The sequence below is a fragment of the Pteropus medius genome, unplaced genomic scaffold, assembly GCF_902729225.1.
Source record: "Pteropus medius unplaced genomic scaffold, Ma_sr-lr_union100, whole genome shotgun sequence".
NCBI lineage: Eukaryota > Metazoa > Chordata > Mammalia > Chiroptera > Pteropodidae > Pteropus > Pteropus medius.
This window is the reverse complement of record NW_024354502.1, coordinates 24,495,739-24,567,827: the sequence shown is the minus strand read 5'-3', so window position 1 is coordinate 24,567,827 and position 72,089 is coordinate 24,495,739.

Genomic DNA, 72,089 nt, shown 5'->3' with positions numbered 1-72,089 from the left:
AATGCTTGTCATTTGAATGAAACAAAGCCCCACATATCTGGAAAACCCATTTTGGAAACAAAATCTAATTCATGGTGAGGTCCAAAGGAAAAAAGAAGGAATCATCATCAAGGATATCTGAGAGACAGCCAGTCTCGTAAATTTCACATCAACTTAGTTTGGCCTCTAAACCAAATCTACCTTAATGCTATTTGTAGATATAGATTGCTGTCTTTTTCATTACCGTTATCAAATGATGTATTTGCGGCTCAGCTCTGAGCTCCTTGACCCATTAAGTGGATTAGATTGCCTGTTGCCTTTATCCTTTTGGCTTTGGCTTTATCCCCAAATATTCTACCCTTCTGTACTATGTATGTAATATACATGCATTATTATGTATGGCATGTATACATACATACTCCTGCAATCCTAATTAGTCCAATGACCCCAGCCCTTATGGTTTTTAAGAGGACTGAGTTCAAATCTCTTATCAGAGTCATCAATCTTTCCCTGTAGCAGCAGCAGCTGCTGAAATCCTCTGAGATATGACATGTCACAAGCCCAGCTCAGGGCTCCTTGTAGAGCTACACTCAGCAAATTGAAGATCATGCTCCCTATTAAGTTACTGGCTGGTACATCATGGTAGCTTTATTTTCAGGAGCAGCTTATGCCCACACCCTGTCTCAGTCTTGTGCATGGTAATCACTACTCCAGCCCACAGGATCTGCAGCTGAAAAAAAAAATAGCTCAGGACAAGTCTTAACGGTGTTATTAACTTGAAAATATCTCTTGTATGTTTGGGGAAAAAAGGGAGATAAAAAGAGGGCAACAAAGACCAAGGATTCAGTCATGACTCTTGAAACCAAAGGATAGCTCTAGCAGAGTTCACTGTAGACACAATTAGCCTCCATGGTTGGCTAAATATTTATTGAAGATTCACTGTGGTATGCTATGCTGGGTATGGGGATGCAGTTGTGAACAAGACAGGTATCCTCAGCAGCAGCTAGTGAAGAGGACACATAGTTAAGAAATCTTCGTAGGATACTAGTGAGTGCTACGATATGAGCACTTATCAAGTGAGCATTTATAACGTGTTCTAGGATAAAGAGGGTTCTGGACCAAATTCCAATGTCTGTGTATATGGGGGAGTTTTGCATATATCACCAAGCAATTCTTGGACACAAGTTGCCTATCCTACAATTTAACTCAATGTTGACACTATCTACCTGGAGATAGCATCAGATCCCAAAGGTTAAGGGCTCAGTTCCACAGATTGCACCACCTCCCTTTAGAAGCCTTTTGCAAGTCCAGGTTGTCACCTTCTGACTGATAGGCTATAGATTGGGGGTTCCAACACTGCCCTCTTTGGGTTCAATTAACTTGCTAGAGTAGTTAATGGAACTCAGGGAAACATTTTACTTATTAGATCATTGGTTTATTATAAAAGGCTATAGCTCAGGAACAGCCAAATGAAAGAGATGCATAGGGCAAGGTCTGGGAAAGGGCATGGAGCTTCCATTTTTTCCCCACATTTCCATGTGTTCACCAACCTAGAGATTCTCTGCTCCCTATCTTTTGGGGTTTTTATAGAGGCTTCACCACATAGGCACAACTGATTAAATCATTGGCCGTTAGTATTGTTTCGACCTCCAGCTCTCTCCCTTTCTTGGAATTTAGGAGGGTAGGACTGAAAGTTCTAACCTTCTAATCACCTGGTTGGCTGTTCTGACAACTGGTCCCCATCCTTAGGTGTGTTCCAAAAAATCTCTCTCTCTCTCTCTCTCTCTCTCTCTCTCTCACACACACACACACACACACACACACCAGGAAATCTTAAGGGTTTTAGGAGCTCTGTGTCATAAGTGGGACCAAAACCAAGTATATAGGTCTTTATAAATAACAATATCACATGGGGGGTGGGGGTCAAAGAAAGCTGCATTGAGGAAGTGACATTTAGGCCGAGGAGTGGCAGTGTGGTGGAATAGCTCTAGGAGAGCTCTATGTTTTTGGTAGGTAATGAGGGATACTTGTAGCTTGTCTCCAAGATGGCTGCTACTAATTCCTTTCCTGTTCACAGGCAGACCATTCTTCCATTGAGAAGTGGAGTCTATTTCCTTCCCCTTGAATCTTGGCTGGTCTTAGTAAATTAGCTCGATAATATAACATGACAGAAACGACGTTCTGGGACTTTCAAGAACATCTTTGGGGAAATCTAGTGACCAGGTAGAGTCTTACTTCTGTGAGAAGTCAAAGTCATGTAAAGATATGCCATTGAGAGAAAGAGATGGAGAAAGACAAAGAGAGTAAGACAGAGACAGAAACAGCAGGTAGCACCATAGCCCTAGATATGTGAGTGAAGAAGCCATCTTGGAAGTGATCCACTAGCCTCAGCTGCTCCAGCTGAAGCCAAACATATAAGAGCATCTTGTTCCTGTCCTTATGTAGCTCCTCTCCTCAGATCTAGGCTGGTTCTATGACTTACTTTTGGCCAGTAAAATGTAGCAGAAGTGACACAATATAATGTTTGAGCCTAGAAGCCTTGCAGCTTTTGCCTGGGCCTCTTGGAATGCTTATTTGTCTGGCTCTCACTCTTGAAATCCAGCTGCCATGTTATAGAAAGCTCAAGCTCTATGGAGGGCCACTGGTTTAAAGTTCCAGGTGAGCTTCCAGGCTATAGCCAGAATCAACTGCTGGCCGCATGAGTGAGCATTTTGGTCTTTAGCCCAGTCAAGTTTCAGATGGCTACTCACCAATCTGATATAAGAGGTCCCAAATGAGAGTCACCTAGCTTGGCCCAATTAACCCCAGAGCTGTTAAAGGTAATAATTAATTGTTTTTTTAAACTATTAAGTTTTGGGGTGGTTTATTGCATAGCACTAGATAATTGGAAGAGAAATCTTTGCAACTAGTGTTTAATTGGGAAGAATTCATTGTGAAACCTAACACACCAGAAGAATTTAGAGTGGATCTATCCAAAAAACATTTGAAAATTTAAATGTAGTATGGAAAGTACTGAAAGGCAAACTACTTTAGGCTAGCATGGAATTATTTGCAAATTATCTTATTTTCATTGATCATAACCTTATTTTGATATATTTCACTCTGGATTATATTCTTCCCTAAGTTATTTTGAGAAGTGAAGATGTTGAATGTAGTGGAAGGAAAGGTATAATTCTACCTCTAGATACAAAAATGTACATCAGATGCCTCTTTTCCATATGTTAGCAATCAAAGCATCAGTCAATCCACCAAGAGATGATCCCCTATATAGATCAAATATATGGCATAGTCCTTGTTCTTAGGTACCCTAGGCATTTTCCAATACAGTCTTTCTAGGCAGTGGCTGGGAAAACACTGAGCAGGAAGAAACTGCAATCCATCACAGTATCTGGCACACGATAGCTCCTTAGTAACTCTATTGGATGAATCATGTGAGAATTAAGTAACAAGTGCTGGCTACCATCTCAAGACCAGGTGTATCTATATCTTCTGAAGCTCTTAAAAAATATCATGCCTCAGGAGACTGCAAATCTGAAAGTTCTTCAATCAGTGTCAGAATCAGGGATGCCAGAACTGGGAATGTTTGAGATATATGTACATATATACATCTATATGTTTGCATATGTAAATTTATATATGTATAAAATCTTACCTTCATCTTGCTCTCCTTACATTTTGTGCAAGATAGTGTGTTAGAAATTGTAGGGTTTATATAAATTTCTCTTCCTAGCCTGAGCTCTTAAGAATGCCCAAGATTCTGTATTACTCAGTCTCCCCTTTTAAAAACGTTGACAGAAATAGTATACTATGCAGTAGTTAAAACTTCAGAAGGAAAGATCCTCAATAAATACAAAACAGCATGAAATAAAATAAGCACTTTACTGCACTAAAGAATTCTTATGTGGAAACTCAAATATAGAGATGTAGTTACTGCCCCCAAAACATGGTTAACAGCTTATTTATGCCTAGAGCATCAAAAGATCCACTTCCTCAACTCATCTCATACTTTGCCTGGTATTCCACCATAAAAGGAATTTCTTTAGGATTGGCATTTTATTCTTAAGACATTTGTCAATGTATTGTACAAAAGAAGTAATTTAACCACTGGAAAATTAACAGAGAACAAGATCACGAGTACATGGGAGGCCATTGAGGTAGGAATCAAGAATAGAGAGCTGAGGATGGGAGCATCTGGGTCCCTGTTGGGGGAAATAAAGACTCTGGTTAGGAGCTCAAGTCTGGGGCTCTGGGCACTGAGGGCAGCACGATGGAAAGAGGAAGAAGTCATTGAGCACCTATACATAAATTTGCTCAAAAGTTGCCTTCGACTAGAGAATCAGACATAATAATTATAGTGAATCCCTCAAGATAAGAACATGGGACAGTAAAGAAACAATGGTGGAAAATATATAGAAAGAACAGGGATTCATTGCTATACTTTAATCTGTGTCACCTTTTCTCATATTCACAAGCATGCCTAATTTTTGCCATAATAAAACAGTTTTTAAGAACTGGTGGACCTTTTTAAATTATTAGCTATCACTTCAAGGAAGAGATGCTTCTCCTTAGTAGCTGTGATCTCTCTGTGCTTACCAAGGCAAAGGAGAGAAGATAAAAGCTAGTCATGCATAGGAAATATTAGGAAACTCTCCTGACCTTGTGGTTGCCACCAGCTTCATAGGAGTAGGCAAAGCAACTCTTCAAGCTCAGGCCAAAGGGTTATTCATTCCTAAAGAACCTCTCTGATCCTTATAATAACCCATATCACACAATAAATAGTAGGTTGGTGACAGGAGATAGAGGATGAAAAAGCCTGCACTCCTAACATCGCTTCCCAATTAGCACTGGCTATGCTTCCAGGTATATCTGGGTGTTCTTGACATTTGGCAGCAAAGATAATCACCTCCACACAACTAGACGCTATCAGGAAAAGCCAAGATCACATGCTAATGAGGAACCTCATCTCTAACTATAACACGTATATTACTTTAAAGGAGATGTCCTTGAACTTAAATGAACCTCCATAAAGGCAGTATCAAAGGGAAGAAACATATTCATTAGGATTTTTTAAATTTGCAGTGACAGGTTCCTAATTAACATAATGAAAAAAAGGGAACTTATTCTTCAGATGTCAGGGTTCTCATGGAATCCACGATCAGGATTGCATATGGGTTCCAGGAACAATCGGAACAGGCAATAAAACTCATCATAACCATCTCTGTCTTCAATTTTCATTTGTTTCTCTCAGTTTCTCATTTTTCTTCCTTCAAATTGGCTGCCTCCACTTCTCCTGAAGTCAAGGCAGGAAACATAGTCATGGAGTGTCCTGAGCTAAAGTATATATTCTGGGCGTTGGAAAGATACTGGCTTTAAGATCTGACCTCAAATCCAACAACTGTAGAAAGTCACTCTGATTGGCTCACCTCAGATCAAGGGTCAAGGCGGGACCCATCAACCTGGGTTTCAAGTCACACAGTGTAAACTGGCTGCTCGTGAGGGAACTGTATAAATGACTGTGGAAGCGTGAGTGAGGAAATGGAGATTGTAGCTCCAGAAAGACCAATAAACTAGGCAGGCAAACAGTGTAAAAAAAAAAAAAAAAAAAAAAAAAAAAGAAAAAGAAACTCAGGCTAAAATAAATGGTAATGTTAACATGACTACTGAGAGACCATTTCTCCAAAAACATGCCCCTAATTCCTGTTTAAATATCTCTCTATTTAAAGCTTCCCCCAAGTGACTCTTGTTTAATCATGACTGAGACTTCACCTAAATCCTTGCTGGCAGCACTGAAGTGTTTCCCCACCATACCTTTCTCTCTTACACACCATGCTTCACAGTTTCAACGATCTCAGAATGACATCTGAGGAGGGAGTAAGAACATTTTCCCCCTCACCTTCAGACCTCTTTGTGACCATCATTGTTCTCTTTACTTCTCATTCAGCCTTCCCTGGGATTGAGGGGAGGGGTAAGGGAGTAGTGGCACAAAGAACTACTTTTGTTATTAGCAAATGCTGCAGATTTTCTCTGATGTTTAATCACCCATGGAAACCATTTGTTTCAGCAATTAAGAATTTGGATATAGGGCATTTCTAGGGATTAATGACCAGATGGTAAAAACTGACTGCTTACAGCCTTGTCAAGGGCTGTTTATCAGCAGGAAATAACCTGCTTCAAGGTGACTGATGGTATTTACTCGGAAAATTAGATGAATAAAAGCACATATTCATTTTGAGTGATTCAAGGATGACAGTATAGTAAAAGGATTTCTTGGGCAAGACTAGTTTCTGAGTTAGTTGCTAGAAGTATTTTGCCCTTGGTTTTAAACATTTAAAGTAATTCTTTTTTCTATGTGTACCATAAAGGGCTGAAATTATGAAACGAGAAAGATACCTGCATCGCTTTTGTGCAAATATCAAATCTCACGTTCAGCAGGAATATGAGGTTGTATGATGCAATAGAAGAATAATAGATCAAAAGTTAGGCCCAGGGCTCTAGATGTGACTTTGTCATTTCTTACCTTTTTGACATGGACAAGTCACTTTATTTATAAGTTTATTCATGTATAAAATGAGGCATGTGTAAAGAATGATTCTAAAGGTACTTTTAGCTCTGCCCTTTTACAAGTATAGCTGCAGACTGTTATCATCAAATTATTTCTGTATTGATTTTCTGTTTGGATGATCTGTGCATACCTGACAGTGGGGTATTTAGGTACCCTACTATGATAGTGTTTTGGTCTCTTTCTCCCTTTAGTTCTGTTAGTAATCATTTTACATATTTCGGGGTTCCCTGATTGGGAGCATAGATATTAATAAGTGTTATGTTTTCTTCGTGCATGATTCCTTTCATCATTATGGAGTGTCCCTCAGTATCTTTCTTTACCTTTTTTATTTTGAAGTCTATTTCATCTGATAATAGTACCACCACTCCCGCTTTTCTCTGAATGCCATTTGCTTGAAATATCATTTCCCACCCTTTCACTTTGAATCTATATTTGTCTTTGGAGCTGAGATGTGTCTCCTGGAGGCAGCATATGGTTGGGTTTTGTTTTTTTATCCATTGTGCAACTCTGCCTTTTTATTGGTGAACTCAGTCCATTTACATTTAGGGCGATTATTGAAATATGAGGTCTTCTTATAGCCATTTTATTTTTTGCTTTCTGGTAGCTTGGTGTTTCCATCGCTTCCTTGTCCTTGTGTTTCTGTTTTCTTTATTTTGATTGGCTTTTGTGGGCTTCCCTCTGGTTCTTCTTGTTTTATATTATATACTTCGGTTCTGAATCTTTGGTGTGTGGTTACCATTATGTAATATGTAAAGGATAGTTACATATATATAGTCATCCATTTTCTTCTGAGAGTGCTTTATGTCCATTCCCCTTTGCAAATTTGGATCTTTGAGTTTTCCCCTTTTCAGTCATTCTTATCTCAATTTGTCCCTATGTATGCTGAACTTTCATTACTATCTTGCTATAACAATTCTCTTATTATTTAGGCTTATATTGCCCTGTTCTTAGTAAGGTTTGTACTCCTCTGCTTCTATTTGCTTGATAGGCACACCTTCTCCTCTCCTCCTCCTCCTACAGGGAGCTCCGGTGGCTGCAAGAGGCAGCTTATTTATTTCTCCCAGTCTGCTGCCTGACATCCGGGGTTTGGACCTGTGGTAGCTCTTAAGTGCAGATCCCACGCTCAGATGTGCTAGTGTGAAGTTTGGGTGTTTTTTGTTGAGTTTTAGATGTTCAGCTTATTGTTGTTTCAAGAGGAGAGGTTTGAGGATGTCTCTCACTCCACCATGTTTCCAAATATCAGCTGTGCCCACCCCTTTGAGGCTCTTCCACTGATCTTGTCTACAGAAAGCCCTTACTATAACAAATCTGAAAGGGTAACCCATGGGCCAATAATTTTGAGAAAGTTTTATTTCGTGGTTGCCAGATTCAGAAGAGGTTTTTAAATAATAGTTGGCAAAAGGAGTCAACCTGGTTGATGATATCATAGTGTGGAGCCCTGGAAAGTTCATGGGAAAGATAACCTGTGACTAGGTTACAATGAAACCTGGATGGCCATGATGAGAGAATTGGCCCTTTGTTAGAAAAGGCAAGTCACGAGTCAAGTTCTCTTCATTGCATTAGGATGATGAAATTATCTTCTTCAAAAACGGATCTTCCTCAACCAATGGTGCACGCTGAATTTTGTGCATCCAAAGCCATAACTTTAACAGGCATTTTCTGGAACTTACTCACCTGGATCTCACAATAGCTCTGTGAAGAAGGTGTTATTATCTCTTTTCGGCAGCTGAGAAACTTGACTTACCTAAAATAGGTAACGTTGCCAATGGATTTCAGATACTATTCCTTGTCTGTGTGCCTCGGGAACCTCCTCTATCACACTGCTTCTCCTGGAGAAAGCACAGGGCATATAATCTGCCTCCAAATAATTGGGAGTGAACTATGAATTTATGGATTTAATTTTAGCCCCAAATAGAAGCTAACACCTGCGTGGTGTTCCCTGTGTTCCAGTTACTGTCCCAAGTGCTTCCCACATGGAACTCTAATTAGTACAATGTGCCTTAGACATAGCTCCTGTTATTAACTCCATTTAATGGAGAGGAAAGAGAGTCACAGAGCAGTTGAGTAAATTATCTAAGATTCCACTACCAGCAATTAGTGAATTTAAACCCTTATGACAGTGATAATAAACTGTATCTTAATGCTTCTTTTGATGATTTGTCCCTGTCGATTTTGAAAAGTGAAGAATAAAAAAGGACACCTTGGGATTGGGTGTAAGGAGAGTTTTAATTTTCATACCACATAATTAATTTTCACAAGGGGGAGCAGGGCAGTGAGAATATGAATTTTCTTTGTGATGCCACCCTCAGCTGGAGAGGCTGCAGGGCAGGCACACAGCCCACTCTCTCTTGGAAACAGTGGGATTCACCTCTGGCAAGGAAAGCAAAGGACAGAAACATAAGCTGCCATCAATTGATTTCTTTTTAAACATTAGATGGGAAAAAATAGGCAGATGATAACTCAGCACTTTAAAGCTTTGCAGATGGGGATGGTGTTAATCAAATCTCTAGGATAAAGTAGGCAGAGTTAGAGGGAGCAAAAGAGGATACCTAGAGGTCATTACATGCTGTGTATCCTGATTGCCACAGCTACTGCCCTAACTGGTTTGTTTAATTTTTCTCAAAGATAATGGAATCAAGAGGGAGGACATATACAGAGTAGAAAGACCCTGGGGCTAAAAATTTCTTAGCAATCTTACTGACTCTAGGTTCTGTATGAGTCAACAGTGCAATATGGTTACCAAAAAAAAAAAAAAAAAAAAAAAAATCTCAACAGCCTTGAGCCATGTGTTGGAATCCTGGGGAGTAGAAGGAGAAGGCTGTAAGAAGTATGGCCTATTCACAGTCATCACTGGCTGGTGCACATGAGGAGATACCACATCAGGAAGGTTGGAAGTCCAGGAACTCATACTAGTGACCAGAGGCTGATGGTCAACATACTAGTGACCAGAGGCTGATGATCATTCAGCCATGGAGACCCACGAGGGAGCAGAGTATTGTGGAGAAGCAGTTGCAGCCTAGACTAACTTAGAAGAAGACATGCGATAAACCCTCCTTTCCCAAAATATACTAGACAGTATTCACCTTTGGGGGTAAGAGGAATGCTGGCATTCGCATTATATAAACAAAGAATTTAAATAAGAAAATTAATTATATTTTACACACCTTAAATTATTAAAATACAAATGTCCTTTTTAATTTGCATTTATCATTCTCGTTCTCTGGGCACTTTTCATGATCTTCCTTTCCAGCAGTTTACTTAGATTGCATGCAAATATGTGCCGCTTCATGGTATGTGCAAGAGGCACCTGTGCATTTATGTGAGTGTGAGTATATAGCCATATAAACAAATATTCAAAATTTTTAGGAATTTATATCTTGAGAAATCTACTCCTGCCTTCGTTCCCACCTTCCATCTGCCTCTTTAAAACAATCTCTGATCCTTTCCCTCGAGACTTGTCACCAGTGCGTGCTTCCAGATTTGGGATACAGTTTCCCTTGCCTTCTTTATTTTGTTAAGTTTAATTGTAAATGTTTTCACTTCTCTGCCATTTGCTTTTCCTCCCCTCTTTTTCATTTACATCTTATCATTCTTTGTTTTTCTATTTATCTCTAATAAGAATGACATATTTTAAGTAATAGTCTTAAACTGGCATTCACAGTTTTTTTGTTTTTTGTTTTTGCTATTGCCAAAAGGTACACAGAAGCAAATTCCCACAGATTAGAATTTCCCATTAGGAGAATCTGTTGTTGGAGAGGGATGATTGTAACACAGAAAGAAATAAGGAGTGGGCCTGCTTTTCCAAATCAATCAATTAATTATTTATTTTTCAAACCTTTATTCTTTGTCTTCTCTCTAGCGTTTTCTTGCTTCTTGTTCCAGATTTTGCTGTTCTTCCAGATTTTATCCTATGTCTCTTATTACCAAGATACTTTCTCAAAACATGTAGCTATTGCATTAGTTTGCTAGAACTGCTGTAACAAAGTATTACAAACAGGATGGCTTAACCAACAGAAATTTATTATTCCGCAGTTTTGGAGTCCAGAAGTCCAAGATAAAGGTGTTGGTAGAGTTGGTTTCTTTCTGGAACAGGGAGAATCTGTTCCATGCCTCTCTCCTAGCTTCTGTGAGTTTTGCTGGTGATCTTTGGTGATGCGTGGTTTGTAGATGCATCACCCAAATCTCTGCCTTCGTCTTCACATGGTGTCTTTCCTGTGTGCATGTCTGTGTCCAAATTCCTCTTTTTTTATAAGGACATCAATTATATTGGATTAGGGCCTACCTTAATGACCTCATTTTAACCTGATTAACTGTAATGTCCCTATTTCCAAATAAAGTCACATTCACAGGTACTAGGGGTTAGGATACCAACATCTTCTGGAGGGACACAATTCAACTCATAGCAAGAACCTTATGATTGGTTATATGACTAGTTTTCTGTGGGGACCCAAACACTCCTGAATATTGTGATTTCTTCTGTATGTGTCAGCAATACACTAGGGATCTCTTAGGGACGATCAAACTAAAGAATTCTATGATTCTATTTGTCAGAGGGAGAACTTAGATCAAGTCTGGAACCTGGTCACTAGATCCACTTGAAATTAGTGTTTCTTAAGTTGTCACAGAATTATAGTTTTGGGTTAAAACCCCTCCCATCATTTTCTATTTTTAATCCATTTGGGCATAGGGAAGACATTAACAATGAGAACATAAGTCATATGTAGGGTGGGGATTGACTTCCATCAATAGTCAGAAATGTTTGTGAGTGACCATGGTGATGTAAAGAAGGAAGCATTGCCTTAAATTACCATGTACACCCATCTCTCAATTTACACAGATTATCTGTTCCACATGTCTTTTTTTTAATGCGGAGGAAAACCACATAAAGAATCAACCAGTAAGAAAAAAGATACTAAAGAAATAGGCCAATATAAGTCATAAAAATATTTATTTCACCTATTTTCACACAAAAAATTCTAATGAAAATTCAGAAAAAACAAAATAAATTTTATTTGCTCTCAGTATCTGTACTGTAACCTAAAGCAATTAACTTTCTCTTTGTAATTGGCACAGAATCACTATCTTCATTTCTAGAAATATTTGGAAGTTCTACTTCAGGTTCATTATTTACGTTTATGTTTTTGGACGATCTTTTTCCAACCACATCTTTTGCTAAGTTTTCGTAAATTCTTCGAGATTCACTGCAACATTTACAACAATCTGTTAAGAATTTTAAGGGTCATTGGATGTTTGGATCAATTAAAGTTTCCAGTTTTGTGGCCAGTTGAAGAGCTTTGTAAATATTTTCTGCAGTGAATGAAACTGGTTCAAAGTCACTGCCATATTCATCGATAGGATGGGCTTCAGATATTAAGCGAATTAATTCATTATCTGTTATTCATGATCAACCAGTAATTTGTTAATATCACCTACATTCAAATTGTCAGAGCTTTCTTCTTGAAATTTAATAAGTAATGCCAATTAATCCCTTCTCAGTTGGAACAATATTCCCTGGTACAACCACCTCTGGCCATATTGCTTTCCAGCAAGTACTTAAAGTTAATGGCTTTATATCACTCAAAGCTAAAGTAACAGTCTTAATACAACTTAGAATTGTGTATTCATTCCAGGCTTCCATAACTGTGATTCATTATCTTCAAGTTTATTAAAAATATCATTAACACTCCATTTAATATAATTAATCTTAAAGGTGGAAATAATGCCTGGAGCTAAAGGTTGGATTAAGGAAGTTTTATTTCGTGGCAAATATACAACTTTTATATTTGGATGTTCTAAATTGTGTGGATGACCAGATGCATTATCTAAAAGTAAAAGTATTTTAAAAGGAAGACATTTTCCTTTATGTAATTTTCAGCATCTACAGCAAAACATTTGTAAAATCAATCCCCCCAAAAACATCAGTAGTCACTAATGTTTTTTTATTTGCCATCCAATGAATGAGATCATTAATAATTATGGGTTAGTGAGTATTAGTTCTTTGTATGTTAAGCTATTGTTTTTTAGAAAGAGTAATCGCCAATAATGGAAATGAAAAAGAAAGATCCACATAAAATAAGATCATGTAAATGGAAACCATGTATAAAAAGTCTGCGTAAACAGACAGAGAAGCTGTTTGGGTTCTAATCATTAGCTAGAAACAGAGCTGGGACTGGAACAAAGGTCTCCTGGTAGAGCTCAGGGCTCTCCTTCCTGTCTTCTTTCAGACTGAGTAATTCTTAATGAGTCATCTCCTTTGTTTGCTTTTTAGCTATAACTCTTTGGGTCCTTAGCCACTGGTCTGTGCAGGTGGCTGCCGAGACATCCTTTGTCCCCGTGATCCTTCAGCTCTGGCAGCTCTTTTGCTGCTTCTAGGATATGCTGGATATCCAGGAGTCTTGGTGCTTCTGTTTGGCCCCATTATCCCTAGACCCAGTGCCATGTAACCATTCTCTATTTTTCTGTGATCTGTCATCTTACCAGCTCTTTTCTGGAGAGGATGTACATGTTCCTCTTCTGGAACACACTGATTTCTTGGCTATTATTCTCTCTCCCTCACACTCTCTCTCCATCTCTCTCCTCTTATACCCCCCTAACTTTGGAAACATCTTTTCCTTATCTGGGATGGGAATGGATATAGGATAAGTGAATCCTTTAAATTCTTCCAAGGGCTTGGGACTTTGAGAACACAGAACACAGAGCCTCTCAGTCCTTGCTTTCTGCCTGTCACGCTCTTCCCCCATAGGCAGTGTAGAGAATACTGATTATTTGCCTGAAGAGTGGAGGTAGGAAAAGGAGAAATGCCATGATAAAAAAACAAAAACAAAAACAAAAACAAAAAACAAACAAAAAACTTTTCCAAAGCAGTTATACCACAGTTATAAGTATTCTTCATTTTGCTGGGAAATTTACCTTTTGAACTTATTCCATTTATGGCTATTAAAAATAGCAAAGTATTCTTTAGGGAGGGTGTGTTAAACAGAGGCTTAACATTTTAAAATTTTATTTTAGTAATCTTATATTTGTATGGAAAGTATAAGCTAGATTTGGGATATATAATTGCTATATAAGCTAGATTTAGGATATATACTTGGTTGTATTCAACAGTAATGTTCAAGATGGTACACAAAGTTGTTATTTTTAGCATCCCAAATAAAGATGTTTTCCCTTCTTAAACTCTTGTCTCCACTGCCACATCCACTCAAATTAACCTTGATACATTATTGATGTATCCTCAATACTGTTTCTATACAGAATTCTTAACCAATAAAATTTAAAAAAGATTTAAGAGATGCATAATTGCATAGTTGTGGAACTCTGATATATTCAGCATGGCCTAGCTTCCAGACTCTATAATCCTCCTTTCCAATAGCTATGGCTACAGGACACCGCAGGCAATCCTATGCTGGCTTCTACAATCAATTCTAACCTCAAAATAGGTAGAACTATGTTTCATATGTCCACACTGTGAGATGAATTTCCAAGTGGCTCCTAGGTTACCCCTGACCTTATGGCCTAGATTCACACACTGGACTTTTGTTCTGCCTCTAGAATGCAAACCCACTCTGTGTCCCAGATTTGGTTCTCAAGCCCCTCTCTCAACAACAGATCTAGTATTGCTGTTCTCCCAGGATTCAGTCATTGTGTTCTGGCAGACAGAATGGGCCCTTCCATCTTCAGTCTTCTCCAGGTTTAATCATATGACCACACACCTAGATTTCTCCGTGTTTCCTATTCCCAGGTCCCCCAGTTAAAAGCTCTGCCTGTGTGTTGGACATTATTCTAGCCTGATACCTTTTCTAGTACCCTTGCCCCTATTATATGTATCATTTAAAATGACATTTTTTTTCTTAAGAACTCCTATTAATGGCTTGTATGTCAAATCCTTTGTGTTAGTAAGTGAACCTGTGTAAGCATTACCCAGTACCAAATATTCCAGCTGTTTGAGATATGTATCCTTCCAGCATCCCCTAGAAGGCACAACCAAGAGTTAGATGTTAGACATATGTATATATGTATATATGTATATTGCATATATACACACATATGCATATTATGTCTTCCTCTGATGTATATTTAATGTCTCTCAGTTCCACGAGTTCCAGTGTTATTCCAGCAATAGTCACCTCTTGACTTACAACCCTCACCACTTCATCCTTCTATCTAATAGCTGATCTCACCACCACATCCTTGCTAACAGCTAGAATAATGACCACCATCCTTCATCAGAGAAGACAGTGAAGGGCTGGTGGAGGAGAATCTGGGGCTACTTTCTTTTGCTTACTCATTCATTCAATCTTTCCACAAGTATCTATTAAGCACACACTATGTGCTTGGTATGCCCTAGGCATTCTCCATAAGCAAAGTTCCTTTTTTTTTTTCATGGAGTTTACATTCTGGTGGAGGGAGCAGACAAAATCCAAACAAATGAAAGTTTGAGATGTCAGATTTAGAACGATATGATAAAAGAATAAAAGCAAGATAAAGTTTTAGAAGAAAAGGTGTGTGTGTGTGTGTGTGTGTGTGTGTGTGTGTGTGTGTGGTGGATACAATATTTGATACAGAGGTCAGAGAGTTTAGCTAATACAATTTCATTTAAACAGCAACCTGCCTGTGCATATCTTGGGGAAGAATACTCCTATTGAATTTTGAAAATGCTTTTTTTTTTTTGCATCTATTGGGAGGACCTTGTGCTTTTTCTTGGTGCCAGTTTTTATTTCAGACATCACCAGTCCTCTTCCATGAGAAGAGTGCACTATTTTTCAAGGGGCTCTGTGTCACAAGCTTGAAGAGAACCTGAGGTCAGACATCATGAAACTCCACAATCCGAAGTCATATGTTGGATTCTTTTAGAATTATTGCTTGTTCAGGCCTCTGGAGATTCTCTACTTTGGGAGGATATGTTTGCTTCTCTTTTAAAAGATATAGGGGACATCCAGAATGAGAAAAGCAAAATCCTTTGCTGGGACACTTTGACATTAAAGTTAAAAAGAGAATGAACTTTAGAGCTAGAACATTCTGGACTTAATTCTGTATTTTCTTCATAGAAGACAATTCTCAGCCTCAGATTTTCAATCTGTATAAGGACGTTTTGTTTTTTAATTTTTTTACTTTTCAGTTACAGTTGTTGTTCAATAGTATATTAGTTTCAGGTGTACAGTATAGTGATTAAACATTTATATAACTTGTGAAATGATCCCCTTATAAGTGTACCCACCTGACCCCACAATTTATTACAATATTACTGAGTATATTCTCTATGTTATACTTTGGATACCTATGATATTTTGTAGCTGCCAAGTTGTACTTCTTAATCCCGTCACCTTTTTCCTAAACCCATTCTCTTAAACCCCCTCCTATCTTGCAATCATCAGTTTCTTCTCTATCTATGAGTTTTTTTTTCTGTTTTAATTTTATTTTGTTTTTTAGATTCCACACATTAGTGAGATCATATGGTATTTGTCTTTCTCTGTTTGACTTATTTCACTTAGCATAATATCTTCTAGGTCTATCCAGGTTGTTACAAATGGTAAGATTTCATTATTTTATTTAGCTGATTAATATTCCATTGCATATATGTACCACATCTTCTTTATCCAGTTGTCTATTGATGCCTATTTAGGTCGCTTCCATATCTTGGCTATTGCATATGAAATGTCCTTATTTGTCTCTTTATGAGGATTTTTGTTGACTGAAGTGTTTGTGTTTTACAAGAGGTTCTACTACAGTTCCAGGTATGTGCAAGATCCCTCAGCAATGTTCTTACCATACTCTATCCTTTGGACAAATATTATAAATGCTTATTCTGGAATTTTAGGGTGATATTGATATATGTGAAGAAAAATATTAGATTTTAAACAGATGAATCTGTAGATTTTTACTTTCTACTAACTGTGGAATATTTTAGAAATATATCTCTAAACAGAGTAATATTAACAGACTCACATCGTTTCTTGGTTTCTTTGTGGCTCACATCATTTCTTGGTTTCTTTGTGGTTACAGAAGCTATTCTATATAGAGTGAAATTATAAGTTCTGTTACCCCTCTGAGGCAAGGAACTATAGTTGTGGATACTAGACATGCAGAAAAAAATTATATTCTCTGTAGACATTAAATTTTGAGACAACACTAGCATTAAGAACCTCTTTCCCACAAAATTGGTCAAATTAGGGCAAATTATATTAAATTACATCAGAGATATACAGAATGTGAACCTCAGCTCTCTCATCTTCACTTTAACTTGCATAAGTGTGTTATTCAGATTCCCGAACCCTCATAATAAAGTGAATTCTTTTTTTCTAAATTGTTGGTAATATTCTTTGTTATTTGGAAGTTTGGGTGTTATGGGGAGGAGTAACAGGGTCTAAGCAGATAGAAACTTTTGCTTCTCTGACTCAAGTCTAAACTATAAAACAATTTGAGTAAGCATGACAGGTTTGGATTATTATCACTCTGTTTCTTTTCAGAAAATATGTTACTTTATATCATGAAATTGTTTGAGATGTCACAGTCACGATGATAAGAGAATAAAAAAGTATAGACACAATTTGAAAATTTGTTTGACTCAGGTGACATCTTCCTGCCTTTTCAAGAGTCAGCAATGACTTCCGTGAATAATGCTTTAATTCAAATAGACAAGAAGAAAAAAAATTAGAATATATATTAATATTTGCTTGTAATTATGTAAGGAAATACTGGCAAAATACATTAAAAACTAATTAAAGTTGTCATCTCTAGAAGGAATAGGTAGATGAGGTCAGGAGTTGAATGAGACTTCTCAAAGTTTACCTTTTTACACAATTTTGCATTTAAACCCATGGGGAAATATATAAATAAAATTTTATCTATGTTATAGCTTTATCTATGTCAAAACTTTATCTGTGTTATATGTTGGGCCTGAGCTATTCAGGGCAACCCTGGGATGTAGACATGGAGTCTCTCCTCTCTCTAATGTATTGAGATCCTTTAGAGAATTGCATTCCTCTTGAAGCCTCTGTTCTCTCAGCTGAGAAAAGGAGAATTATAGCTGCCCTGTCATGGGTATTATGTCCCTATTTAGAGAGGGACCACCACATGCTATCATCACCCACTGTGTACCACCCAAGTAGTTACATCGATCCTCTCAAGATAAGCATGAATCCTGTGGCTGAAGGAAACTTTCTCACTATCTGTGTTCAAGCTGCCATCTTCCAACTGTCATTATAGATTACAGAATGCTGGACTAAAGGCACAGAGCCATTAACACTGGAATCATTAGACTTCTATTCATTGAGATACTAGCTTTGCAACTTAAAAGCTGACTATTCATGGCAAGTTATCAAACTAATCTATGCATCATTTTTCTTTGTCCGTAAAATGGATATAGTTATAATTCCAACTTTATAGGGTTGTTATGCACATTACATGAGATTATAAATGTAAAAGATTTAGCAGAGTGACTGGCACATTGTAAATGTTCTTGAAAAATGAATTGTTGTTGTTATTATGTCCCTAAGAGACAAAATATTTAGTGACTGAACAAAGGGTGGTAATAGCCCTTATTCATTACTTCTCTGTTAGAATACCTATGTGGTGCCTTATTCCAGGATTCAGTGGTTTCTTAGATTTCTTTTTACCCTTAAAGACATGGTTTTCTCATAACAGTGTCCTTTTGGTCTTCAAGGTGCCCCGTTTTAGGGATTGAATCATGCCACTGGAAATTTTCTCCGGAGCTAGTGAAACATCACACCACAGTCAGACTATGTCTTGCTGAACCATCGCTCTTGCTGAAGGTATTCTAAGAGTGGCACTCCTCCCAGGCAAATAGAATATCTTTAGAACATGGCCCACATTTTCGAAATGCTTCAGGGTGAAAGTTAAAGGTAATCATAAAGTAACTTAGTCCAGAGAAACCATTTGTATGTCATGGAACTGTTTCATATATTTAGCTCCTATGAGTTGAGAGTTTAATATGTATCAGGCATTCTACTAGGTGTTGGGTGTACAGAGGTGAATGAAATAGACTCGGTGCTTGCTCTTCAGGGAGCTCACTGTCAGGTGGGTGTGGGAAATGAAGACATGTAGGCTAATAAGTAGGTAAACAGATCCATAAATACAAAATTACAAAATGAGAGCAACCAACAAAAGGAAACAACAGCTAGCTATTATAAAGAATGATGGGGGTAGAGATCAGAGAAAGCTTGTTGCAATTAGTAATATTTAAGATGCAACTTCAAGGATAAGAAGACATTCATTACAGAATATTCCAGACACAGAAAATGGCAAAACAATGCCTCTAAGGCAATGGTAATCTCAGCTATTTCAAGGCAATAAAAAGAGGCAGTTTGGTTAGAGTGTAGTGAGTGGGGAAGAGTGAATCAAATAGGCAGAAGATATAAGCAGTGGGCGAGGTCGAGTAGGGTCTTTCTGGATGTAATATTGAATTTGAGCATTAACAAAAAGGAAATGGAGAATGAATTAAAGGAAAACCAAAGAGAAAAATTTCTTCCCTCCCTCCCCTAATTATTTAATCAGTGTTTACTATGTACTAGCATTTCTAGTCACTGGAGATGCTGAGCTAAACAAAAGAGAGAAATTTAGCTGTGGTGTTTCTAACATTCTCGTCAGGAGACGATTGCTGTAGTCCAGTATGGAAGGGTGATGACCTGAAGGAGCAGCAGTGAAGATAGAGAGAAATTGAAGGATTTTATATCCTCTTCTCATCCTCTAGAAACTGACACATCAACTCCCAATACTTCTGCCATCGATATTTCACCTAGCTCCTGGCATTGGTATCACAGAAAATCATTCCTTTAGCTCTCCTTCCTGACCTCTCCCTTACTTAGCTGTCATCTGATTCCATGTCTCACTTAAAGAAAATGATGATGATGAGAAAAGTAAGAGAAAGAGATTGAAAGTACAAATCAATATATGAATAAGACCATTAATCAAATAAAAGGAAAGAAACATTTGGGAAGAATGAGCGATGGCAGAATGCCAGCATCAACGTGCCCACTGAACGAAGAAATGAATGATGCCTTAGGAAAAGGATGGATTAGCCTGGTCCACTTGCAGAAATTAGACATAGGATTATATAAACTCAAATTTCCCATTAATTTTCTGTTCCTGAGAAAATTTTGACACTAATGGTGGGCTAAATCTTGGGACCTCTACCTTATCTTTAAAGGAAATGGTGTGTATTGTAGGCAGCTATTATAACCTAGAATGTAGGGTCTAGAAAGACAAAAAGGGGGCACTTTCCTGTAGGGTTCCTCTGCTGTAGCCACTAGTAGCATGTGGCTCTTGGGCACTTAATATGTCTAGTTTGGATCGAGATGTACTGTAAGTGTAAAATACTCACTGGATTTTAATGACTTCGTACAAAAACAAAAATATAAAAATTATTGTTAATGATTTGTATATTGATTATATATTGAAATAATATTTTGGATATTTGGGTAAATAAAATTATTATTAAAATTAACTTTACTTATTTCCATCTACCATTTTTAAATATGACTGCTAAAATTTTAAGTTATGGGTATGGCTCTCATTATGTTTCCATTGGTTATTATTATTTCCATCGATAATAATAGTAACTAATACTTATTGAGCATCCAATGTGTTCTAGACACTTTTCTAAATGTTTTACATGTAACTTTTAATTCTCACAATAAATTTCGAGGTACATGCTAATATAGTTCCATTTTTACAAATAAAGAAATCAGGGTAGAGATTAAGTAACTCGTCTAAGTTCAAATAATTTGTTAGTGGCAGAGCTGGGATTCAAACCCAGCCAGGCTGGTTCCAGAGCTCACATTCATTCACCTCTTTTCCCTAGCTCTTGGTGTTGAGAGTTGCTTCAGCATCTTATACAGAGTGAGGCAGGTATAAGAAAGTCAATGCAACTGTGTATTCATTTGTAGTTTTAGGTTGTAAGAAACAAAGATACACTCAGGTTGCCCAAGTTGATGGGGATTTATTACAAGGATAGAGAAGAAAGGAATGAGTTTTATCAATGTCAACATCAGGTTTTGTGGAAAAGCTGGAAACTTACTCAGAATACCACAATGATTCCAGTGTATGACAGAACTCCTAGGCTACCATTCTTGAGTCTTGGCTTCTCTCCGCCTCTGCCTGAATTGATTATTGACTAATTGCCTCATGACTTCTACTTACTTAAGACTTCTACTAACTGCCTTCTCTCAGCATTTAGCTTCACACATCTTTGTTGTCTGTAAGATTTGTATTCTGAGTTACAATTCATAGTCAACTGGATTGGCTGGATTGGACACTCTCAAATACAGACTGGTCTAGTAGCAGAATTTTCTTCTTGATTCTCTCCTAAGTCACTGTCTTTCCTTATGTTTAGTTGTTTTTGGAACAGCATCCTTCACTGGTTGGCTGCTACAGACAGTATTACAAGATCATATGACTCATATAATGATAAAATAGCAAGATTTATTTATGTCACAATTGCATTTACCTACACTCATTCATTCACAAATATTCACTGGATATCCGCTATGAGCCAGACACTGTTCTTGGCATTTGGAATTCATCTGTGAAAAAAAAGAAAAAGACTAAGATCCCTGCTCTCATGGAATTTCCATTCTAGCTGAGGGAGGTAGATGACAGCTAAGAAGTGTAATAAGTATAACAGGGAAGATCAACTTCGATTTGTTAGAAGGTGATAAGGGACATGGAGAAGAAAGTAAAGAGACTGAGAGTGTTGCTAGGGTGGGGAAATAGCTTGTAGTTTTATTAGTGTGATTAATGTCAGTCTCATCAAAAATATGAGATTTGTGCAAAAGCCATAAAAGAGGAGAGAGAATTAGCTAAGGAGCTGGAAGAAGAGCACTCAGGCAAGTGGGACAGCTAGAACAAAAGCCCTAAGCTTGGCATGTTTGAGGAACAAGGAAATTAGAATGGCTGGAGCAGAATGAGGAAGAGGGAGAGAAATAGGGGATGTGGACAGAGAGATCAGATCGGGTTGTAGTTTGTAGGCCTGTGCAAAGATTACAGCTTTTACTCCAAAGAAACAGGAGTCATCACAGGTTTTAACAGAGAAGTGACATGATTTGATTTACCTTCTAAGAACACTCTGGATGTTGGATTGCAAGTAGACTGTTAGAAGGCAAGCATGGAAGCAGGGGGTCCTGTTAGCAGGCTATTGCAATGCTCCAAACAAGAAATGATGGTTATTCGTGCCTGAGTGATAGGAGTAGAGGTGGTGAAAAGTGGCTTATTCTGGATATATTTTAAAGTTAAAACCAAAAAGATTTTGCTCTCAGATTGGATGCATGGAATGAGAAAAAGAGTAAAATCAAAGATATCTCACAAAGCTTTTGGCCTGAGAAATTGGTAGGATGGAGTTATCATCGACAATGATGAGGAATGCTATAGATGTAACAGATGGAGTTTAGGGAAGATCAACTTCAATTTTGGCCACATTGAGTTTGGTATGAATATAGACATTCAAGTGGACATGCTTAGTCAGTTGGATATATGAGTTTGGCATTTGCAAGGGAATTTTGGGTTTAAAATACATATTCGAGAGCTATCAGCATGTAGATAGTATTTAAAGCCATGAGACTCAATGAGATCATCGACATAGTAAAGGTAGATAGAGAAGAGAAGAGGGCCAAAGACTGAACCCTGGGGCATTATAACATTAAGGACTCATGTAGAAGAACAAAATCCAGCAAAGGACACAGAGAAGTCATGGTGATCTAGAAGAGAAATACGGAAAGTGTGGTGCCCTGCCAGCCAAGTGAAGAGAATAGCATAAGAAGGAAACAGTGAGAAACCGTATGAAATTCTGGTAATAGGTCAAGTAAAAAGAGGACTGAGAATTGACCATTAGATTAACAATGTGGAGGTCATTGGAGACTTTGATGAGAGCAGTTTTGGTGGAGTCGGGTTGTGGTGGTAGATGCTGATTGGAGTGGTTTTAAGATATAATGAGAAGAGAGGAATGAGAGGTGGAGAGTATAGGTAACTCTTTTAAGGAGATTTGCTACAAAGAGGAGCAAAGGAATCAGGTGTAAGTTGGTGGGGGAAGTAGAGTCAAGAGAAGGTTTTATTTTTTCTTTTCTCCCTGACCTTAAAAACTAATATCTTCTCTCTCGTACATGTGGAAAGAGAAAAATGGATGATGTAGATGAGAAAAGAGAATTCAGGAGTGAAATCCTGGAGCAGATAAAGTAGATGGGATCTGGTATCCATGTGGAGGGCATGTTTTTAAACAGGAACATGAGAAGTTGATCTATTAATAAGCAGAAATGTGGGAGATATGCTGTGGACATCTGTGGAAGGTCACTTCTGAGTGAAGTAGGAAGTAATGTCATCAGCTGGTAGGGAGGGAAGTAAGGATAGTGATGGAGTTGTGGATTTTAGTAAATAGGAGATTTGGAATAATCTTCTAGGAAAATAGGAAAACGAATGGATTCTAGACAGTGATGGGATTCCACAGGCATCAAAGCCAGAAACTTTAAGGACAATGAGTGCCTATTTCCTTTTTTTTTTTTTTTTTATGGGGAGATGAAATTGCCCTCTACTTGTTTGAAAGGAGTCTAATGCTTGTCAGTTGGGGCTGTTGACAAAGGAGAAGAAAGGAGATAGTTTTTCAAAAGCTGAGCCAGAGCTGGGGTCAATGATTAAAATGGGCTAGTAATTTATCTCCTTTATTATACTTCTAGTGAATACTTAAGTAGGGGGAGGGAGAGAGAGAGAGAGAGAGAGAGAATATGGTACGTGGCCATATTAGAATTTGGAGACCTGAAAATATGTCATTCTGCAGAACTTAGCATCCTGGCTGAGGCCTGGTAGATAATAGAAATAGATGAACAGCTCCCTAACTGATCACAGTGTGAAATGAAAAAGCTCTCCAAATGTTCTGCCTGCAGATCTGTCGTATTAAAATTTATTTCCAAGTTTGGAATCTCTACAGCCTCTAAATAAAAGAGAAAAAAATTAAAAAGAAAAGAGAGTCAGGGTGAAAAATGATGATGACAGCATGATGAAGATAAGATATTTGTTCAATGTCTACCTTTCTTGGCAGTAAACTTGATAAATCAGAACCTCTCCATTATGATTTCCAGAGAGCTTGACTATGAATATATGATATAAAGTAATATCAGAGGACTGGATGTTATCAGAAAAAACTCGCTCTAATTCTCTCCAGAGAAAATAGGAGTGATTCTCAAGTTCCATGTATTTTGGGGACTTAATAAAGTCATATTAACAGGCTTCTGTAATGTATAAGTTTTAGTGCATTTATAGACCTGAATGCATCTTTATATCTCTCACACCTTGGTCTTGTAGTTTTAAACCCCCCTTTGTTAAAATGAAGGAAAATGAATGCCTTGGGTAAGAATTCTTGTCTCTTCACACCTGCTCTTATAATCTTGTATTCAACAAAGATCTGGGGGGCAACCCTCTGGACTGTGAGACCTATCACCCAGGTCTGACAGCCTGGTTCTCAATCTGTGGAGGGGCTGGTGGTACATCCTGCTCTATACTGCTTAGAAAAATATCTGTTTTTCCTTCTTCTAGAGCTAAAATGCAAGCCAGTCTCTACAGAATTGAGACTTCATCTTTGTGATCTATCTGTTTTAAATCAAAAGTATGGAGACTGTCAGCTAATCAACAGTGTAGAGTATCTACCAGTCGGGAACATGTTAGTGACCTTGGATTTGACCTGCCCATTACACTGTACCTATTGAAAGCTTACTGAAACCAGGGATAAACCAGAAGAACATTCTATTTTATAAGCATTCATTACTTTGCTGAGATTTATCAAGAATTCAAATTAGAAAGAAGGAGACTTAGGAAGGCATAATCCTGACTACTTTTTCCCCAACAATCTACCTTTTAATTCAATGAGTATTTATTGAGTACCCAGTAGGTACCAATTCTATAGTATTTCTTCAGTTTGATCTGGCTCTTAGATAAAGGCTAGTGGAGGACCGTCTATTTAATGGAGTTAGGTATAATTTGGTTTAGAAGATTGTCTTTTAGGACTGGAAGGAAATTGATATTCATACATTGATTAGGATTCCCTATTCATAAATGGAATAGGTGGTTATCAATTGATGACAGAAAAAAAATCTCCCCAAATTATTTACCTGGTGGCTAAAATTTTCATTAAAAAAACAAAACAAAACCCATGTACTTGAGCTAGTGCACTGACTGTCCATGAATCTTTCAAAAGTATAAATGTCTTTGAGAGAACAGGTAAGTCTATTTTAACTATTTAGACTTTGGTGATAGATGACTTCCTCAGACAATCAGTTATTGCTCTGGAAAGCAAAGAGAAAGATCATGAAGGGATGAAACATCTACCTGGCAACCTTTTTGCGGAGAACCACGGGTTGATCAAGGGGTAGCATCACCACAGAGGGTTGAGGAAGCCACCTGTCTGCATTGTTTGTTTAGGTTCAAGAAAGAGCCATGTAGAAGCAATATGGAAGAGGTATATGGGTGGACTGATTTTTTTATGTGCCGAAGATCAACTTTTGATTACTTAACAATTTGACCTAGGACTCCTTGCCCTGATTCAACTTGGTTCTTCCTAACAGACTTTCTGGACTGTCAGAGTAATGTTCAGCTTGGCATTATATAAAACTTAGAGGCTTAAGGGCTGAGAATCAGTGTTGGATTCAAACCTCGACTTCACTATTTGACTACCCTTAGACAAATCATTAACCTCTTGGAGCCTCAGTTCCCCATCTATGAAAACAGATAGTACGATTGATCCTTGACATGAAGCAGGATCCTTCATGAAGACCTCATAAATCCTCACATTTAGAAATACTATTCTATTGTAAAATCTCTGATTTTAATACCTTTGAATAGTAAAATGTTTAATGGACATATTTTTAATATTTACTTGACATAGAATATAATTTGGTAAGTTTCAACGTACATATATACCTGTGGAATCATCACCACTGCAATCAACATAATGAACATGTCCATTATCTCCCAAAGTTTTCTTATATTCTTTTGTAATCCCTTCCTCCCAATCTTGCCCCCAGCCCACTCCGCCCATCCACATATCATTAAAATTTAGGTTACCTTTCAGATTAGAATTAGCCCATTTTGGCAACAAGTAGACGATAAGTTTCATCAGAATGTGGGAGTTGACCATTTGGTCAAATTCACTTTATTTTTAAGAGCTTCTTTGCCACACTATATTGTCATAGCATAAACACTGTAAAAATGTAACACTCAGAAAAATTCAAAATTAATCTATGCTATGTATCCTCAATGCTGCTTGTGATTATCTAGTTGCAACTAACTAAATCTAGATATGTTGATGGTCTACTTCATATTGTTTTCAGGACAAATATAATAATATATGTGAAAGTTTCTCATCAACTATAATGAGCTATACTAACAAAAGGTATAATTTTTATTGTGTAAGTCACTACTTTTCCTATGTGGCCCTAGTGCTGCATGCATATGAATCTTCTGAAGCACACACAGCTTCTCTGAGTGCAGAACTCATCATTAATTAGACAACCTTGTAAGTGCTCCACAACGTTTATTGACATGATGGACCATTTTGCAATGGCTTTGAGAAAACAAAACTGAAATGGCCATGGGCTAATCTTTTAGGGCTTTTGGGACATAGAGTATGGTATGAATAAGTCATAATTTAAACAATACTTGGCTTAATAATATCAGAATAAGATATATGGTAAACAAAGCCAACCATGAACATTTCCCTATTTTATTCTGTCTCTCTTAATCATCAGGTAGCACATTCAGAATTTAGAAAGCTCTTTTCTCTATGATACTTGTGTGGAGATAGTGGTGAGTCAGGGACCATTACAGGAACAGAGTACATAAAGGTACCATGAGTGTTTATCAGCTTCAGTTAAATTTAATCCGGGGAGCTGCCAGAGTCTATGCTGTCATAGAGAGAAGTATTTTCTATTTTAAAGGTAAGACAAAGTCCACTACAACATTAATTGTATTTCAAGGCTTTCTCTCTGACCTAAAAAATTAATATGTACAAAGTACAGAAATTCCTTCTCAATCATTAGAATTTGGATTCTGAAAACTCTTATAGTAAAATAATTCGTGGTTGAAGAATTCATAGGAAAAGGATTAGGGGATTGAAAATTCACCTGAGGGCAAGTGTATTTTCAAAAGTCCTTATTAATATATATTTAAATATACAGATCAATAAAAAAGACTAGATAAGAGAAGACCTTAATACAGTCATAAAATTGTTCTTAAAACAGTACTAATGAATACTGTACAATACATTTCAATTTTGTTTTCATGCATGACTTCTGAGAAGATCCACAGGGGATAGAAGAGAAGCGGGCAGGTTATAGTTGAAAAGAGGAATCACTGGCTCTCTCCTCCTCCAACTGCTGGATGTTCACACATTGAGGTGTGTTCTGGAATGATGCTGCATGAAGGGCTTGAGGCTCCTGAGTGAGTTTCTCCTCCTTTGTAAATAAAATAAATTGAGCAGGCCAAGTAGTTTAAAGAGCTCTTTGCTCTCTTCATCTGTTGTAGTTAGTCCTTTAGACTCAATCCTTTTTGGGTTTTGCTCTTACTTGTGTTCCAAGTGGAGTCTTTAAGTTCTAAGTTTTAATCAATTGATGTCTTTGGAAGGTTTTTTTCCCTTCCAGTTTTCTCTGAGAAATGCTGCCTGCCTGGGTGATGGGCAGATGCCTCCCTAACACGAGGGTCTCCACCTGCACCATTTCTGGATTGTTACCATAGTGATCAGGTTCAGGTGACAGAGGAAGCAATTTAAATTCCCTTTTCCAGAGGTCAAATCTGTGGTGACAAAAAAAGACTAGACTTTGGTGATGAGCGCACAATAGAGTATACAGATGTTGTATTGTAAAGTTGTACACCTGAAATTTATATAATGTTGTTAACCAATCTTACCCCAATAAATTTAATTTAAGAAGAGACTCCTTAAAAAATGATAATAATTTTAAAATTCCCTTTTTCAGAATGAGTCACTTCCAGCACTCATAAAATAATAATGACATTTTTTTTCAGTATTTACTCTGTACCAAGCTCTCTTCTACATGCTTTTATGCATCATTTCTTTTAATACTCATATTTGCTGATAGAGGCAGCTGTTGCTATGATCTCAGTTTTACATGTGAAGAAAGGAGATGGTACAGAGGAAAAGTAACTTGCTTGGGATCATTTGCTAAGTGGCAAAGTAGGGCTATGTATACAGCATTCTGATTCCAGGCCCTCTATTCTTAACCCCTCTATAAGGCTGCCTCATTGTGTCTCATTATTCAACGCCTCTCCTTGTCTCCATCACAAGCTCCACCCCCATTTGACTCCCCAACCTTTCCCAGGGCCAACATCTAGTGAAGCTACCAGAGCACCCTGGAGTGAGTATTACAGAGTTATCTGCACTCATGAAAGGGCACAAATAGAATCCTGGGTCTAGGGAGCAGCACACGGAAGGATGAGAGTAGGGTTGAGAGCCCCATAGATTTCTCTGGTTTCACAGGATTCTTTCATGAGACAACTTTATATTGATTAAGAGTGACTTATGTGCGACAATCCGTAATCCAAGTGGAAAAAGCATACAAAAGCAAATCTGCAAAAAATTCTAAATTCCCTTAAGAGAACTTGCAGACTATTTCTTTTATCTGTTACGTTTAGGGCCTGCTTCCATTAGTAATTGTTGATTATTTTTAGAGGAAGAACACCAGTTAAACTACCTAATCTAAGATCTGCTAATTTTTTGCAGTTGACCTTAGACCTACTTGGCCCTGTCCTAGGTCATAGAGCAATAATAAGAATAGATTTATCCCTGGCTTGACATAACATATGTCTTTGTTTTAGTTCTTCTTTTGTCTCACATTTTTTTCTTAATAGTCCCGTCATACTTTAAATACTGTACTAAGCCTCTCACCTTGTGAAAGAATGGCATCCATTCTTTCACAAGCTGAGAAAATAAATAAATTTTCTGTTTTATAGCTCTTTTGGAGAATAAATAAGATAATAAGAAAGCGGTTTTGAAACGGTAAAATGCTATATAAATGCAGCTTATCATCATTATTCCCTCCTTGAATGCCATTTCCTCCAATTTGTGCCTACAAAGTTTTTGATCTTTTTTTCCAAATATTCTATATTTGTTTGGGTTCTAGCTACCACCATTTTTCTGTGCATAAATGTTACTTGTTCTAGGACTTAAATTATTTTGATCGTATGTGTTCGTGTGCATATTTTCTTAACCTCTCCCATTATTATAATACTTTTTCTGGGAGTTCTTCCTTTAATCCCTCATCCTAGCTTCACTTTCTGGCATTATCTAAGTTATCTTCTGATCTTTCTCATTTTGCTTTCATAAAAAGAGAAAGATCAGAGCTGTTTGATGACATTTTAACCATTTTATCTCCATTCACTTACAGATAAGGAACCATTACTTATTTTCTGTGATCAAAATATAATCAGGTTTTCACCCTTTGGTGATTCAATATTGTCAGAAAATTGTTCTGTTTGTGAGTTCTTCACAGGAGAATGCATCTCAGTCAGTGCAATTTCTTTGATAAAAGAACCTCAAAAGACAATATAGGTTGAGAAAGTACACTTACCAGCACACTTTGTACTTTATCATTCATGATTTCCAGGGTGAAGTGACATATTGTGTCATTTAAGTCTCAAAGGAAATGAACAGAAGGGCTATTCCTCATACAGGCTAGAAAATCGAGATTATTCTATTATTCCTTTATGGTAAAATGTTGAAAATGATGAAGATTTTTAAAATTTTGTTTTGTATCCTCTTAATAAACATGAGGATACTTCTTAAACAGTATTCTATGAACTTGAATGTGGATATAGATACAATTAAATAATAATAAAATACAGTGTAATTAAATCAAATATAATTAAATTTAGTAAGAAAACCAAACTGAAGAGTTCCCAAATAAAATTTTAAAAGACCTATTAAGTCATGAATTTATTCTCCTATAATGATTCAAACATGATAAGACAGGCAAGCAGGAGAGAGCAATGCTGGGAAGATATTCAAAGTCATAACCGTGAATGCTCTCTAAAGGTAATAGTGCTGACTTATTAGTTGACAATTTTGAGACTGTGTCTGTGCCTTTCTCACAAGGCCACAGTCAATGTTGGCATAAATCTCTTTTTAGTGTGATAGAAATCTGGTTCTCAAGAATTTAAGAGGATTCATTTTTATCACATGTTCATATTCACCTAGGTTAATTAATGTTTAGACAAAAGCTAATCTCATTAATAGAATTGTTCAACCTTTTGTAAAATGAGGACACTGAAAACTTATAAAGTAGAACGTTTTTTAGTTCAAACAACCCCTGGCCTTTCTAGAAAGTCTTACTTCGGGGGATGTTTATTACAGAAAGGAGTTCTTCCTCCATCTTACCCTCTCACTCGTGTCCTTCTCCATCCCTTGAGATGGTGAGTGAGGAGAGTCGCAGGCAGGGAGTGAGTACACGTCCATCACCAGATGAAAGACAATGCCTGCCACACCTGCCTATACTTTCAGGATGTCAGGGAGATGACATCCGCAATGGAAAGGCTGGGCATTGGGCTAATTTCATGCTGCCCCTGATTTGATGGGTAAGACTTGGTATGAGCTGAGGAGGAAAAAAGGATTATTACTGAGAGCATGGACTGAAATTGGAAGCCCTCCCTCCTACTTGCTTTGTGATCCTGCAAGTAATTTGATATTTAGATTTTCATTTCCTCATCTATAAAATGCAGATACTAATAGAACCAACTCCTAGGGTGTGGTGAGGAGTAAATGAAGAAATTAAATAATATCCTAGGAAATTGCCTGGTGTTCAGTAAAAATTCACAAATAAAAGTTATTATTATTATGTAATTTGACCATTCTGGCTCTTTGTTTCTTTTGTGTAAATCCATAAGCTTTACTAACAGAATTCTGTGCTGTTGAGTTAAAAATGGATAGAAATGGCTCTTGCCTTGGAAATAATATAGTTCATAACACCAGAATTTTATAGACCTCTTAAAAAGTATACATACTCACATACATACATACATATATGTGTATGTTTGTATATATGTTCTTATATATCATATATATTTAATATTCTTCCTCTCAATCTATCTACCTATCTGTCATCTATCATCTAATTTTTTCCTAGTAGTGAAATATCTGGGCCTGGTGTCTTTAACTATAAGCTTGAAGAGATGCTGAGTTGGAAGAAAAATGAACCATAGGGCTAGGATACAGATATAGACACTTGAGGGGCCCTAGCTTGTCTATATATCATCATTTATGACAGCTTTTGCCTCCAACTGCCCCTGCCTTGATATGAGAAGCCTAGAAGAAGGGAGCTAGTTCAGGTGTTTATCTAGGGTGAAACAGGTGAGTCATAAGAAAAAACAGTTAGGATCTGAGAGGATTCTACTTAGGACAGAACAACAGCTGGGGCAGATGATTCCAAACTGCCTATGGACCCAGAGTGGGGTTGTCATATTTCCTCACCGAGCTGGGCTTGATATGTGAGAAGGAGGGCAGATTCACCAGAGTAGACCAGGTGATGAAAAGAGTGCCCCAAGGAGACTGACTGGGCCTCCTGGGATGTGTGAGTCTAAGAGGGAGAAAAGACAGGTTGGGGAATCACAGGTTGGAAATGATTCTAGCTGGAATGAAGGACAAACTTTCTTAGGAGTGGGAGCCAAAGAAGCTCCTAGACTTTGAAGGCTCCTCGGTTTGGGGAGAATCAGTCATGCAGAGTACTCTGTGCCCCTGGTTGGGGCTTGAGAACAACTCACAGAGGATGGGTCTCTTCTTGCTCAGAGATATGAGCCTCTAGTGGGTTTCTCTGCAAGAACACAAGCACCATTTCTCCCTCCCTCTCCCCTTTCTCAAAGCTCTTTACCTTATTATATGCTATAAACATTATACTCATATTAAGTCTTTTACTTGTGAGACCATGCTATTGTACATATTATAATAATAACAAATCTGGCTTACATTTATTATGCCTGCAGGGTACCTAATGACTTAGTAAATTCTTCCTCTTCTATTGTGCTTTCTGTTTTGTCCTTCTCTAATTTTTAAAGCAAGGTGGCTATGTAATGGATTCCTGTATTAGTTAGAAATTTAATTTTCTTTAAGCTTTCAAAGGATTACAGTTGATGACATTTTGTGAAAATTTTTTTTCCTGAAAATGAATATTATCCATGGAATTGAATAATAGATAACCACTGAGCTATTCATGTTAAGTGCAGTGGAAACCTTATGGGGGGCAGGCGGGCGTCTAACTGAATTAGTGGTTTCTCCTCTGCTCACTGCCTCCTGTAACATTCTCTATTTTGTAAAACATGAACCTGACTCCTAAGAAATCAATTGGAACAGGAGTGGGCCCCTGAGCTGGGACTCAGATTCAGTCTCTCCAGGGACTTGCTCATGAGCAGCCTTACTCAGGTAAGAGCAGAGGTGTGATGGAAAAGCAAATGAAGCTGATGGGAAGAGAGAGAATGACACTGACATAAAAATCAAAGCCCAGAGGAAGGAATAAAGAGTCAAGACAACTTTCTAGTTCAGAGTTTTCATCTTTTTCTAAGGCCGACAGCATTCAAATCTGCCCTGAGGTTCTGTGATACATCGCTGAATTCGAATAACCAATTCCATTTTTTTTCTTTTTGCTTAAGCTAGCTTGAATTATTAATATTATTTCTGTTATTTTCTACCAAGGCAACCTTAATAAATTGAGTAAATATTCCTCGTAAAAGGGCCATTACCACTGGTGTTTGCTTTGGTGGGAGAGAGGGTAGGGTAGAGTGGGGACTAATTCTCTGCTGTCTCATTTCATGTTGTTCCACTTACCTTACACTTTGTGCTTAAAAGTGTCTTCCCTTGAAGAGGCTCTTAAGAAAATGCTGTGACCTTGAGTTCCCATAAGGAATTGGTCCTGAGATATGTGAAATCTAAGAAAAACAATAGCTTTCTTTTCAAAATGTTGATGTTCCTTGTGTTTTTAGAGCTGGAGACTTAATTGCGCCTTTGGGGGTCAACAGTATTTTTGTTTTGGAAAAACACTCTATAGGATTTTGCAAAGTTAAAGCCCAGATCTTAAATTGGAAAGGAGACAAAGAGAAGCTGAATTGCTTTATGTAGTTAGGTCAAAGGTTGTCTTCCTCATGGGTAAAATAGCATCTCTGAGATTATGTGTGAAGAGATGCTGGCCTGTGATGACAGGGCAAGGAAAAAGGCTTGCTTTACTTTTTGTTTGTGTATTTCCCCCACTCTGGTTAGTGGTAAAGCCAGGGCCTCTGATGCCAACCTATCTGCGTTTGAATCTCAGCTCTGCCACTGTATCAGGACCCAGTCAATGGATAGAACCACAGTGATTACTTGAACAAGAGAATTTAATAGAAAGAATTATTAATTAGGCAAAAAGTTGTTAACTAGGTGACCAAAAAGATTTCATAGAGGTAAGAAGCAGCTATCCCTTCTAGGGCTCAGGAAACAGAGAAGAGGTTAGAATAGTTAAAATTTAAATTGAAGGAGGATCCCTATGGAGATGAAACTCAGGCCACTGATTGGCTGATACTAGGGTCTCTGAGTTGGAAGGAGGGGCTGTGGATTCAAGTCTCCTAAGAGGGCTGCAGAAAAATCAGACTGGTGAGAAACCAAGCACCACTTGGAGAGTTGGAGAACTCAGGTTGCTTATGCTGGCGGTCTCAGAAGAGCTAGTGCTCTGAAGATCTGGGCCCTGAGTTCAGGGATAACCTTACTTTTACAGGGCTTATCTGCACAGTTACAGTTGGCATGGGCTGATTGGTTAATTTGTCCTCTAGCGGTTACAGAGTGCAGGAGTTGCCATGGGCTATGGGCAGTTACAGAGCATGAGATTTTCAGACAGGAACTTAGACAATACATCTCTTATCTAGACAGAACAAGCAAAGGGGAGGGCGAATCTTCTGTTGATCTTGAGGTCATCCTGCCCTTCGGCCTACGAAGCAAGCATGTCTACAGAAGCAGAACAAAGAGCTGATTACAAGGTTAGCCATTTGAGTAGAAAATTCCTCTTCAAGAGGAGGTGCTGGTGCTAGTATCTTGAGAGATGGGGGGCAAAAGAGGAAGGTGGGTCTGCAAGCCCTGTGTGTGCGCTCGCGTGCGTGTGTGTGCTCGTGTGCACGTGTGCATGAGCAAGGATTATAATTCTGTATGCCTTCTCCCAGCTTTCAGTCAAAGCCTTTTGTATGGTATGTGACAACCTGATCTCAGCTCTGTTTTGGGAGTTTGAACCCATGTGCATGCTTGAATAACACACGACAGAGTTAAAAAGTCACCCAAGAAGACTGGTTCTGAGATCTTTGAAGGCAAACTGCTGGGTACTGCAGCTGAGAGCCAGGTCCACATACAGACCATGCAGACAGGAGACGAAAGGGATCCATTAGTGGAAATAAAAGCATGCTGCAGGGACTCCCAGAGATATACTGCGGAGAAGAACTGGGCCAAATGGAACTGGGCGGGGGGTACTTAGACTTTTATTTTTATTAAATAACTCATTAGTCAATGAAGGAGTCAGGAAGACATTATGACCACTTTGAAGAACATTCAGAAACTAGGGTATTTATGCACAATTTAACAAGAAAATATTAGGGTCATATTGTAGAGTTAAATATAAATCTGTTTAATGTCGAGCAAGCTATAAATCATTGGTATTATCTCTTCTAACAGACAGTAATTATTTGCATGTCTAACCAATAAAAATCAAAAGTTAAGTAATGTTACTAAGTCTGGAAATTTTAATTTACAGTAAAAAATGAAATGAGCTAAATATATTATAGGCAATCCTTGAGTGTCCTTTGCCTCCATCACACAGTGAGAGGATATGTCACCCCCCTTTTATCTTAATTTCAAGCTTAGAGTAAATTTCCCAACATTACTTAGGCATAAAAGAAGGTATGACCTTGAAAGCTTCTCTGGAGGCCTCACATAAATCTGCATGGCAGCTGTATTAGAAGACACCTAAGGCTTATTCTGTCTGGGGTTCTCGGTCACCTTCTCTTGCCTACTGTGCTACTCTTGGGCTTTTCTAGTTGCGTGGAGTCCACCAGTCCACCAGTATGTGGTCCCCGCTTTACGTCTGGACTGCTTGATTAGCTTGACGAGGACTAATTATCCTGGCTTTGACCTTACATAAACTGATAGGTAATGACTTAAACTTGCTGCCTTTGGTCATTATTCACTTCCTAAATCACTTTTTCATTTATTATCTGTAAGTGCAATATGTACGATATACATATTAACATATTATCTGTGGATAAAGTATATAAATAAATAAGTTATATATTATATGAAACACACACACACACGTGTGTGTATCCAGTTGAAAATTTCATAAAGATAAAAGTTAGACGAAGATATAAAAATTTAGTTTCTAGTCACTAAAATAAGATCTAAAACAATACAGCAGAAAATGTCACTAGATAAACCTAACAGCCATCCCAGTACCATTTCCCTCGCTGTCCCCCTTTTATCATATTGATGCTGACTGCTTGGCTCCTAAGCCCATTTCTTTCATCCTTATGGAGATTCCATGAGCTCCTTTTAATAAATCCAATTAACAAATATCCTTTAATAAATTCTCTGCCAAATGAGCTAGAATGGTTTTTATTTTTTAATCAAGAGTGCCGATTGCTATAAAAGATAACCAAAGGACTTGGTTTTGTGACTATACAGACACTCTTAGTGGCTCTTTGAGGAAATTAAAAAGCAGAAACTACATGGCCAGGAGAATAAAGACAAACAAAAGGAAGACAGAGAAAGATTTCACAAGTCATACACAAGAGAGAAAACTTCTACAACAGGATATTAAATAAATGAGTTGTAACCCTTAGAAAAGAAAGTGGTCACCTCAATGAGCCCCTATGGGTTCTTTAAGAAGTTAAGTCAAATGAGTCTTTGTGCTTTTATTTATGTATTTTTTAACAGTGATTCCTTACTGATCACGTTGTTTCTTTATTATTTACTTAAATAAAAAACTATATATGAGGGCTTAATCAGAGTACTTAACAAATTTATCATAATGGAAATAAACACTTTATATTTTCTCTGAAGATACCTTTGTAGATAAGGTAGAAGAAACTAGACTACGATAATAGTTGCAATTAGGAGATGTCAAAAGCTGCTTTGATTTAATTTAATTTTTAATTGTGATTTGAAGCATGATGAAAGATATCTACAGCAGCAATAGGACTGGAGAAAGGAGGAAAGAGCATAACACTGATATTATTGTTTTGACTGTACATTAATTTGAGCTCTCTATTAATAATGACAAATTAGAAGCAATTTTGCTAATGATATGAGAAAATGCTGACATAATGATGTGCAAAAAATAAGGGACACATAAAATTGCTTGTATAGTATGATGTCAACTGGGTAAAAAAAATTACCCAGAAGAAAACTTAAGGTGCATATATTAAAATGTTAAAACAATTAACTTTGGGTTGCAGGATTATATCTATGCTAAACTTACATTATTTTTATTATTAGAATTAAAGTAAAAAATACAGAGAAAAGGCTTTGGGCATTCTGATAGCAGGGGAAATAGAAAACATTTTACCATATAACTATTATAATAAGTTTGAGGAAGAGGAGGCAGTTTTTCTGCAATTAAACTCTATGAGAATTTTTAATGTGAAATTTTATAACAAGGAAATAAATATCATCTCCAGTGCCTCGTGTTATGTACAGATTTATACTTATATTAGAAGTAGAATAATTGTTGGTGTTAGAATAGTTAGAATTAGAATAATTTATGTTATTTTTTCTTATAATGGCCTTTTATGAAAACCAAGGGCATAATATTAAAAGCAAAGTCAGTGAAGGTTAACTCTAGGAGGAACTACAACTGCAATAATAGGTAGATTTTGAGTGGCTAAACTGGTCTAAGAATAGATCCTAGAAAATAATCGACTTAACCAAGGTAACCAAGGTCACAGAATAAGTTAATGGCAGAGCCAGAATTAGACCTTATGACTTGATTTTTTAGCCTGACAATGCTACCCAACCCCCTGCCTGGCCCAAAGGAAGAAATGTGTAGTCCATGTCAGTTCCTATGATCACCATCCATCATTGGCTTGAATCCCTTACCCCAAAATGTTCCGCAGATGTATTCTCACCCACTTTTTCTCCCCTTGCATCAAATCACTTTTTGATTTCAAACTCTATCTTTCTTTGGATGAGTATGTGTATATATATGTGTGTATACTTGCATCTTTGTGTATTTGTGTCTTAAATTGACAAGGCTTGAAGAGAGTAAGACTTATTCTAAATACAAATTTCAGTCATAATAGGCCAAACTGCAAACACTTGTCCTTCAATGATTAATGGAGAGAAATTACAGTATAACTGATGAGAAATTTATAAGATGTTTTTAATATAATTAAAAATAATGTCTCTATTGGTTTTTAACTCTTCTTTAAGCCTAGTATTAGCTTCTTTCCAGAACTAACACATTTTATCCAGTAACTGGAGAATATATTTTAAGAAAAAAAAAACAAAACTTTCCATCTTTGAATTTATGTTTGATTGACCAGAGTGTAGTTTGCAAAATTTAATATGAGGTTACTATTTTATGATAGAATCATTGGGTTTTTCCTAGTAATATTTTCATAAAATCATGGAATATTTTTCAAGAGGGAAGAAACACATAAGTTTATCTAAATTTGTCCATTTTACAGATTAAGACACTGAATCCAGGGGAAGTTACACCATAGCTAACCACTAACCCTGTGATTTTCCTTTTTTTCCTTCATTCCTTCATTTGAAAAATAAGTTTTGAACACCCATTATGTGTCAGATTGTGTGGTAGCTCTTACTTAAAAATCAAAAGCCTTAATTCATAGGCTTAAGAAATAAACTAGGGGAGCTGCAGCATTTATTAATAAACATTAATTGATCATAGCATATGTTGCATTATATTATAATTTGTTCCTAGAGTTACAAAAATAATAGTAAAATTTGCCTGGGTAGTCAGGAAGGCTTTTGTTGTATCTGGACCTTGAAAAATGAGCAGGACTACACCAGCTTTAGAAACAAGGGACGAGTATTCAAGGCAGAGGGAAATGAGAGGCGCAGAATAGAAATATACAAGTTTGTGTTTATTTGGGAGATACCAAGGACTGGCTTAATCTTTAGGGAGTGATTGAAGTTAAAATTAAATACATAATCTCTGACATAATTGGGAAAGGCTTTGTAGAGCCAGCTAAGTTAAATAAACTTTATTCTACAGGTAATGAGAAGCTATAGCATAACATTAAGCAAGGAAATGACATTTTACACTTTCACGTGGGTCCATATTTGAGAGAAGTAACTGGTAGTGCTGTGGAGGATGGACTGGAGAAAGGAAGGAGGGAGGCAAATTCATACGATGAGGTAATAATCTAGACAATGAGGTTGTGCATTACAGAAGAATAGATATCGATGAGGTTAGAGTTAGCAGGATCTTATGATGACTGGGATAAGAGACAGAGAACAAAGGAGGAAAACAAAGTTTCTGGTTTCAAATATAACTCATGATGATGCCATATAACTATGCTATGGAATATATGAAAAGGGGAGTGGGTGGGAAAAATTTTGTGTGTAGTAATAGAGATATTCAGATTACCCATGATGGAACATTTAAAGTGAAGACATACAGGAAATAATTGAAAATATGTGTCTTATGCTCCGAAGAAAAGTCTGGGTTGGTGTTATTGATTTTGGAGTCTTGAAAGTAGGTGAAAGTTGAAGCTAACAAAAGGAAACAGAGAAAGAAGTCTCAGAATGGAATGCTGAGGTGTACCATATTTAAGGGATGGATGGGAGAGAGGAACTAGTATAAGACATGGTTAAAAAGATTATTTGTGTGGTAGAAAGAGAATGAAGAGAACAGTGTTGTGGAAATCATGTTACTTATGATGCTTTGAGCTGCAATTAACAGTCAAACTCAAAATGACTATAATGATAAAGTGAATGTATCTGCTCATGTAACAAAAACAACAAAAAAATTCCAGAGATAAGTAGAGCCAAGAAGAGGTGTTTTAGTCACAAATTCAGCTCCATTTCTTTCTAATTCTCTCAGAAATGCCCTCATCTGGGTGTTGGGTCTATCCCTAGACTGCTGGAAAATTGGCTATATCAGTTCTGAACTTCTCATTAATGTACAACCAAGGCTGTTCTTCTAGTGGTTCTATCTCAAAAATAAGAAAATTTCTCCCCAATTCCTATCAATTTTGCTCTTCTATTTTATTAGCTTGATATGTCAATTCTTGTATCAATCTCTCAGGCTAGTAGAATTCAATATGCTGGTTCTATTAGGCTTGGGTTTCCGGACTGATCACTGGCATACAAAGTAGAGATGGGGTTTACCTCTGTGAGCGGGGGACTCATTGATTCCTCTTTTGTCTCACAAAGTGCAAGGCTGCTAACCAAAGAGGATGTGGTAGAATGGGTGTTAGGCAGGGGGATATCTGTTATGAAAGCCAAGGGAGGGGAGAGTTTAACAATAAAGGAGTGGTCATTCATATCAAAAATTATAGACCAAGTAGGATGAGCATAATAAAGAGATCATTAAATCTGTCCATTATGTGACCATTGGTGACCTTTTGGATGAGACTATTCTGAGAAGTACTGGAACAACTATTGCAGAATACTCTTTGGAGTATGGCAGCAAAAAAACATACAAATTTGTTTGAAAATATTATTTTATTGATGTTTGTACCAATTCACTCCTTCCTAGGTTGAAAGAAGGAGGAAAATTAACCCTACAATGTGAAAAGTGTGTGACAATTTTGTGAACAAAAGGAAGGGATATAAACAAAAAGAGAGTGATAAATGAATTATGGCATGGTAAATATTGGTCACTAAAAATATGAGATATGAGGTTTCCATTAATATTTCATTGGAATCAAAATTATGCTTTTTTTGGCATGTTTTGTTTAGTTAGTTTCTTTGCTGTAATGAAAAATGTGTATGTTTAATTTACATGATCAGTCTTAGCAATATTATATGCACTTTGTAATTGTACCGTAATTACACTAAAAGGAGGAGATAATTTTATTCCAGTGTGGCCAACTACTCAGAAGATTGCTATAGGAAAGCAATAGTGCACATTTGGTCAATGTCAGGCCATAGAGTTTCTAGATTTCCAATGCTCGGTCAAAGCATAAAACAAACTTTCAAACAGTGAGATCAACAAGAATTTAATGTTATTAATTCTGTGATAATAATAATATTAAAGGTATCCTCATGTGGCTGATAGGTATCTTTCAGTTTTCAGGGGAAAAGTAATTTCAGTAATGGTCCCCATTTCATTTTCATTTGTATAGCACTTTTCGCAATTCATTCAATTTTCTCTCCAAGTAGTGATAATCCTGTGAATTAAGAATAGGTGATATCTTTATTTCTAAATGAGAAAATAGAGTCCTAGAAGGGTTAGTTGCTAAGATATAAGCTGAAAGTTAACAGTTATCCTGAATAATGGCTTAGTATCTGGGTTGCAGCTGTTTGCTCCACAGTGAGTGAAGAGATATCAAGATATGAACAATGGGACTCAAGGGAATGTCAAGTTAGGACCGTGACAAAGCTGGGAGAGGTGAATTCTTGGGTAGACTTTTACTCTGAGTGGAACAAGGAGACTGAGGTGAAGGTAAGACTTTCAAAGTAAATAGCTGGACTAATAATGGTTGACCCAGGCTCAGGTCAAGGATGAGAATGTGCAGAAAGTTCATTTTATAGGGTGCCAAATTTAGAAAAGGTTTTCAAAAAACATTCTAATATACTCCCTCCTTTTATTATGAGGATGTGAAGGCACAGAGAATGATTAGCTGGGTAAAAGGCAAATTCTCCCCCATTAGCCCAGTGACCCACCACTACCCTAAATCAAAATTTGGAGTCTTCAAGAGAAGGCACACAAACTCGAAAGAGAAGCAAGTACAAAAGAGAAGTGATGTAGTTCAGAGGCTCATCTCTCATCACAGTTCAGAGGCTATGGGAAGAGTTATTTCTCTAAGGCCAAGAGAACAAGTGGTCTGGTCTAATAACAGTGTGAAGGGTCCTAAACTAGGGCAAAAGAGATGCAAAGCTAGAAGGGAGACTTTTCAAAGTGTCATTTGCTATGAACATGACTAAAGAATTACAAAACTAGGCACTGGGACATATCCTACATTCTCCGCAAAGATACAGAAATATTTGGAAATTTTCTGTAATGTTGATATAATTTGTCTTGATTTTGGGAGAGGCAGTCAAATTTTTTAAATTGCAGATACTTTCCAGTAATAGATAACTCTCTTTGGGGGGTTAGGGTGGAGCAGGGAATAAATCAGCAACTTCTGGCTGATTTATTTTCTTTAGAGCAAGAAGCAAATAGCCTTGTTTATTATTAGTCATAGATATTACACTATTCATAATCTGTTTTCCCATAAGAATAGTACCGCAATGATAAATGACAACATATATAGAACAAAATGAATTTATTGCAGGATGCATTCCCAGTGACATGAACAAGAAATTAGTTCTACAATATGTTCAAATTGTGTTGGTAACTCCAATTATGCCCAAGAACTCACCTTTGAAGGGTAAAGATGAGCAGACACATTCTTAACTGATATTAGATCACAAGCTCTCTTCTCCAAAGACAAGGCCATGTCTTACTCACGTTTTTAATTGCTCAGAACTCTATTCATATTATACAATGAAATAAATGTAGAGTAGAATATGCTGAAATGAATGTGACTTTTTTACTATAATTACCCCCTCTCATCACGATTATTAACATACATTGAGTGCTTTCTCTGTGTTAGAAGCTGTTCTAAGTGCTTTACAGGTTTCAATTCACTCAATCCTCATGACAAACCTGTAAGGTAAATCTTCTTATCACCCCCACTGTGTATACAAGGAAAACTAGGCATGAAGAGATTGTATAATTTGCAAGATTAAATAACAGAGCTAAATAAATTGTAGATCTGGGATTTAATCCCAGGCATGCTGGCTATAGATGCTGCTGCCTTAATTCATTACACTGTCCTTTTTGTGTGTGTCGTGGGTAGTGTATGTGTATATGTGTGTATTTTCCTCCAAATTGCTAGTAATTTATGCCACTATAATTTATTTTATTATCCTCTCTTTCCTCGTTGAATTATATTTCAAATATTAAATTCTTACTTTTATATTTATTTCATTGATGTCTACCTAGTCTTATGTCAGAACCATGCCATAACTCCATAAAAATCTTTTTTTAAAGTCTAATTTTATCTTTTATTTCATAATTCTACATTTGCTTTCTTGCAAATTTCATTTATATATATTATTTAACATTAGCTGGTCTATTCACTTAATATTACATAATCTCACATTTTCAATTTAAGTAGGATCAAATAAGAAAATTCTGTTTATACTGTATTATTTTTATAACTTATACATTAAATATATGTTACATTTATTTATTTATTTATTATTTGTTTTTTTAAACTTAAACTCTTTTTTTAAATTTTATTATGGTGACATTGGTTAACAAAATCCAGTAAGTGTCAGGTGTACAATTCAACAGTAAGGCATATATATATTGCATTATGTGTTCACCGCCCATAGTTAGATTTTTTTCTGTCACCACCTAAAAATCTTATAATATCTGCTTGTCCCATCTCTTATTTATTTTATTTTTTGAAATTTTTGTGATTTCTCCACATTATTTTATCTTTCCTGTTTTTGTTGTTTTTTGTTTGTTTGTAATGTGAAAAAAAAACTTCTTCTTCCAGAGTATGGAGACCTCAGGCCAGGAACATTCCTTTAAAATGATGCAGGAATGACAAAGTTCAAGATGGATATTGAAGCAGATGGAAAATAACCTCAGGATGGGGATAGAGATGTAGGGTGTTAAGCATATGTGATAAGCTAGAGTCTTATCACTCTAGCTTTGCCCTACTCAGTTGTGTGTGTGTGTGTGTGCGCGCGCGCGCACGCATACATTTATGTGTGTACATATACACATACATATACACATGTATGCACACACATATTTTTTTCTGGGCTTCAGTTGACATCTATATGCGAGAAGGTGAAGAATATAGGAAAGCCATTATTTTAGTTTACAAAATAGTTATTTTGGGTTGAGGGAACCTGATTGTTCGCAAGGCCAATGTGCCCTCAAAAAGATAGTAGCAAATATGGAGAGGCCAATGGAATGGTAGAAAAATGATTCAATGTTTCAGTTGTCTTTCTTATTAGGTAAGACTTGGTGGTACTTAGTAAAGAATCTTCTGCAATTTGGAGACTGGAGGTGGGAAAATTTGGTTTGTGGGAAGGGAGGTGGGAGTTTTTCTGTTCTGATGATAATAACCACAATTTATTGATGCTTATTATGTGCTAGGTGATATTCTAAGAGCTCTACATACTTTATCTTTTTGTGTCCACCCAATTCTATAAAGTAGGTGATGCCATCCTCTATTCATAGATGAGGAATCAAAGGATCAGATCAGCTGGATGACATAATTCATCAGAATAACACAACTGGTCACTCAGACCTGGGTTAAAATCTAAAATCTTTTACCTGGTTTAAAAGGTCCTCCATAATCTGGCCTTTGCCTACCTATCAGCCTTATCTCATGCCATCTACATTCAGCTACATAGGATTTTTTTCCAGTTCCTTAAGTGTCTTGTTTGCTGTGGCAGAGGCACTGTTATGTATTCTACAAAGCATTTCCTTTTCTTTCCAAGCACATAGAAAACTCTCTTTCTCAGCTTCCCCTTGGATTTTGGTGGGACCATACAACTAATGAGATGGGAGTTAAGTGATGTACAACCTTCCCAGATCTGATCCCTAAAGCATTTCACATCCTTGAATATGTTTTCTGTTTCTCATCTTCACAGCCAGATGGCAGAACTCAAAAGAGCTCCCACTTCGACTTGGACAAGAGCTACCCAGGTCAGCTGCTCAACTAGCTGTATTATGAGAAACTTTTATTGGATAAATATTTGAGATTTTGGGATGGTTTGTTACAGCACCTAGTATTACTAACCATAACTAAATCACTTGCTCTAGACGAGAAGTTGGCAGACTTTTTATAAAAGGTCAGATAGTAAATATTTTAGGTTTTACAGGCCACAGTCTCTATGTAACTACTCATCCCTGGCATTGTAGTGTGAGAATGGCTTTAGATCATAGGCAAGTGTAGAGGCATGACTGGTTTCCAATAAAACATCTACAAAAACAGACACTAGGCTTGGTTGGTCTGAGGACCACAATATATTGCTGACCCCTGTACTATACTAAAGGTAGATTAGCATGCTATTCTGTTTCAACCTTTCCGTTTTTCTCCATCACTCACACACTTAACCCACCCTTTGCCTGGCTAAATTCTTATGCTCTTCACACCTCAGCTGCAACTTCATTTCCATTTGAGGATGTTTCCTATCTCCCCCCTCTCTCTTCCTCACTATTCCAATTAGAACACATTATATGTTCCCATAGCAACCACTTGTACTTCTTTTTTCCAAGCCTTCCATTTACAATGATTTGTTCAATCTTTCTTCTTTACTATGCTGAGAGCTTCATGAGAAAAAGAAGCTATGTCTACTTCATTCACTGTTTTCTCTCTAGAACCTAGCACAGAACCTGGCACAAAGTAGATGCTATAAATTCTTGTTGAGTCAATGGGGGTAACTCAGGCATATATTATTAACCACTGCCTTCAATATAGAGAAGCTGTGGAAACTCATTCTTCCTTCCTCCTTGTCCTTCAGTCCTTGGGCTCAATATAGCCCAAAGGAAACCAAACCCACAATTATGGTATTATAGTCACACTTTTGAATGGAAAAAAATACCACAGAGCAGATATCTACCCTCAGGCATATTTCTTTAAGGTGACTATTGACCTTGTCCTCACCTCAGTCAGTATTTTTTTCTTCAAGACCGTAAATCATAAGATATCTCCTCATAAAAGCTGATATCGGTCATCGCTCTGAAAGCTAATTCCATCTTGAGCCCCGTAATTGAGAAGAGGCTATTTCTGAAGTCATATTGCTCTAACACCTATAAATCTGAAAAGCTTTCCAACTTCCCTCAATTTTGTACATATTAGGTTAGTGGACCACTCTAAATGTTCAAATATAGTTCTACTATATACAAAAAAAAAAAAAAAAAGGAGATAGGAGAAAGGTATTCTATTTTCAGGATAAAGAACACAGATAAGAAATAATGGCAGCTCAGAATAGCATAAAAGCAAGAAGATATATAAGGACTCTAACACAGCAGCCAACAAAGTCAGAAAGTCAATTAATATGAACTTGTAGTTTTGTTAAGTGGTTTGATCTGGTAAAATCTGGGGTTTGGAGAATTCAAACACAGTCATGAGCAAATTCACAACACAGCTCAATTTACTGGGGCTGCAAGCTAAGTGGCAAGTAGTAGCTTTGAGTTGCCCATGGGTTCCCAATGGCATCTGTGAACCTAAGGAAAGATAAGTCAGCCAATCGGGGAAAAGTCCAAAGGCGTTTTACTCAAAAGGCCTCTTCCCTTGTTGTGTGGTCGTGGAGAGTCAGCAAGAGTTTACACAGGTCAGCGAAAGAAGGGCTTGGAGCGGGCAGTGTCAACTCCTCAGGAAGTTTTCCAGGGCTTGTAGCCATTTTCATTTTAGATGTAGTTTAAGAAGTACCTTAAATATAATATCCTTTGGGGAATAAAACTTAATTGCTAATATTTTTCATATAGGAAAACCTTGTAGGTCCTAGATTGGGAGTTCATAAAAGAATATCTGGCCCCAATTCATTTACAGAAATGAATCGTCCATCCCCCCCAAAAAAATCTGTTTTTTTTTTTTTTAAATAGCAGCTGGAATCTTTACCTCTGACATAGAAGATAAAACTTTGTAACTGTATTGTCATTCTGTCCCTAGAAGTCAGCTCATTTTATGTACCATAAATATTTGGAGAAGTTATGAATGAATGAATGAATGAATGAATGATGTGACTGGCTGACTGAATGGATGAACAAATGAATGAAAGAGAGTGAAGAGAGACGAATTAACATTTGGCCCTAAGTCCATCCTTTTATCTTTTTCTGATACTGTTTCTCACTTCTATAATGATATTTGTCAAGTGGCTTTGTAATAACAACACAACTAACATGTATGCTGACCTTTTACATACCTTATTTTAAGTAATATAAAGCATTTGGTTTCAGTTTTCTGGATGCATTTCATGTGCTTATATTAACTCAGGTGTCAATTAACAAGTAATCATTACCTCCATTTTCATGTGAATAGGGCACCTATGTGGCCAGTGTTCTGCTCAGCACTCAACAGATGAAACGTTATCATTTGAACATAGATAGCTGAATAAAGAGACCTCGGTTGGTCAGTTACATTTAAAATGCAAGGCTTCAAATTATGCCTTCTGATGGAATTCAGCATGATCGTTAGGATAAATGAACACATCAGGAATTCCATATAAATGTGGAGCCAAATGTAATAAAGGGAAAAAAGAAACTTTTTTCTCCACTGTGTCATTTTGTTTTGCAGCTCTAAATGTTACTGTGTGTCATAATTCTCCAGAATAACACTTCTTCAGCTAAAACATTGTATCAGTCATATTTCAAGCTAATTATTTGGCATTATTAGATCATATTCCATTCTCTAATAGCTTTGCAACAATAGCTTTTTCACGAGAGCATCAGTGATTTCCAAAGATTAAAAAAAGTGACAAATTATCTGGCTGGGTTGCCTGGGTTCACTGCTATATGGAGCTGACGCTCAGCTTTGGGAAAGTTATCTTATGTTCTGTTGCTTAGATGCTGGGTTCTTTTGAAAATTAAATGCCATATAATTTTCTTTTATATTTTTTTAAAACAAAGTTTATTATTTTTCTATTATGGAACATATTTAAACATAAAACAGTAACTATAAGAACTAAAAAGTCATCTCCTCTCTTCCTATTACCATTCATCAGTAAATATTTATTGAATACCTGCTATGTGTCAGCACTGTTCTAGGCACTGATGTTTTCATGAGTTTCTAAATACCCATTTCTATCCAAATTCAGAGGCTTGGTGTATAAAATGTCCTTTAATGAAGGTGTAACTAGATGAAGCTTGTTTTTAGTTTTCTGTCCCTTTATTCTTTGCCTCAATCCTTCCATAACTCCCATCCTTTCCTGCTTTTCAGAAATGTTCACATTAGGACTTTGGAGTCCTGTCTTCTTTATGCTGACATTGCTTTTAAGAATGGTTCTGATAAGCATTCATGACACGCTAAAAATGACACTTGGTAGCTTACAGCAGTCAGGAGGTCCTGGACTGCTTGAGCTCAATAGAGGCAATTTTTCCATCCAAAGACAAAAAACAGTATATGTTTACCTAGGCTAATGCTGCATGAGCTAAACAAAGCAGAAGACTTGCTTGGAATTTTTATTAGTCTCTGATATATAAAAGGAGAAGTTATTATTACTCAAATTTGATAAACAAAATCTTTGAAAACAATATAACCAAGTGGTAAAAATAAAAGTTCTTTATTGGTGAAGTTTTCAGCACAGAACTGAAAGCATATGTGGTGGGAGCCTGGTAGGCAGGTTTCACTGCTGACGGGTAATGCTGGCTTTACTCAAACATTTCATAGTTTCCATAGTAGTGATAAGAAGGGGGAGCAAGCTGAGCATGGCAAGGGCGATTGTTAGTGACTTGCTTTCCTGGACACCGTGCCTGGTCCTTTGACAAGATGGAAACTGGCCCAACTTGCATAATGAGCGTCATCTCATCCTGGTGAAAGCTGACCAGAAAGGGCGCCCATTCTATAGCTCAAGAACCTTCTGCGCTTTGGGTGTTGAAGTCTTGAGCTGCTCAGAGATCAAAGAGAAGAACCCTTCCTCCAGATTATGAATACGATGATTTTTCTTTAAAGAGATTTTTCTTTTAGGCTTCTCTGGGCTGCTATTAATTTGCAACTCAAGTGAGTGGGTTAAAAATGTCTTTTGATCACATACTAACATGTGGTCATCAGAACACTGGTGACATTCAACCACAAAGGAAAACCAGGGAGTGAGGGGTCTCGAAGTGACCTTGAGACAAAAGGAGCTTCCGCAGTGAAGCATGTATCTCAGGCGAGGGTATTGCACACACAATGAGCGAACTGTGACCAGCTGACATTTCATCAGTGACTCGTTGCTCAACTATTTGGAGAGGATGCATTGATCCCACTCTCCTGGAAACTCCCAAAAGCTCTCATAAAATGCCTGCTTTCATTTAGCTTTTGTTAAAACAACTAAAATATCCTTCTCATAATTGTTGGGACATCTCAACAACATAGTTCTTTCTTTCTCAGCTTGCAACTCAAACAAATATTGTTTCATTTATTTCTTGAGGGTTCCCCAACCTCAAACCAAAGTAAATAATTTTTCACAGTGAAAGGCACTTCCCAGGACTTCCTGAGGGTGGCAGTATTGTTCACGAATCAGTGACTAGTACACATAAATTAGGTACTTGCTAGGGAAATGATTTAAGTAGCATGACTTTACACCATCAAAATGAGCAAAGTATATGATGAGGATGAGGATTCATTTGGGCCCGCAATATAACTAATGCCCATAGAGTCATACACTTCAACATGCATATGGAGTGCAAAAATAAAAGATGAAAGCTAAAATGCTGGTGTTAACAGAAATATATGGATAATAGTGGTTTAACTCCAGTGAATTTGAGCTTACCACCCACAATGCCTTACAGTCTGTGAGTTATCCACAGATAGCTGACTGGGCAAATTTAGGTGATGTCACCAGGATTTTTCCAGGAGGAGACAAGATGCTCTTGCTCTCATTCAATTTAACTCTCCAAGAATTTGTGTTCCATATTCTATTGTTCTTTGAGTGAAGTCTTTTCAAGGTCGTGTAGCAAGACTGCTCTAACAAGATATTTCATACTTCTGCTGATGTGAAGAAAACTTCTCATAATGATCCAATGTGAAATTTAGTGGTAATTTTAAATGAGAAAACAATCATTATCTATATTATTGATTGGAAAAGGGACATCCATTTCTAGGCACAGTCAAGATCAATCACTTCCTGTAATGATAATGCCTGTGATGGTGTTTGGGCATACGTGGTGATGACATCATAGTGTCACTTAGGAACTTGGTAAATGATTGATATCAGATCCTGAGTGGAAATTTCAAAGGGATACATCAATAATAGATGAAAGGACAAAGTTGCAGTTTAGTTTCTATGAACAGGTCAAGGATGTGAGGAAAGCCCCTGGGTGCGGAAAGCTGGGAATATCCAGGTCTTCCCAGAAGACTTCAGCCTGAGAGAGTTCCCAGACTCTAGTTGAGTCATTTCTACCTTTTGTGTGTGTGTGTTTAGGGTCATTGGGGTTTTCCAGGTTTCTAGGACTCTGAGAGAGGGGAGGTACAGATAATTCTATTTGTATTTAATCGACTAAAATGAGGCAGCATAACTTTTCCAATTTGCATTGCTTTATATAGCAGTGAATTGCCTGATATTGTAAAAAAAAAAGGACAAAACAACTTGATACTAAGTACTATTAAAAGATAAACTGATGCATGCTAAAATTGAAGAGTTAATTTGACCAAAGATCAATTTGAATCCGGCAGCATCCAATTTAGCAGTTAAAAAGGAGCTATGAGAGCTGTACAAAATAAACATTTATAGGCAGAAGAGAGTGAGAATAAAGAAGTTATACCAGCTCTCCCTCACCCGCCCCCTGCCCCCAAAAGGATTGGTTATTGCAAAGTTACTTTCTTTTAGGGAATGGTGGGGGAGTCTATCAGGCAGATTACCTAACAGTGCTTATCAGATAATTCTGACTGACTGATTTAAGATTCTATTTCCCAGAGAGCTGAAATTGTAATTAAGTTAAGTCTCAAATTAGTGATGTGGGGCTTAGCGTAAGCGACTCCATGTTGGACCTGTTGTCCTGTTTTTAATAATACAGTACAATGCTTTTCACACTGTACTCCAATTGAATTGGAGTTCTCCAGACTACACTTTTAAAATTAATTCATGTGTTCTTTTATCAATTCACAGAATAAATTAAGTTGATAAGATTTTCTTGGGAGTTAATTCATTTTTTTACTAATATATTTACATCTGATGCCACCCAATAGTGCTTAACTTACCAAGTACAATAGTTAAATTAGTTTTTTTTTTTAAAGCAGCATGACTTCTAAGTACTTTTCCCCAAAACAATTTTATAAACCTGCCATTCAATGTACTAGGTATCCCTCTCCTTTTTATATAGTTCATGCATCTGGTCAAAATGGTACCATTTGTTACTGATTAAACTGCTGAAAAGACCTCCCCAGTGCAGATAAAATGCATTAATTTATACTCTTGGCAAGGTCATTCTGTGAGTGGGAGTTTACCCTCAGTCTCTCTAGACATTTCTATTCCTTCTATAAGGACATCATGAGAGACCTTGTCAAGGCTTTTCTGCAATTCAGATTCATCTGAAGCATTTGTTTCATCAACTAAGCTAGAGAACACCTGTGTGTGTGTGTGTGTGTGTACGCGCGCGCACGCGTGTGTGTGTGAAATCAGTTGGGCACTATTTGTACTGGACTGGTCCTATGGTATCTTTTAGTGTTCTCCACGTTCCCTTCTACGTGCTTGCAATTCAACTTACTAACATTCTATCTCAGAAACTTGTCTGGATTTGATGTCAAGCTCACTAGTCGAGAAATGACAAGCTCCATCTGCATCTTTGTTTAGATAAGTGGGAACACATTTATCCAGTCTCCATAATTCCACAAAATACTGCACATTCTTGAAGAACACTATACCACGATATATATTTTTATAGACAGGGACCCTAAACACTTCAGAGATGCCAGGTGCTGTTTTATTATATCTTACTCATCTATCAATATTTTTTCTACACTTTTCAGAAGAAAAATCATGCTTGCTGACAAAGCAGACCAATGCAAAATCCAAATTGAGTTCCTTTCTATCTCTTTGTCATCTGTCAACGCTACAACAGTAGACCAGGCAGCTGATAACTACATTTTTTGTTATTCTATTTACTTTCAACAAAACAAAGAATGTGTGTTTACTCTCTTAGCATGCTTGACATTTCTCAGCTATTTGAGAATCTGAGATATTTTAATATCATTCTTAGAGATTCAAGCCAATTCCTTTTCTTTTTCTTTTTTTTTCTTTGTGTGCCATCTTCTCCCATCCCTTCTTTGGCATATGCCTCCTGAAATTTGCATTTCTAGAGACTTGAATATTCAAGGACACTAGTAGCTTTAGCTATGTCTTCTCTTTGTTTTTTTTACTGACATCATTTGTAATTTTATTCCCAGGATACAATTTTTAAAGGATTTGCCAGCACTCATGAATCATCTTCATGTTGATCATGTCAGGCATGACTTAAGGTGAAGGGGGGAACTTCGAGGTGTCTTCTTCATCTAGCTTGTTTTCTCAGATGCATGGTTGATGAGGGTGATGAAGAAGCACATATCTTTTCAGAAAAAAATGAAAAATTAGTAGAAATCAAGCTTTACAGTCTTCTCACAATTTCACTAGTTGATTAAAAATACCTAATGGCATCTAAATTCAGTTTTAAAGAAAACCTTTTGAAAAAAATCAGATTTCAGAAACCACCTGGTTCTATGATATTAGTCCCCACCTACCCCAACCCTGCTTTGCGGCCAGAGGTAATACCCTGCTCCCTCCTGGCTCAGTTCTTCCCAGATCCACAAACAGTGTAGCCTCAGTTCAGCAACTAATTGTCCACTAGTGAGTGAGTGGCAATTATTTTTCTGCTTCCATTTTTGATGTTGAGTCTTGTTGGGGAAATTATCACTATCATTTGGGCATTATCATCATTTGGGCCATTTCGCTTGACTACCTGGTCCGTACACTTTTTTTTTTCTTTTCTTAAATTTTTGACTCTCACTCCAGTAAATTATTGGGGCTACAGCAGTCCCTGACCTCAGACAGTCACGGGAGCCATGACACTCCTCACGTAATTCCTGAAATTTCCTTTCTGAGCTGGACCTACTTTCCAGCATCTCTCAGATTGAACCAAGAGTTTTGCTTTCTTTGCAACTCAGACATGCATCTGATAGAAACATCAGTGGCTTGAAGTCCTGCCTCCTGCCTCATCACAGTTATGGATATTGACCTCAATCTAGATTTGTCTATTCTGTAGTCAAAGATGGTGAATGTTCCAATATTAGCCTGCTTCCAACTTGTTGAAGAGTTCTCAGAATGCATGGAATTTCAGAAACAGGGAAAACTTACTCTCCTTTGGAATCAACATAAAATCAAATTTCTAAAGAAGTTTAAAAGAAATTAATGACTATATTCAGATCCTAGACATTTAGCAGAATTTTCTGTTTTTCACAACCCACTGAATTTATTAATATTTTTTTGAAATGTGAAGTGTATGCTTGGCTATATGAAAAGGAACGTAGTAAAATAATATAAATGTCCTCTTTGATATATTGATATAGAGTTTGGGTGAGATTTTAGTCTTCTTGAAAAATACTTCTATCAGTAAGACTGATTGCCCAATACAATTTGAATGTCCCAGGAACTATACTTATATTTTAAAATTTCACGACAACCATTATTTCCATTTTAGAGGGAGGAAACTGAAGGGAAGTAATTGAAATGAGGTCTTCCAGATAGTTATTTACAGAATTGAGACCAGATGACTCAGTTTGTCCTAGATTGCCCAGAATTTATCACTCAAAGTCTGGGGTCCTGAGAAACCCATCAGTTTCATGCAAACCAGGACAAGTGGTCACACTACAACTGAGCCCAAATTTGTAAAATTCTGAAGCCCATGTTTTCTTGCTTTAATTGCCTGGCTTTTATTGAGTCTCCTCAGCTCTGCAATATTCCAATAAAACACTTCAGTTGAAGAACTATTAAAATACTGATAATCATCTATTGAAAAGAAGAATAGTGATTAGCCTTTCAGTTTCTTTAAGGTTTACCAATTAATTTTATGACCATTTGCTTCTGCCATACCAGGACTTTTTCATAACTCACTACTATTTTCTTCTTTGTCCAACTTCCAACTGAGTCAAAACACTTAATCTCTCTAAAATACCATGTTTAATATTAGTGACCTTATACTGATAAAACTTGCTTTCTTGATAAGACTTTGTTTGAATTTAAATCATAAATACAGCATAAGTGTTAGCATCCTGAACAGAGGCAAAAATGATGGTATTAATGTTATCAGGACAAAAAAAGAGGTCTTCTGCCTGTACGTATCTAAGCCAAAGAAGAGATACATGCAGGTTTTGCAGTAAGCGTAGGGTTTATTAGAGAGTTGCAAGACCCGGAGACACAGGCAAGCTATTGCTCAAAGGCCTGGCTCCCCAGATATCTTAGGAGTACAGATTATATAGGGAAAAATCTGTGATCATGGAAACTAAAGGATTTGGGGTCGTGAGTGCTACTGATTGGATAATTGGAGAGAGATGAGGTAATTGATCATTGTGTTCAGTTCTGGAATCAGCAATGGCATTTTCCCATCTGATCCCTTGACCTGTTCCTGAGACCAGTGGGGTTGTTATTCTGCCTCCATGGGCCTGAAACACATCTAAAGCCAAGATGTTATCCTTAATCTAAACCTATTGTCCTCACGATTATAGACTTGAGGCAGGTCAATCTTATGTCCTGAGGCTTAATGGTTAACGGAGCAGACACACAGAAGATAAGGGCAAAAAGAAGCAAGGGAGCCACAATGCCATTCTCTAGGCAAAACCACCATGAATCAGAGAAAAAAAAAATCTGCATAAGAGAAAACAGTTTGTGTGCAATGGTTACATTAATTCCTATTACAAAATTGTCTTAGCAATATTTTTTTTGGTGGAACAAAGTTTTATTAGAGGAATTTACTTTTTTAGTTATAAAATAGCTAAGTCCTGGGAGTATAATGCACAGCATGGTGACTATAGTTACTAATACCATATTGTATATTTAAAAGTTGCTAAGAGAGTAGATCTTAAAAGTTATCAATATAAGAAAAAAATTTTATGACTATGTATGGTGACGAATGTTAACAAGAATTTTTTTGATTCCTCAATGCAGATTTTGATCATTTCACATTTCATCAACATGAAAGGCAGGAAGAAACCTTTCCTTATTAGATTCTTAAATCATTAGCTAAAATTTTTACTATAAAATTTTAATGAATTCAGGAGAAGATGCTACATTTCCAAGTATAAGATAAGAATTTTCCACTTCAATATGAAAAATCTGGGGAGTGCGATGGTCACATGGAGAATACGGCTTAGTGGTTACATTAAATCTTCCCAACTTATTTCAGCTAGGAGAGAACATCTCCATCTTTGCTTAGCATAGAGACATTCAGAATTAGTAACGCCAGTAGTTTTAGTATCAGGCTTCACATCACATTGTGGATCCTCTCAGATGTGTTTCTGCTTCCAAAATGCTATGCTGTTCTGTGTTTGCTGATAAGCCCCACAGCATGCCAAGCAGAGGGTAGTTAAAAAATCATTTTATTTCTTTGGCAAATAATTTTATAGCTCTTCCTTTCTCTCACCTGGCATTGCTGGAGAAATATCCATGAAGAGGTTGCCAAATTCAGGCATCTCTGGGAAGATTATTTCAAAGATCCATTCAATTTTTAATACATCCTTATTGGGTGTTTTCTGGGGACTGAATGAGAGTGGTGAACAATACAGCCCTTCTCTCCTGCCATGGACCTTCTGCACTAGAGAGCGAGCACTCTGATTCTCTCTATGCTAGAAGGTCAGAACTAAGGTCAGTACTAATACAGCAAAGGGTTATTGGAACCCCTACCAGGTGCCAGACACTTTAATAGGCATTGTAGATACAGAAGTGCAGTAAGTCCTCACTTAACATCTTCGATAGGTTCTGAAACTTTAAACTAAATGATGTATAACAAAACCAATTTTACCATAGACTAACTGATATTAACAAGAGTTAAGTTTCTACGTCATGTCATCAACATTATAATGAAATGAGAGATGAAAGGACATCATTCCAAGACCTGCTTTTCATATTAAAAGATCATTGTCTCAAGGAATACTTAAAGCATAATGGTGAGAACTAGCATAATATATAGATAATTACTAGAAAGTGCAATAAGTGTTCATATAGGGGAGGAAGAGAGTGCTTATAGAAGACAAAGAAGGGCGTAGCGATTTGGACAATTATATTTCACATGGGGTGAGATCAGAAAAGAGGATTGAAAGTGAGAAAGGACGTTGGGAAGAGGTTAAGTGGTTTTCTAGGGCCAAGATCAGCTCTGGCCACCTTGACCTGGGCTCAGCATGAGGCCACAGGGAAGACTGCTGCCTTGGGCAGGCCTTGCTTCTGTAGTCACTGCCTTACAGTATGTTCCATGCATCTCTTAGCTGTCCATGATTGGTTTCTACCCCCACTGGATTGAGAAATGAGTTTTAGGGCCAGGTTCCCTGTCAAAAATTCATTATTCTCATCCAGTGGCTGCTTACATTTTTTCAGTCTTATCCCCCAGAGCAAGAATACCTGCAGTTTGTTCAGCTGTCACTGTCTATTCTTCTGTCTAACCTGCTCCCAGCAGGGATTCTCTCCTTTGTCTAGAGCCTTGTCTGAAGTTTCATGAACTCTATAGGCATTCTGCAAAGCTTGGAGCCAGGAGTTCTTATGTGAGCAAAGCTCCTCTCACAGATTTCACATTAGAGAAGCCAAGATAAGGGCCTAGTGCACAAATGATAACTGTGCCTTGCTTTTTTCCTTTACCAGAGAAGGTAGAACTGCTGTGATGGTGATAGGGAGGGCTGTGATCAACTATTAAGCTTTTTGAGATACGAAATGATTTGAAATAAAAACATATGTGCAAAGTGCATTAATTTGCATCCTCCTTGTATTTAATGCTTTTTCACATATGCATTCTCCATGTACATTTCAAGATGACAAAAATAGCTAAAAGTTGACCCTGTTACAAATACCTTCTTAAACAATGAAAGGAATGCAAATCCCACATTCACCAGTTTTATCAACAGAGTGTTATATCAACATGTTCCAATGATCTGAGGACATAGATTTTCCATTAGCTCTCCACAATAACGTCACATTAACTGGGATCATCAGAAGGGAGGGAATCTAGGAGTATTTCTATTTGGGTGTCTGAGTTACTAAGGGAGACAACACCACCATCAGAATGCTTAGAATCTTAAAAGAATTAAAAATAAAGCAAGGACATATGGAAGCAACAGCAGGATTTGTGCTCAGACTCCGAATCAGTGCAGACCGTGGGGTGTCTGAAGTCAGGTGCCTCTCTCAGCTCTGCCAGACTTCCCTCTCCTCTCGCTGCCGTGATTCCCACCAAAGGCAAGGGGAGGTGGGAGGACTCTGCAGTGTCTGTCGTTGAATAGGAATGGTAAAGGCTGTTGTTTTTAAAAAAATCATTTAGATATAGAATAGCTTTAAACAAAAAAATCTGATGAATCCCACTATTCTAACATAACAAATGCTTTTATTTCTCCAAGTTTAATCCACAGCTTTATTCCCATATGTACTCTTTTTAATGTTGTTGCCATATTGCATATGTAATTTTATGACTTGCTTTTAGGAAAGGAAAACTTCAGTAACATTATTTCAGGGACATTTTCCATGTTGTTTCAAAGGTTTCATGTTATCTTGTTTAATGATTGAATAATACTCCATTGGCTGGACAGTTCATAATTTATATACCAATTCCCTTGATGTTGGACATTTAGGAAGGCTATTGTTTTTGGCAGACTTCTGCATCTGCAGAACTCCCAGCTGTGTGGGCTGAGATGGAAAAGAAAAGATCAATCCGGGGCAAGCCAAGATTGGATGCTGGGGAGCATGTGGACAGGACGCCAAAATGTATTACATGGAGCAGAAGTGGAGTTGGGAGCGAATCAGGGTTGGATTCCAGGCTAATATAGAAGGAGCCTATTTCCCTACTCTCTTTCTATCTTATTTATTTATTCCCTTTTAGCTCTATTACCCAATCTGATTCCTCTCACTTTTCCATAAATAACTATTCCAAAGTGTTTTCCAGAAGCAGCTACCCAGAGGTTATTTGTGATTCCAGTAAGGGTCATTGGGGCAGGCTTTCTGCTGGTTTCCTGCCAGCATGCAGGGTGAGGAGTGGGAAGAGCATGGGGAAGCCCTGACCCGAGTTGTGGGTTGGATGAGGCTGATGGATGCTGGAATTTACCTACGCATAGATAAAAGATATAGTCTTTAAAGTCAGCTTTCTCATTAGTTAAGGTAGGCTAAACTACAGTAATAGAAGACACCAAACATTTAGTGACCAAAAGACAAGTAGTTTATTTTTTTGCCAGAAGTACAAGGCTGACGTTCAGGTCAGTGGGATGGCACTCCTCCATGCAGTTATTCTACTTTACTTTCTTTGACATGTGGCTGTTAGGCTGTCTCTGAATATCTCCATTCCTGCCCACTAGAAGGGCAAAAGAGAATGAAGGAGCATGGGTAGGCGGTCGTATAGGCTCGGTCTGTATATAGAAACATCATATTCCATTGTAGAGAACAGAGCCATGTGGGGAATGTGATCTAACTGCAAGGGAGCCTGAGAAATGTGATTCCAAAGAGAGAGATTTGGGGGCAGTTAGTGGTATTTGTACAATCAATAGAACATGAGACATTTCGGCCTCCCATCTGCCTTTCTTCTTTGTCTTATTTTGCCATCGGTTCAGCATTTTTGTGAACCAGGTTACTACTTGAGAACTCACTACTTGAGAACTCCTAAAAAGACTCTGACAAAAATTATTTGGGCCACGAACCAGTATTGTATAAGTATACTCTCTCAGAAATATTTGTTGGAGTGGAGGAGGTTGGGGCAAGTTTGAGAAAAAAAGTAGGAAGTATTTTTATGCACTGGGGTCTGTATAAAAGCCATCAGGACAAACCTACCATGGGATCCTATTCACTATTTCTAAAGGCACAACTCTCTATCATCCTTGACAACTCACAGATAGACGTTTCAATTGCACAAGCCAGCATATATTCTTTAGTTAGCAATTTTAAACTCTAAATTTTCTACACCTTTATATACTTCATATTCATTCATTCATTCATCCACAATTTATTGGATTTATGAAACAGCTTCAATTCTAATGCAACTAGTAGATATAAAATAGTCAAAAGATATCAAAATTTTAAAATAAAATGAAATTGAAATTATTAGAATTAAAGATAAACTATGAGTAATACAATGTTTTTAAATAGGAGAGGTGATTGAAAAAACTGATAAAATACAGTTTGATTAAAAAATCTGAAGGAGGGCTTGAGTTCTAAAAATAGGTTGGGCAACCAAACTGCTAAAAACCAAACACTTTCTTTATAAAGAGCATTTCACTAATGGTGAGCCACAGAGAAACAATCAGGTAGAGCTTCCTCTACGAGCGCAGAGAGAGTTTGCCAACAACAGTCTTTACAAGGCTAGGAAGAGAAGCAACTCTTTTCTGTATTTCTCCAATCTGTCCTAGCTGGCTTCCTTGCTGCGGCCTTGTTCTGAATTCTAAACTTCTCCTGCTTATTAAGCAGCAAGTAGACCCCTGAAGCTCAAACTTGGCAGCTCCATCTGGAGTGTGCGACTTCTCACCCCACAAGATTTTAGGAGTTCTGAGGGCTGTGAACAAGAGTCATCACAACAGCCACCTCTCATGGGTACCTACTGTGTGCCAGGCACTTGGTGAACTTTATTCTGTTTCAGTTCCCAGAGCCTCCTTGAGGAGACACTATTATTTTCCCACATTGCATTCTAGAAAAACTGCGGCTTAGATTAATGAGCTTCCCTGGGGTTACATGGAAAATCAGGGGCAGATATGGATTAAGAAGCCAGAGCCATTAATATCCAAGTTTAAGCGTAAGCCATTATGCTCTGCTGCCTTTTGGACCACAGAGCATGTGCAGTCACCATATTCTCAAGGTACAATATGCACACATTTATTCTTTTTTTTTAATAAAAATATTGTCTTTATTTTAAAATCTTCCTTTCCATGCCCCTAAAATAAAACAAAATTATATATATCTCAGAGTGTCTTCTGAGGTACTTGCTGCCCCAGGTGTTTAAGATGAAGAAGCTCGTGACTTGAGTAAGACACCTACAATTTTCAAATCTGGAAAATGGGGTCATCCACTTTGTGGAGGTCTTTTGTATTTACATGAGATATCTTATAAAGAAGTCACTTTGTAAATTAAATACTTAAGTACAAATGATTGTTGATATTGCTATGTGAACAAGCCTGGAAGCATATAAATGAGTTACAAGATATTTTATGATGGAAAAACAAGCACTTTGGTGAGGAAATGCTTCTAAAACCTTGTAGGCCTGCCCTAGTTTTTTCCCTGATTGCTTTGTTTGTTTATTAAAGTGTTGTTAACTTTTTTTCATGAGAATTCCCTGTCCACTCACTCTCATGTTAGTCTCTGAGATTGAGGACAGCGAATTTCAGTAGACAATCAGCATTAAAATTTTGTAGTTTGGGGGTGGGATATAAATGCTCTGCAAATGAAAACTGCTAATTGGCTAGCAGGGAGTTAGATAAGTCTTATTTTTCATTAAGGTTTAACTCTTTAAGCTGCCTGCAGTACCCTAAGTCTGAAATAGATTACTCCTCTTTAACACAATAGAGTGTGATAAAACAAACACACTTGTCTTATAATCTGAAGTGTTTTATCCCAGTAATTTTAAATAAAATCCTTGTCATTTTAAAAGTTTAAGAACTCTTTAGGTCCTGGTAAGGATGTGTGGATCATAAATATTCTAAAAGGGTCAAAAAGAAGCCACTTATTAAACGTCATTATTAACAAAACAATTTTGATGAGTATTTAGATCTACTGAGCAAAAGGTGTGCTGGTTTTTCTCAAAAATAAAATAACCGAATATCGTTAGAAACAACCGCGAGGTTGAGAAATCACAGCTCCCTGTGTCTCCAAACTCTTCCAGGTCCCCATGCCTACACACAAATGAGAAGTGGCAGTTTTCTCTTACATAGAACAAACTACATTCCTTAGTCTGGCCCCAAAGTCATACTTAATGGCAAAAGGAATAGCCAAATCAGTGAACAGGAATATCTTTCTGGGGCTCTTAGTTTTCTGTCTTCCCCTGGGAATTGGTTTCCAAAGCGGGTAAATGCCTTCCTTCCACTTTCCCTAGCTGGATATTGGAGTGTGAAACGTTATATGTAAATATTAGCCATACCTCAGCCTCCAGCCAAATATGGCAACAAGCCCACAGAGACTGTTGACTGAGCAGTGTGAATTGAATCTCTAGTCATCCCAGAACTTGCTGTGCTCCTGTTGTTGTGAGCCTGGTGGTCTATACCAGGCCCAGCATGACCATGATTGGTGCCATCATTAGTTTTCTATGGCCAGCAGGACATTGTAATCGACATTTCACTGACTGCCTGTAATACTGCAACAGCTCCTTAACTGGGTTCCCTGATTCCATTTCTGTCACTCTATAATCCATTTTTCACTCGGCAGCCAGATCGATTCTTCACAAACAGAAATCCAATAATGTAAAATGGTGCAGCCGATATGGAAAATGGTATGGTGGTTCCTCAAAAAATTTAACATGGAATTATTACCATATGAAAATGACATAGTCATATTACTTTCAAGGGGCATTTCTGAGCCACTCTATCTACAGTACCCCTTTTTCCCTAAGTTTTTTCCTTCATAGCATTTATCACTCTCCTATATTATTTTGTAAGTGTATTTGTTTATTTATTACTCCCCAACTAGAATGTCAACTCAATGAGATCAAGAATGTTGTCCGTCCTATTTATTACTGTGTCTCCAGTGCCTGGTCCCGATGAATATTTTTGGAATGAACAATGAATGAATGAATAAATGAATAAATGAATAAACGAATGAATGAACCAATGCTCCAAGGTGGACGCATTAATAGTATTGGAAGGTCTAAAGCAGAAGGCAGATGACTAAGTCCAGCAGCTATAGAAGTGACTGGTGGCTGTGATTCCTGTACAACTAGCCTCCCCTCCCCCTAGCTTAAGCCTACCCTGGGTGTTTGAGGAGGCTGAGGAGAATGGGACTATTATCACCTTCTCTTGTTGCCTGTATTGCCTGACATTCCCCAGTTTACCCTTTCCCCTTTCTATCCCCTTATCTGGATCTCTGTCTCTCAACTTTGGTTTCAAAGAATTAAAAGCTGAGCCTGCCATCTACACATTTTTGACAAAGGCAGATCCAGTGCTTATAGGTGATATAATTACCACACTACCTTTAGCAGAGGCTAGCCACTTTATTGAATTTTATTTGCAAAAAGGAGGAAAATGCTTATCTATTCTTTCCACTTCAGGCTCCAGTATTAGACTGTCTCTTCTGTCTTGAATTTTCTGAGGGCCAAACATGTTCTTAATTTAGACCTTAACCTTGGCTTTGACTCTTCACCTTTTCCTCCCAAGCCCAAGTGACTCTTCATGAGCAGCTGGACTATTTTTTAATACCTATTTAATACAGCAGAGCTATTCCTTTAGTAATAGTCACTATCACCTAGGGTAATCTGCCTGCATCCATACCAGAACAGCTGTGATGACCTGTCAAGTATCCCAGGGGTCACTTTAACTTTGTTTAGGTTGTGACATGGGATAGAGCCTGGGAGTCCTCCTTAGGAGGCAGGCTGATATGTAGCCCAGATACATTTGCACTTGGAAAGCGGATCACATGCATATGGCTGAGTGGTTCCCCACCACAGTCCCAGATTCTTTTGTTCTACCAGTTAGAGCCAAAGTCAAGGCTGGGCTGCATTTCTCAGGCTCTTACTAAAATGTAATAAGGTGAATTATCAGATGTATAAACTGGAAATCCATAAAATTCTGCTTCTAAACCTGAAGGTCACTAGGGCCTATTTTTGGCCGAACTGGTGTAGCTCTCTAGAGGAAACTATGTTTAAGGTGACACCAGAGGAGGAGAAGGTCTCATCTGAACAAAGGATGAGGGAGGAAGGAGTGCCATGCAGGAGGAAAACAAGGTGGGCTTAAGAAACTGCAAGTGATGCAGCAGAGTTTGCATCTGGCAGTGGGGAAGGATTTGTGGGAAGGGTTGAGAGGAGAGAGCAAATACCAGGGTATAAGGGCTTGGTGACCCATGGTAAAGATTCGGATGGTATTCTGAAGGCAGCAGGGAACAACAGAAGTATTTAAAACTAAAGAGAATATAATTATTTTTATATTTAAAAAATCTCATTGCAACATGAACTATGGATTAGAGGAGACATTTAAAGGCAGATAGGAGGTTATAGTAATAAATAGGCAAAAGATGGAGGTATGAACAAAAGGATGGAAATTGCACTGGAGAAAAGTAGATAGATTTTTTAATAGACTTTATTCTTTATTATCTTATTTATCAATCATTTGAAAAAAATAAACTCCATTTTTAGAGTAGTTTTAGCTTTACAGAAGAATTGTGCAGAGTTCCAAATATCAACTCCTTCCTCCTCTAGCCTTTCCTGTGCACACTTTCTCCTATTAACATTTTACCATTAGCACGATACATTTGTTAGAATTGATAAATCATTATTGATAAATGACTATTACCTAAAGTTTGCATTAGGGTTCACTCCTCGTGTTGCATAGTTCTGTAGGTGTAGACAAATGCATAATGTCACGCACTTACCATTACCATATCACATAGACTAGTTTCACCACCGTAAAAATTCCCTGTGCTCCTCTAGTTTATCCCTCCTTCCTCCTCCCCATGAAATCCTGGCAAACAATGATCTTCATACGGTCTTATAGTTTTGCCTTTCCAGAAAGTGATATAGTTGGAATCATACAGTACATACAGTTTTTTCAACTGGCTTCTTTCACTTAGCAACATGCGTTTACGTTTCCCCCATGTCTTTTTGTGGCTTGATGACTCTATTTTTAAAAATTCACTGAATAATATTGCATTGTCTGGATGTACCACAATTTGTTTATCTATTCACCCACTGAAGAACATCTTGGTTTCTTCTAATTTGTAGAGATTATGAATAGAACTGATATAAATATACATGTGTAGGTGTTTGTGTGGACATAAGTTTTCGATTCCTTTGGGTAAATACCAAGAAGTGTGATTGCTGGATCGTATGGTAATAGTATGTTTAGTTGTTTTAAGAAACTAGCAAACTGCCTTCCAAAGCGGCTGTGTCATTTTTCATTTCCACTAGTAATGAATGAGAGTTTTTGTTCCTCCAAATCCTTGCCAGCGTTTGGTGTTATCAGTTTTGGATTTTAGCCGTTCTAGCTTTGTAGTGGTATCTCATTGTATCAATATGCAATTCTCTAATGACATACGATGTTGAACAGCTTGTCATATACATTTTTGCCATCTGTATAACTTCTTTGGTGAGGTACCTGTTCAGATATTTTGCCCACTTAAAATTGGATTGTTGTATTGTTGAAATTTGAGTTCTTTTTATATTGGATTCTAGTACCTCACCAGATATGTATTAAAAAAAAAATTCTCCCAGACTTTGGGTTATATTTTTATCCTCTTGACATTGTCTTTTGCAGAGCAGAAAAATTTAAATTTAATAAAGTTCAGCTAGTCTGTTTTTTCTTTAATGAATCATACTTTCAGTTCTGTGTCTACAAAGTCAGCACCATGCCCAAAGTCACAGAGAATTTCTCCTATTTTACCTCTTACAAGTTTTATAGTTTTGTGTTTTATATTTAGGTCATTGATCCTCTTTGGGTTAATTTTTTGTGAAAGCTGTATGGTCTTATCTAGATTTATTTTCTTGCATGTGAATGTCCAGTTGTCCAATACTATGTGTTAAAAAGACAGACTTTCTCCATCAAATTACTTTTACTCCTTTGTCCAAAGATTGATTGACTATATTTGTGTGGGCATATTTCTAGGCTCTTTATTCTGTTTCATTGATCTTTATGTCTATTCTTTCACCAATATCCCACTGTCTTAATTACTGTAGTTTTATAGTAAGTTGGTAATGTCAATTTCCCAACTTTGTTCTTCAATATTGTATTGGCTACTCTGGGTCCTTTGCCTTTCCATACAAACTTTAAAGTCAGTTTATACATATGCACAAAATAATTTGCTGGGATTTTGATTGGGGTTGCATTGAATCTACAGATCAAGTAGGGAAGAACTGACATTTTAATATTGAGTTTTTCTATTCATGAATGTGGAATAGCTCTTCTTTTGTTTAGATCTTTGAATCTTTTATCAGAGTTTTGTAATTTTCCTCATGTAGCCCTCGTATACATTTTGTTAGACTTATGCCTATTTTATTTTGGGAGGGTACTAATGCAAGTGGTATTGGATTTTTAATTTCAAATTCCAATTGTTTCTTACTATTATATAGGAGAGCAATTGATGTTTATGTATTAACCTTTACATAGAGGACTCTGGGTCCTTTGCCTTTCCATACAAACTTTAAAGTCAGTTTGTACATATGCACAAAATAGAGGTTACATAGAGGTTAGCTGTAGGTTTTTCAAAATTTTTAAAAATCAAGTTGAGAAAATTCCCTTCTATTCATAGTTTGCTCAAAGTTTTTATCATGAATAGGTGTTGGATTTTCTCAAATACTTTTTCTTTATCTATTGCTACCATCATATGATATGATTTTTTTCTTCTTTATCCTGTTGCTGTGATGGATTACATTAATTGATTTTGAACTGCTGAACCATTCTTGCATATCTGGGATAAATCCCCCTTAGTCCTGCTGTATAATCTTTTTACACAGTGCTGTATTTGATTTGCTAATATTTTCTTGAGGATTTTTTTGTCTATGTTCATGAGAGGTATTGTTCTGTAATTTTCATTTATTATAATGTCTCTGTTCATTTTTGGTATTACAGTAACATTGGCCCTGTAAAATAAGTTAGGAAGTGTTCCCTCTGTTCCTATTCTCTGGAACTGATTGCAGAGAATTAATATTAGTTTCTTGAAGATTTTGGTAGAATTCTATAGTGAAACCATTTTTGGCCTGGTGCTTTCTGTTTTGGAAGGTTATTTCTTATTGATTGAATCTCTGTAATGGATATAGACCTATTCAGCTTATCTGTTTTTCTTGCGGGAGGTTTGGTAGACTGTTTGTTTCAAGGACTTGATCCATTTCATCTAAGTTATCAAATTTGTGGCAATAGAATTATACATAATATTCTTTTATTGCCTTTTTAATGTCTATGGATCAGTAGTGATGTCCCCTCTCCCACTTCTGGTAATAGTAATTTGTGTCTTCTATCTTTTATTTCTAGTTAGCCTAGTTAGAGTTTTATCAATTTTGTTAATCTTTTTAAAGGAAGAGCTTTGAGTTTTATTGATTTTCTCTATTAGTTTCCTGTTTCCAGTCTCATTGATGTCTGCTTAATTTTTAAAATTTTAAAATTCTGTTTAATTTGGATTTAATTTGCTGTTCTTTTTGTAGTATCCCAAGGTATAAACTTAGATTATTGAGTTTAGATTTGTCTTCTTTTCTAAGATATGAATTCAATGCTATACATTTCCCTCTAAGCACTGCTTTTGCTGTATTCTACAAATTTTGATGTTTTATTTTCATCTTCAATTAATTCAAAATAGTTAGAAATTTCTCTTGAGAACTTTTCTTCGACCCATGTATTATTTAAAAGCATGTTGTTTAATTTCCAAATATTTTGAAGTTTTCCAGACATCTTTTTGTATTGATTTTTAGTTTAACTCCAATGTGGCCTGAGCATATTTGCATGATTTCTATTCTTCTAAATTTGTTAAGGTGTGTTTTATAGCCTAAATATGGTCTACTTTGGTAAAGTTCCATTCAAGCTTGAGAAAGAGAATATGTATTCTGCTGTTGTTGGATAAAGTATTCTTAAAATGTCAATTAGATTCAGTTGATCGATGATACTGTTCAGTCCAATTGTATCCTTATTGATTTTCTGTCTGCTAGCCCTGTTAATTACTTACAGAAGGGGATAGGTTTTTAAAAATATATGGTCCTTTGGTAGGTGTGTAGTGGCAAATTGTTGTTGTTTTAGTTTTATTTATTTATTTAAATTTTATTTTATTATTAGTTTCAAGTACACAGTACATTGGTTAGACATTTCTATAGTTTATAAATGATCCCCCTAATTGCTCTTTTTCTCCTCTGTCTCTGTACCTTGCCATAACATTAATGCTGACTGCATTCCTTATGCTGTGCTTCCCATTCTCGTAACCATCTATCAACTACTAATTTGTACTTCATTAACCCTTCACAACCTTTCTCCCAGCCCCCCAACCCTTCTCCCCTCTGGCCGTCACCAGATTGTCCTTTATATTTGTGAGTCTGTTTTTGATTAGTTTGTTCTTTTTGTACCGTAGATTCCACATATAAGTGAAATCATATGGTATTTATCTTTTTATTTATTTATTTTTTTAATTGACGAAATGATTTAAAATTCCTGCCCACCCCCGTCTACCTCTCCCTTCCTCCTACCCCAACCCTCTGGTAACCACTAGTCCATTGTCCATGGCCCTGAGTCTCTGTTTGTTTTTCTTGTTCATTTGTTGCTTTAGGTTTATATCCCACATACAAGTGATATCATATGATTTTCAGCTTTTTCTGTCTGGCTTATTTCACTTAGTATGATTATTTCAAGGTCCATCCATATCGTTGCAAATGGGAGTATTTCATCTCTTTTTATGGCTGAGTAATATTCCATTGTATATATGTACCACAACTTTTTTAGCCAATCATCTATCATAGGACACTTCGGGTGCTTCCATGTCCTGGCCACTGTGAATAATGCTGCTCTGAACATCAGTGTGCGAATATCTTTTTGGATATGGGTTTTCAAGTCTTTGGGGTAAATACCCAGTAGAGAGATTGCTGGATCATATGGTAGATCAATTCTTAGTTTTTTGAGGAACCTCCATACTGTTTTCCATAGTGGCTGTATCTCATTGTGGCATTTCCCTAATAGCTAGTGATGTTGAGCATCTTTTCATATATTCTTTGGCCATTTGTATGTCCTCTAGGGAGAAGTGTGCTTGTAAAGTCTTTAGGGTTTTCTATACAGAGAATCATGTCATTTGTAAATAGTGACAGTTTGAGTTCTTTGTTTCCTATTTGGATGCCTTTTATATCTTTCTCTTGCCTGATTACGCTTGTTAGGACCTTCAATGTTATATTGAATAACAGTGGCGATAGTGGACAGACTTGCCTTGTTCCTGATCTTAGAGAGAAGGTTTTTAGTTTTTCACTTTAAGTATAATGTTTGCTGAGGGCTTGTCATATATGGCCTTTATTAAGTTAAGGTTCTTTCCTTCTATACCAATTTTGTTAAATGTTTTGATCATAAATGGGTGCTGTATCTTGTCAAAGGCTTTTTCTGCATCTCTTGATATGATGATATGATTCTTATTTTTTAATTTGTTTATGTGGTGTATCACATTAATCGATTTGTGTATGTTGACCCATCCCTGTGCCCTGGGATGAAGCCCACTTGATCATGGTATATAATCTTTTTAGTATATTGCTGTATTTGGTTCGCTAGTATCTTATATAGGATTTTTGCATCTGTGTTCATGAGAGATATTGATCTGTAGTTTTCTTTTTTTGTGTTATCTTTACCAGGTTTTGGTATCAGGGTGATATTGTCCTCATAAAATGAGTTGGGAAGTATTGCCTTCTCTTCGATTTTTTGGAAGAGTTTGAGGGGAATAGATATTAAATCTTTGAATATTTGGTACAATTCACTGGTGAAGCCATCTGGTCCTGGACTTTAACTTTTTGGTAGGTTGTTGATGATTGTTTCAATTTCCATACTGCTGATTGGTCTATTTAGATTTTCCAGTTCTTCTTGATTCAGTCTAGGAAGGTTGTATTTTTCTAAGTACTGGGCCATTTCTTCTAGGTTATTAACTTTGGTGTTATATATTTTTTCATAGTATTCTTGTATAATCCTTTGCATTTCTGCAGTGTCTGTTGTAATTTTTCCTCTTTCATCCCCGATTTTGTTTATTTGTGTCCTTTCTCTTTTTTCTTTAGTGAGTCTAGCCAGGGGTTTGTCAATTTTATTAATCTTTTCAAAGAACCAGATCTTTGTTGCATTTATTTTTTCTATTTTTTTCCATTTCATTTTATTTCTGCTTTAATTTTGATTATTTCTTTCCTTCTACTGACTTTAGACTTCATTTGTTCTTCCTTTTCTAGTTTTTTAAGATGAAGCATTAGGTTGTTTATTTGGGCTCATTCTTGTTTTTGGAGGTAGGCCTGTAATGATATGAACTTTTCTCTTATGACCACTTTTGCTGTGTCCCAAAAGTTTTGATATGTTGTAGTATCATTATCATTCATTTCTATGTATCTCTTTATTTCTCTTTTTATTTTTTCTCTGACCCAGTTATTCTTCAGTAGTATATTGTTTAATCTCCATGTATTTGTGGTTCTTTCCACTTTCTTTTAACAGTTCATTTCTAGTTTCAAAGCATTATGATCAGAGAATGTGGTTGGTGTGATTTCAACCTTCTTGTATTTGTTGAGGCTATCTTTGTGTCCCAGTATGTGGTCAATCTTTGAGAATGTTCCATGTGCACTAGAGAAGAATGTATAAGCAGACTTTTTGGGATGGAAGGCTCTGTAAATGTCGATTATGTCCAGTTGGCCTATCCTAATGTGTCATTTAAGAATATTATTTCCTTATTCATTTTCTGTTTGGATGATCTGTTCATATCTGACAGTAGGGTATTTAGGTCCCTACTACGATAGTGTTTTGGTCTGTTTCTTCCTTTAGTTCTGTTAGTAATTGCTTTACATATTTCAGGGATCCCTGATTGAGAGCATAGATATTAATAAGTGTTATATCTTCTTGGTGCATGATTCCCTTTATCATTATGAAGTTTCCCTCAGTATCTTTCTTTACCTTTTTTATTCTGAAGTCTAGTTTGCCTGATATTAGTACCGCTACTCTCACTTTTCTCTGAATGCCATTTGCTTGAAATATCATTTTCCACCCTTTCACTTTGAGTCTATATTTGTCTTTGGAGCTGAAATGTGTCTCCTGGAGGCAACATATGTTTGGGTTTTGTTTTTTGATCCAATCTGCAACTCTGTGCCTTTTTATTGGTGAGCTCAGTCCATTTACATTTAGGTTGATTATTGAAATATGAGGTCTTCTTATAGCCATTTTATCTTTTGCTTTCTGGTAGCTTGGTGTTTCCATTGCTTTCTTGTCCTTGTGTTGCTGTTTATTTTGTTGGCTTTTGTGGGTTTTCCCTTTGTTTCTTCTTGTTTTATGTTATATACTTTAGTTCTGAATCTTTGGTGTGTAGTTCACATTACAAATATGAAAAGGATAGTTATATATATATATATATATATATATATATATATATATATATATATATATATATATATACAGTGTCCATTTTCTTCTGCATGTGCCTTATCTCCATTCCCCATTGTGAATTTGGATCTTTAAATCCTCCCCTTTTCAGTCATTGTTATCTCAATTTGTCTCTATGTAGGCTGAATGTTTATTACTATCTTGCTATAGCAATTCTCTTCTTATTATTTAAGCTTATAATGCCCTGTTCTTGCTAAGGATTGCACTCTTTTGCTTCTATTTGCCTGATAGTCACTTTATTCCTAATTATGTATTTTTAATTTTTTTTCATTTTGTTTTAGGTGAGCTGACGCCTTTTAGTATTTCCTGTAGTGCAGCCCTTGTAGTGGAGAATTTCCTCAATTTCTGTATGTCTGGAAAGGTCTTAATTTCTCCTTCATATCTAAAGGAGAGCTTAGCTAGATACATTATTCTAGGCTGTAGTTCCTTTCACTTAATAGTTTAAATATTTGATTCCATTTCTTTCTGGCTTATAAATTTTGTGCTGAGAAGTCCGAGGATAATCTAATGGGTTTTCCTTTATAAGTTACCATTTTCTTCTCTTTGGCTGTCCTGAGAATTCTGTCTTTGTCATTGATTTTTTAATAACTTTAATACAATGTGTCTTGGTGAAGGCCTTTTTGGGTTGAGATAATTGGGTGTTCTGTTGACTTCTTGAATTCCAAGCTCCAGCTCATTCCTTAGATTTGGGAAATTCTTGTCCACTATTTGTCTGAAAATGCTCTCTAGTCCCTGCTTCTTTTCCTCGCCTTTGATAATGCCCATTATTCTTATGTTTCCTCTCCTGATGGTATCAGCTAGTTCTTGTATTTCTCTTTCATTATTTTTCATTCTTCAGTTTCTCTCTTCTTCCTTCTGATTTATTTCTAGATTTCTGTCTTTGATATCACTGATCCTTTCCTCCATTTGGTCAACTCTATTTCCAAGCTTGTTATTTCATTTTCAACTCTTGCACTGTGTTCTTTATCTCCAAAAGGTCTATTTGATTCTTTTTCAATCTCCTTGGGTTTCAATCTCCTTGCTCTGCTCATCTAGTTGTTTTTCAGTTCCTTTTATTGTTGATATGATTTATTTTGGAACTCACTGAGTTTTTTAGTAGTACCATCCTAAAGTCTCTGTCATTTAAGTTGCATATTTCTATATTTGTAAGCTTATTTTCTGGAGATTTTTCTCTTCCTTTCTGAGATGCCTTGTCACCTTCATTATTCATGGTGTTTAATGGACTGTTTTTCCACCTTGGCATTAATGGAAGTGTATTCTGATTTTTTTTTTTTTCAGAAAGATTTATTATATAATGGTCCCTAGGCTGTTGCAAAAGAGGTGTTTTTCTTTTATTTCCAGTTTGTTGCATCTAAACCTCTTGGATCTCTGCTTTATATAAAGTCTTAATAATATCTCTTTTTTCCCCTTATAGATATTTAATAACGCTCGCTACTCTCAGTCTCAGTTCCTGTCAGTGTTAGCAACAGTTTTGGTAGTGTTTGCTCAGATTCCCCTGGGCCTCCACAGCATTCAGTCTCGGAGGGTATGGGGGGAGGGGCCCTCTGGTTGTGGGATAAGGGCTGTGGCTCAGCCTCAGTTTTGCAACCACGGCTGGTAAAAATCAACTGTTGTTTCTCTGCCATCCTCACTTTTCTGCCGTCCCCATTCTCCACCTTGTGCCCTGATGACTGGGCACCGCCGCCAGCCACAGGAACTTACAGCACTACCAGGCAGGGCTGTTCAGGGAACTCGCTGCACCTTCTCCTCTCCCCCTCCTCCTCCAGGTAGCTACACTGGCTGCGAGAGGCAGCTTTTTTGTTTCTCCCAGTCCATCACCCTACACCTGGGTTTCTGACCTGTGGTAGCTCTTATGCACAGATTCCATGCTCAGATGTGCTGGTGTGCAGTTTGGGTGTTTTTGTTGAGTTTTAGATGTTCAGCTTACTGTTTTTTCAAGTAGAGAGATTCAGGGATGTCTCTCACTCTGCTATGTTTCTGACGTCACTCTCCATAAGGCTTTCTTTAAGTATCAAATGTAATATGCATCCCAATATGAGATGTTAAAATGTGAAACAATGTGTGTCTTAGAACTGATGGAAATTGGTTATGTACTTCTAAATAAATATATTAGTTTCATTTAAAAACAGATACAAAAATGGAAGTTTAAAGTGGTTGAAATCTTATAAGCAAAAGTTTCACTACTTTCTTGTTGCATGTCAAAGGATCTACATAGACACCCCACTTTGGGGACTACTGGCATAGGCATAGGTCCTCTGTGGGCTCAGGAGAGCAAAGGGTACTATTAGTTGTGCCTGTGTGCTCTAGATAAGTAAAACAGCATTGCAGATGAAAGACATTTCCAGAGTAAAGAAATAGACAGGTTGTCTGAATGCTGTTTGGGCACAGTGATGAAATCAAGAGAGTAAAAGTGACTGGGATCCTGAGCCTCAGTGTTAAGGCTAACGACAGAAGTAGGATAGTCAGGAGAAGAAGCTAGTCTTTGGGGAAAAGATAAATAACATGACATGAACACAGGTCATCCAAGCAGAGCTAACCTTCTACAGGTTATACAAGCAAATGATAGTTGGGTTCTGGATTTAACGTCTGCAGGGAGAAGAACAACATGAGATTTTGGGTAGAGGCCATTTAAGGATGATTCTATAAGCCAGAGGTGGTATGGATTCAAGAGAACAAGTCAGGAGTTCCTGGCTCAAGTATCTCCCCTGTTGACTGTCATGGTGCCTGAAAATTCTCCTTTAAAAATTAATCCCTGTCGGTCAAGGAACTGAAGACCTCAATTAAAATACGATTACCCCCAACAGAACTGAGGCCTTTGTTTCTTGTGAGTTCATACTTCAAAGGGGACAGGTTAATGAGAGGAAAACACTATAGAAATAAAGTAGAAAAACTGGAGGTAAGGGGAGTAGGAACCCCAATAGGAGGAAAGGTTGTACTAACAGCACAGGGTCAACTGAAGTGACTTTTATGTTCATAAGCTGCACAAAGAGTCTTAGGTTCTTCACTAAATTGAATATAAATATATATAATTAAATATATAATATATAATTAGTTATATGAATTATATATGTAATATATGATTAATGTATATAATTACATTATATACATGTGTGTTTCTCACAAGGTTAATATATAATTATATGTAATATGTATAATGTAGATATATATATTTTATATATTATATATTATATATGTGTGTATCTGAGTTTTCTTACAATTTTTCTCATGACAAAACACA